Consider the following 72,089-nt stretch of genomic DNA (forward strand, 5'->3'; position numbering starts at 1 on the left):
TAGTAAAAACTTCTAGTGCCATTTCTACATCTGGAATTTCTAATGTATAGGCTACCGAATATCACTGTGGTGAAGTTCAGCTAAAAAGGCTTCATTAAGGTGTTTTAAATTCCTTTTAATAATCATATGAGGTTGTGTTTTCTTTAAACTGGTGTTTCTAATGCATGCCACAGGGCAGTGATCGCTGATGCCAATGTCGAAGACAGTAAGACACCAGATAATTTGATCACTTCTATTTGAGAAAATCAGATCAATTAACGTGGACGTATAACGTTACCGACATCAATACAGCATGGGATTGTGGAACAGAATATTCGTATGTTTTGGGTCTGAGAGGCTAAATGACATCAAATGGTGGTCCGTGGCTCAAATGCTGAATAAATAATGGACCTTGTTATGACTGCACAACATGACTGCAATGACACTTACCAAACACACACACAAGTCCTCTGCATTCATTTAACTCACTTATAGAAATTGACAAGTGGCCCAGCTAACACTCTATGTGAGTTAAATAACACTATAGGATTGAGCTAAGTGGAAGCAAATGGAACCAGCATGCATTTATGACCCCAATATACACAGTGAAATCCTCAGTGTTCATTTAACCTGACAGTTTACAAATGGAACCTTATTACCATGTGGTTCCATGAGTTGACTATACACTACTATACACACACACTATATATCATAGTTACAGACCTGTAACTTACTGTAAGGGTCCATTTGGTTCCATCTGCACATTCAGAGTTACAGATCCTGTAAGGGTCCATTTTGTTACACTATACAGACCTGTAAGGGTCTATTTGGTTCCATCTGTACACTCTCAGAGTTACAGACCTGTAAAGGTCCATTTGGTTCCATGTGTACACTCTCAAAGTTACAGACCTGTAAGGGTCCATTTGGTTCCATGTGTACACTCTCAGAGTTACAGACCTGTAAAGGTCCATTTGTTTGTTTTGTACACTATCAGAGTTAAATTAACACAATAAAAAATAAATCAATGGTGTAAATATTCAGTCCAAATCAAAACCGCCTTAAAACTAATCAATACTGTATGAAAGGTCAAAGGGCAATGACCTCAGGTACAACTCCAGACTAATAATGAATCCTTAATTGCTATGAGAGAGAGAGAGAGAGAGAGATAGAGAGAGAGAAAGAGAGAGAGAGAGAGAGAGAGAGAAAAACAAAAATCAATCGCTTTAAGATTTTGATTTTAATGGAATTTTAAATCAATAATTGTTTTGGCCAATTTCTACCGATGGATAATTAGATTTCAATCATTTATTTTGTGATCAATAACGTGTCTGTCTGTCTGTCTGTCTGTCTGTCTGTCTGTCTGTCTGTCGGATTATTTTGGTCCCCAGTTGAAATATGATTATTTTGGGTTATTAAAATTAAATTGGGTTATTTTAATATATATTATATTATTTTAATATATCTGAATCAGTTTGACCACATCAACCTATACATTAGCTATTGTGGTTACAAGCTTTGAACTTGTGGATCTGATGTTTTGAAGGAATAAAAAGTATTTTGAAACATTTGAGCAACACACATTTTGGATGGGGTTCCCTGTAGGCTATGGACACATATTTGGGGGTGCAGTGAAGCTGTAGCCCTCTATGTCATTCTCAAGGCGCTGTCTAGTGGCTGGTTAGTAGTACTCCGCGCTGCCAAGTGTGTGCTGGCAGAAGTATGGCTGCTGATTGGAAGCAGTGTGTTAATACATTAATCATTAATGTACTGATTGAGATTATTGATCACATGAGTTCATCAGAGGACTGGCTGCATTGCATACACACACACACACACACACAAACACTCTGGGCTCAGGCACATCTTCGCGCACAGCCGCGTCAGAAGAACCTGACGCCCAACGTCAACCTCGGCTTTTTAGACAGCTGGTGGATGGAAAAGAAGCTCCACCTCCGCGGCTGACTGACGCGGAGGAGAGCGTTTCCGGGTCTGTCGCGTCAGTCAGCCACGGAGGTGGAGCTTCTTTTCCATCCACCAGCTGTCTAAAAAGCCGGGGTTGACGTCGGGCGTCAGGTTCTTCTGAAACAGCTGTGCGCGAAGGTGTGCCTGCAGACACACACACACACACAACTGATCAAATTCATTGAGTTAGAGCTCAGAGTCCAGCTGGAAGAAGATATATATAAGTGTATATATAGCGCCTTTATCCAAGGCACTTTAGACTTTACATATGTGCATTACATTCTGCCGATGGCGGAGGAAACCATGTGTATCATTATTACGCGGAAGCGGGATTGAACCCGGGGTTCCCACTCACCAGGCCAATGCGCAACCCACCGTGCCAATAGGGCTGAACCCGGTTGGCAGGGCTGTTGCGAGCTGGGTCATGGCTGGGGGCTACAATCACCCACCCAGTCTTTGAAGCGCATCCTCGCGTTTCACACTGCACACGATGTCCCTATCATGTCCCTCACGCAAGGATACCATGCTCCACGTCCTACCAACTACACCAGTGGTCACGTGACTGGGCTGCGCCATGACACTTTCATGGACACTTTCATGGGAGCCAAATTAACACCGGAAGTGCAATGAATACATGGCAGTGAATGGAGCTGGCTGGACCAGCTCATAACAAACATTATTTATGAAAAATTGAGACCTTTTGTAAAGTAATCACTTCTGGAAAATAACAGAAGACATATCACAGGTTGTTTTCTAATCACTTACTTTTTGATGTGCACAGAGTGCACAGTAGGCCTATATAATTTTATCTGAGGAAGCAGCGATACTTCAGAAAGGTACTTTGTGCTCTTTAGATACCATACCTCTAAAAAAGTTACAGTGTACACATCGAATAACAACACAGCAGACAATAATGTGTTACATGTCTTGTTATTTTCCAGAAGTGATTACTTTACAAAAGGTCTCAATTGTTCATAAATAATGTTTGTTCATGAGCTGGTCACTGAGCTCTCATTGACTCCAGTGCATTCTGCCGGGTAGTTTGGCTCCCATGAAAGTGTCCATAAAAAGTGTCATGGCGCAGCCCAGTCACGTGACCACTTCACTTCCTTCTCAGAGTTTCCTTGAGCATTACGCAGAAGTGGGGATTGAACCCGGGGCTCGACCAATGCGCAACCCACCGTGCCAATAGGGCTGAGCCCGATTGGCAGGCTGTTGCGGGCTGGGTCTTGGCTGGGGGCTACACATGCAAGGCACCAACCTGCTCATCAGGAGTAAATTAGGGGTTCACACACACACACACACACACACACACACACACACACACACACACACACACACACACACACACACACACACACACACACACACACACACACACACACACACACACACATATATATATATCTTCTCTGGAGTGTATATTATATACACTCCAGTGTCTATTTCGTCGACTAAAACTTTTTTCACTGACCAAAACTAAATAAAAACTAAGCTATATGATGACTAAAACTAAGACTAAATACATAGAGGGTATGCAAGTGACATCATCATCATACCCGGAAGTCATGCGGGAACGCCTGCTGAGTGTCACAAAAAAACTACTTTCTGGCCTTCACAGCCCATACATCCAAACAGAAAAGTCCTATCGGATTGCATTAAACAACCTTAAACTCACTTTGACACTCGATTTACAAATATAAACTAGAGGGAGGGACTAGTGCAGAAGAGATCCTAGAACTAAAAGACAAGTCATTTCATGTTTGGTTGCGCTCAGGTGTTGCCCTCTGACAATAGCAGATCTACAAGATCACAACACATACCCTGTACATGCACGCTCATGCTGTATGCTGGTTTGTTTACCGTCGAGTGAGAAAACAATGTTGCACATCAAACTAATCTTCATGTCGAACCCCCCGCTGACAGCTGTCTCTCCTGACGTGTCTGTCTCTCCTGACGAGAGACAGCTGGTCCGGTCAGCTCAGTGTGTGTCTATTGATCCTATTGCCAGGGGGGACATGGGCCGGTTGGTTATTAGTACTGATTGCATCCGTGATTGGTCCAACCACCATTTTCATTTAGGCAAATTTGCTGTCTAGCTATAGCGAATTTAAAAACAACAACTCATGAGGTCTTTAATCGATTAGTTGAAACATAAATAAATGGAAATAAGGAAATAATCAATATAGTGTCTCCAAAGTCACCACCCCTAAAGCTGTCTGTCAGTCAATCAATCAATCAATCAATCATTTATTTATTTCCGCCCGGAGGGATTTTAATGTAGCCAATAATCATTGATGATGAATTTACACAAACATGCCTCAGATACAGTAAGTCAGATTATCATTAGCTGTCATTAACATTCACTGCACGTGTTCTGTAAATAGTCATTGTTCACAGAATGACAGCTGTGCACGTGTGTGACCGTGTGTGTGTGTGCGTGTGTGTGTGTGTGTGTGTGTGTGTGTGTGTGTGTGTGCGTGTGCGTGTGCGTGTGCGTGTGCGTGTGCGTGTGCGTGTGCGTGTGCGTGTGTGTGTGTGTGTGTGTGTGTGTGTGTGTGTGTGTGCGTGTGTGTGTGCGCGCACACGTGCATGCGTGTGTGTGTGTGTGTGCTAGACATCTCAGAGACAAATGCTCCACTTTATTATTTGACAGCGTTAGTCACTTTGCAGATGTATATTATTACATTCAGTGGTGTAAAGTAACCAAGTACTAAGTACAGTACTTGAGTAAATGTGAGAGAGTACAAATGGAACCACATGGACCCTTACGAGTCCATTTGGTCCCATGTGTACACTCTCAGAGTTATGGGGGGGTCATTGCAAATAAAACATTTGAGAACCACTATACTAGTTTTGTACATATTTTGAAGAAAACCTGGAGACTTTGCATTCAGTAATTTGGTCCTATGATAAAACATCATAATGGTGTGTAAAAACTAATGTATGCGCCATGGACACATCTGTCCCTGACCCCTGTACGAACACCACGGCCATCTTGTCATCAGAGTTTGGAAGTGCTCGTTTTCAGTAAAGCAACGTCCTGCTGCCTCCTGCATGCATTATGTGCAGATTCAAATCAGGTGGTACGCAGGGAAGTTGAGTGATATCTAACGAGCACTTCCAAACTGCAACACTTAGAAACGTGGACCTGCAGTGCAAGGAAAGAAAATAGCTTGTAACATTCAAGCTTTTCGTACAGCTGCAATGTTGGTGAGTTTGACGTTGTTTAATACAATCAGATAGGACTTCTTCTGTTTGAATGTATGGGCTGTCAATGGGAAATTGCACCTAGTTACCACCCTGCCATTAACTTATATGGCAAGATAGCCGCAGTCAATTGATGACACAAGACTGACACAAGAATGCACAAGACTGACAGACATCCATCCAGGGTCCAGAGTGATGCTCTGGTCTCTCTTACTCCATCTATTGATCTATCTATCGATGTCCCTATCGATCCATCTATTGATCTGAGAGAGCCCCCCCTCTCCCCAGCTCAGGGGATGAACAAATCCAAAGACAATGATACTTTAATCACTTTTTAACAGTGTCTACTTACACATGTCAAGCAAAGGACAATGACAGGCCATTCACTGTCACAGCGTTGAGCATGTGACAAATATTTAGGGTGGGACGATGTTGAGTCGCTGCTCAATGGAGTACCCAGAGCCATAGAGTAAGACAGTTACGACAACTCTGTCGAGTCCAATTCTACATAGACTTCTATTGGCGAAGTGCATTGCGAAGAATGGACTGGACCAGAAGTTGGCAGAGTGCACTGGACATGCACTATGCATTATTTTAGAGTGTAAATTCCTCGTCCTAATGTCTGGTGTTGGTTTTAAAGCACTGAATGTTTTAGGACCTGCATTCATAATGTTGTGATAAATCATCCAGACCTCTCTGTTCATCGCAAAAAACAGCATTTTATTTTTTAAACACGAATGTGGAACAAAGTGTCAGAAAACGTTGTAAAGCAACTGTCACTGCTTTAAAATCACAGCACAACACCTTTCTGTTTGCATCTGATCACAGGACCTTTTTTAATTATTATTATTATGAATTATTATTCTGCACCGTAGTTTTATTGTCTTATTTTACCATTTTATTCACCGTCCTCTTATTTTTACATTGCATTCAATGTCCTTTTATAAATAATGTCATTCTGTCATCTTGACTTTTACTGTTTTGTGTGTAAAAAAAATGCACTTTGGATTTAGGCCTACTTGTGTGCATTTGCACCGTTGAAATCAGCTTTATGGTCACATCACAATTTTACAAGGAAAAATTAAATCTACATAATGTCACATAATACCTGAGATACGATGGGATATAAAGATGCGTGAGCAGCATAGCATGCAGTAGAAATATGTGTGCACCATGTTTATCTTTCGCCAGAAACGTTTCAATCGCGATGTGATGAAAAATCACAAATCAGATCCGAACCTCGGATGGATGATCATCACCACGGGCAGCGTTCGTTTCTGATAGTATCCGATATCAGACCCATATGTGAACCATCGTATCAGAACCATCCTATATTAACCATCCTATGGGGCGGCTGTGGCTCAGGAGGTAGAGCAGGTCATCCAATGATACATGGGTCGGCGGTTCGAATCCTGGCTCCTCCTGTCTACATGTCAAAGTGTCCTTGGGCAAGACACTGAACCCTACAATGCCTCCAGTGGTTGCCACCATTGGTGTGTGAACGTGGGAAATGAGGACGCTGGCGTCGACTGTTCACCACTTCACCTCCCAATGTATGAATGAATGGACCATTGTAAAGCGTTTTGAGTAAAGCACTCTGTGCTGGATTGCATATAAAAATGCAATCCAGTATTATTATTAGGCTACTATGTGAAACATCCTATGTGTGAACCATCTTATCAGGTGAATCAGACTGCTGTAGTCTCTGACTACTCAATAATTTAGACCTCACACTGCAGCAAATTGTGCACGCACGTGTGCGCGAGCATGCATACCATATACTCTAAGATGCGTACACACCATATAGACTGTAAAAAGGTACACCTACACACACCCACACACACACACACACACACACACACACACACACACACACACACACAAGCATTCGTGCGTGCATGCGTGCGTGCGTGTGTGTGTATCTGTGTCGTCCTCCTTCATTCACTAAACTGACAGAAATCAGTGTGTTAAATTAAACATAATTCTTTCTTTGCAATTAAGATCTCATGCAATGATGGAGATAATGCCATTTTAATCCTCTCTACCCAACGGACTGTCCACTGCAGTGTTCATTTTGTGAACTCTGAACTTTGTTAAATTAGTTTTTTTTTTTAAATATATTTTTAAAAACATTTTGAAATAGTTCAACTACATTGACACGTTGTGAGTTTGTAGATTGGCTATATAAAATGTTTTTTTTTTTCAAATGGCAAATAAGTTTAGGGATAAAAGACTAAATCCCAAACCACACCAAAGGGTCGGGTCGGGACAAAACGTTTTTTAAGGTCAAATGAAGAAAAAAATGTAACACAATATAATTCTGCTCCACGTCCTCTTTATTTCAACCTAATTAAACCACCCCTCCGGGCTTTCTCAAGTTACATGGGTATGGCCTTGAAACCCTTAAATAGGTGGGAATCAATTTGGGTGTCGTCACTCAATCAGTTAATATACTAATAGGCTGTAGGCCTATGTGAAGATCCACTCCAGAACAACAATACAAATACATCAATTAAGGGGCCATACACTCACGAACAATAGGTTAAAATACAATAAATACACCGAGATAATAAAGCGGCATGTCAGGCAGGTATATTAAATGAATGGTCTGATATCTAGGTCCAAATTCATATCAAAAGCTTGCACAAAATGAGCCGCCACTGGACGCATATTCTGAGTTCTATATCAACCTGCACCAATGGAACTCCTTGCAACTCAATGAGTTGCATTGGTGTGGTTTACCTTAAAAAACGTTTTGTCTCGACCCGACCCTTTGGTGTGGTTTGGGCTTTATAAAAGACTACTTTTCATATAGGACTAAAACGGTGACTTCCCATAACACCGACATCCCATTAGTCCGACATACGTGGCCGGTTAAGACTAGGTTTAGGGATAGGGTTACTAATGCGCAAGACTGTAACGAATGAGCTGTCACTGCCAGAATAGAAGCCCATTCTCTCAAAGTCATTGCACACTCAACGACCAAGAGACACATGATCTGTATTCTGTCCAGAGACAAACTGCACGTCAAATATATTTGGTTTTAACATTCAGAATCATAGGCCTACTACATGCAGCATGACTGCAACACACGTCTAGCATGATAAAGCTGCCCGCCATGTGTCACTGTGAACACAAACACACATCATCATTATGTTGTGTGATATCAATGGACAATCTAGTACACACACACACACACACACACACACACACACACACACACACACACACACCGCAGATAGCTCTGAGGTTGAAAATGCACTGATATGCATAATGCAAAGATGTAAGCTTTGTGTATACAGAGCCTTTATCACATAAACATTTATGTGATAAAGTGACACAGTGACAGCCAACGTGAAATATTGCAGGGCAGCGTGACAGTCTTACCACCAAACATAAATGATGGATAACTCAGACCTTTACAGAATTTTACAGAAGCATGTAAACAGCTAGAGATTTCAGGCCGATTGTCGCCCCCCCGCAATCTATTAAAAGGGTAAAAGTCATTACATTTTCATGTCACTGTCATCCGGCCGGGGACCCCCAAAACAGGAAGGCTCACATTTTGTTACACCGGCTCTGGTGAAATAAATCTTTAAATATATAAATATGGGGCATTCACAAGGATGTTTTACTGATCGTTTGGGCAGGTTTGATTTGTGAAGAACGGTGGGAAACAGTCTGTTTCTAGCGAGAATGTAACTAATTCGGTACCAGTAACATTAGCGTTTTCTCTCAGTCATGTTGATTCTTCATAATCCATATGAGTGGATTGGCCGGGATGATTTGTCTATTTTTCAAACACAGTTCCTATATGAGGCGATCTAAAATACCCCTATGGGGATTACAATGCACGCCCTCTAGCGATATTGACATCAGACTTCGGTGCTCTATAGATACTTTTACTTAAATATCTGCCACCCCTACACTCTAATGTAGTCACCCTAATTAGTGAGCAGTGTCCTAATTGGCTGCTGGGGTGTTGTGGGTTAATTAGTGAGCTGTATCCTAATTGGCTGCTGGGGAGTTGTGGCTTAATTAGGGACCTGTGTCCTAATTGGCCGCACTGCCACGCAGACAGGATGTGACACGTTAGGTCTCCACTTCCTGTTCGGCAGGGGTCATTAACCTTCACCTTCCACCTCATCAATAACAGGAAAGGCCTTTTATCGGCCAAGTAAATAAATACACCAATAAGATGCCAGAGGGCGAGAAGCGGCCGAGGTCACGTGCACGCATCCGCAGACTGCTGGGCGAGCGCTGGCGCTTTGGCATGGGGGGGCAACTAAAACTAGTTTTCAAATAAATGTAGCGGAGTAAAATAAAATTTGGATCTGAGCTGTAGTAGTAGAAGTGAAACAATATTGGGAATTGGAAAGTACCACTAAATGTTACTTGAGTGCAATACTTGAGTAAGTGTACTCAGTTACTTTCCACCCCTATCTTATTGCAGATTGTATAACTGTTGAAACTATAAATCAACAACTTGAGGCGTTCAGGCGAGATGGAAACACTACCCGCTACGGCCACAAGATGGAGCCCAATACCATGCATTGCTGTTGTTTCAAAAGCTATGGTCTAGCTATGCCTCCTAGTGGGGGAGCAACGGAAGTGTTCTGCATCATCTGTGGTGGTCTGTACACTACAGTATAAAATACAAAACAAAGAGATGTGTGCACTGTGCAGGTTTCTGGAACTAGTTCTGATGTTTGTTTATTTTTTGTTATTCAGGCAGTGATGATGTTGGCAGCACATTTTGTTTTAGTTTAGTCATAGTAATTTAGTTTAGTCATAGTCTTTGGAATAAAAGTGAATTTAGTTTTAGTCATCTGAAATGTTTTAGTGTGTATAGTGTAGTTTTAGTTGATTAAATCAATTAATTAAGACTTTAGTCGACTGAATCTACGGTTGATTTACTCGACTAAAATGTATTTTGGCGGACCTTGATCCATAAGCAGCCACAACAGCAGAGTAGCCTACCTCCAGTATTTGGAGAGGAGAGGATGGAATGGCCTGCTGTAAGTCGAGACCTCAACCAATTTGAACACTTGTGGGATCATCTTGGGCGCGCTGTGCGTGCTAGAGTGACCAACAGAACCACGTTGGATGACTTGCAACCGAACCTGGTTGAGGAATGGGATGCGATCCCACAGCATAATGTGGCTAGGTTTGGTGACCAGCATGGTGCCAAGCTGTTGCAGCTGCTTTTGGTTCTTCCACCCGCTACAGAGTTCCCTAACACTGAGTGTAAAATTAAAAAAGTGTAAAAATGGCCAATACCCCCACCTTGGGAGAGTGAAATCATCCAATCCACTAAGCAACTCAAAGCAAGGGTTGAATACCAAGCACTTGTAATTTTGGCAAATACTTTGCAGTCGCTTCCCAAAGATTTGCTGTGATTTCGCTGTGAAATAATATATATTCAAAAAATTGCAGCACATTTTCACGATTTCTCAAAGATAGCAGTATGAGCTTGTCTATCGGATATTTTTCAACAGCTAAAGTTTAAAACGGTTAAAGTGGTTAAAAGCTACAGCTAATGGGTTAAAGGGGTAAATGGTTGGTTGGTTGGTTGGTTGGTTGCAGGAGGAATTGAAGGTTCTTTCAAACTGCTTTTTTCTTTCTCATTTTATTTTCTTCTCCCACCGGTGGAATTGCATCCGTTTGAGTCACTCCGTCACGTAGTAATGCAAACGGATCAGAATGAGTCACTCCATCATCATGTAGCGTACATCAAGTATAATCCAAACAGATCAGGATGTGGAAGCTTATTAAAGACATGACAAACCATGACTCAGCCTCAGAATGAGCATCATTCTACAAAGATGTGAATGGTTTAAATATACATACTACTGTTGGGTTATGAAACTTTGAATGGTTTATTTATTTAAACAGTGGTTTTCAACCCTTTTCATATAAATGCCCTACAGTATTTAGGCCTACATTTGAGCCACGAACCGCCATCAGATGAGATTTCATTTCAGACAAAAAAAAACAAAAGAATATTTCCACATGTCCATGCTCCATTGACATTGGTGCCATAAGGAGAGATAACATGCAAACGTTGATCAAAATAAAAATTCTACATTCTGAAATTGTGGACTTCTTGTAAATTAACTAACCAATGCCAATGTATAACAAAAATGTAACTCTTTAGGAATGTAAAATGGAACTAATTTGACCCGTTAGGATCCATTTTATGTTCTTGTAAATGTGCAAATGTTTAACAATAATTTAACTCGTCGAGTTAAAGATCTACAAGAGTCCATTTGGTTACCAACATTTAGCTAGGGACCACCTGGAAACCCCTCAAGGATCACTGGTTTAAAATACTGTTGGTTGATAAAACTTTGAATGAATGACTAAACTTTGAATGAATGACTAGTCTGTTAAATATGTCCTGTTCTTAAGGCACAGTACTAGGATGATTTTATGACTCAGTACATTAAATATGTACTGTTTTTAAAGGCCTGGCACCAGGATGATTCTGACTCTGTACATAAAATATGTACTGTCCTTAAAAACGTGCTTTTATGACTCATTACCAACAGGAACGCATTGAGAGATGCAGTCCATGAGCCTGACTGTGTAGGAAACCACAGGTTGGTTTAAAAACAACAAACTTGTGATCCCTCTTTGACTGGAGTTAATTTTAGTGCATACACGGGCAACTGGCAGCCCAAATATCACATTTTTGGGTCACAGGCTAAAAGGGGACCAGGAAACCTCTAAGATTTCTGACAGACTACCATTGAAAGATCAACCACCTAGTTTCCCCTGAGATATGTTTTTATTCAAAGGTTTTTTTTACACCAAATAATAAATGATCGAATGCTAAAACATACGAATCCCCCTGAGATATTTAAGCAGATAAAATATTAAGCTATTCGAGTAGATGAAGAGTTCAATCTAAACTAAAATGGCTATAACAAAACAAAAATATGCGTTAAAAAAAAAACCCCAAGAAAGAGAATAAATTCTTGTCTTTATTGACGATTTTCCGGATACAAATTGTCATCATAGGGCACCATAGAAATATAGACATTGTACATTTGACATGTTTTTGACAGTGTACATTAAAAGAAGTGATCCCGTCATATTCTTGAATTTACAGTTTTATGAATGAACGCATGAGACGACGATGGGCGGTTCGTGTAAAGAAAGGGCATCGCAATATTAAAATAGCCGCGCAATTATGAAAATAAACCACCATTAAATCAATAGTTCATTGTTTGAATTTGTTAACGTGGGGGGAAGGCGGAGCCAATGACTGACTGATGGACAAAAAAAGAAAAAAGGAAAAAAAAAGAAAACACGGAAAAGGAAAAAAAAAAAAACACCCACAAGTGTCAAGTCAAAGAAAAAACACATTTGTCCATGAAAATCCAAACCAACATTTTTTTTCAGTGCACCAGAAAAGATTTATTTCTTTATTGAAGGATAAAAACACGACCTGCTAATTTTCTACCACAGTCAGCGAACAGTATAACATAAGCTGACAGGTTCATTTCCCTGACGTTGCTTCACACATTTTTAAAACTAATAGAAAAAAAAAGCTGTAAAGCTGCGTGTGTGTATGTACACAAAAGGGGTCAAAAACAGAGATCTGCATTGGGAAGTGGAAACAAATGTAACACCTACTACGGGTACATTTGGTTCCACTGGTGCACTCTCAATAGTTTCGGACCTCAAGGTCCATTTGGGTTCCCTCTCGAGTCCCCACACCCCACTTTGAAAACCACTTGTTACGCAACACACACACACTTTTACAGCCATTTTCTTTTTCTTTTTTCTTCAACAGAAAAACACACAGAACTATGTAGTATAATAAAGACCATGTACGTAATCAAGACAAAAACAATCCTAACCAGAGGTTATAAACATCCAACGCACAGAAACCAGTTTTTTTTTTCCATCTTTTTTTTGTACATTTTTTTTTCTTAAACGGAACTATAATTGTAAAAAGTATATTTCATTTAAGCGATATTTCGTTGTGTGTGAGGTATTATGAAGGTTCAACCAGGCGCTGTGAATGGCCCCGACGGGTTGTTTGCAGTTTTTCCGGGTTTTGTTTTAACTGAGGTTGTAGCAGCGATTTTTATTAAGGTTTGTGAAAAAAAAGAAAAACTTAAAAAAGAAACAAAATAAACCCAGTAATTGGACTGTGACCAAGAAGAGTTCCCAGACACAAAATTCAAAATAAAATAAAAAAAGAAAAGCATCCCCCCCCCCGGAGCGAAGACAGCGTACAACATTCTATGAGATCGGTTAAGAAAAAGAAATGGTAAGGATTTAGTTTAGCGGCGCAAACGTGACGACACAGAAGGAATAAAGCCCTAAAAAGAAAAGTCAATACTCCCGCCCGGTTTATACTATAAGCCATTCAATTTGGGAAAGCATCGGCCATTTTAGAATTCACAACGGCGGCAAGCGTGCCAAACATGGCCGCTCTACCAGCCCACAACGCATCACAGACGCGACCCGCTGTGTGTGGGCTTGTAGGATCCGTAAGACAAAGCCTAAACCAGGCCGTCCGTGAAGACAGTGTTAACAATGTTTCCCTGATAAGAAAAAGAAAAAAAAGATGCGCCACTGTTGCTCGCTTAAAGCACACTGGATGACTGCGTCGTGGTTCTCAAACTTGGGGGGGGAATATATGTATATATATAAGTGTACAAATGGAATCTCAAAGTCGTGAGAGTGAGACACGGAGGCTGCCTTCTGTGCAACCAGACATATCGAGCATTGGACCCGCTGATTGAAATGGACGGCCATTTGTACGCTTTCCGAAGTTACAGAACCTGAAACGTCAAATTGCTTGAGGGAGGGGGAGGCAGTGGCGCAAATGGACCCTTACACTACAGGTCCATTTTGAACGCCATCAGGGTTAGGGCGGGGTCCTTTAAACTAAAAGGTTCGGGAACCGCCTCTTCTAGAGAGCCAATAAGTGTACAGGGGGGGGAGGGGCGGCAATGAAAAACGACTTGAAAGATTGAAGTTAGTTTTTAGACACATGGATATCATTTAAGTTTCTATATATATATAATTAAAAAAAAAAAACAGATACAACCTTTTATCCCCATTACCAAAAGAAATCCTGAAAATACTCCCCGCCCCTCTACTCCACCCATTATTTTAATAACAAATGTACGCATTGACGGGGTACAGATTCAAACCACTTCACACACGGGAGAAAAAAGTTATTCCAAGTAAAATGTCACCAGTGTCCAGTAAAAAATAACACGACGGCGAGAGATAGACACGAAGGTCCAGCGTGATGCCCCGCCCCCTACCATCCCAAAATTATTTTATTACCATTTCAAAACCAAGGAATATTATCAAGTAACGTTAAGCAGAGAGAGAGGGGAGGGGAAAGAATTACAATCCTACAAACCATCCTACGAACAAACCAAGCTTTTTTTTTAGGGAACAAGAGAAAAAAAACAAGCAGATTGAGAGAGAGAAAAAAATAAGGTCCAGACTCCTTGTTTTAGGAGCGTTGTGTGTTTGTTTTCTTTTGTCCAGTATAAAAGACTAAATGGTAACGCATTTGAAACATGTATGTATGGAGAACAGAAACTGTTATTACCTGTCATTTAAGAATTATACAATTCTTTGATGAAACATGTTTGTTGTTGTTGAGCAGAGTCCATCGTTCATTTGTGGCGGCCCCCGTTGCTGCTGCTGCATGATGGTAGTAGTTTTGTAGAGGTGGCACGAAACTGCTGTTGCATGATGGTAGATGTAGTCTTGTAGAGGTGACAGGAATTCAGCATGTCAGTGAGGTAGGCGTTGTCTACTGCTCTTCCTCCTCCTCCTCTTCCCCCTCTGCCTCCTCAGACGACTCCTGGGCGGCCTTCTCCTCTACCACCGGCTATGGGAAATGAAAACATTATATACAGGGCTGCACACAACTTTTTTGGTCTAGTACTCAGAGGAGCACCTGGAGGAGTTTCTTGGTGCTCCTAATCGACCCGTCTCGCCGGATGGATAAAAGAGGGATGAATAACTTATAGCAAAACGATATTTATTGGATGATTAGGGAGTCAATGGAGGGTATTGCAACTCTAGATTTAGCCCTAGAATGGCTCTTGTTGTAGATTCATCCCATTATTAACAGGTTCACTGCAACCTGCTGGACGCAAAGCCAACTTCAGAGTGCCACGGGCTGTGGGGGCGATTTAGAGGTTGCACACAGCACAGAAACGGATGTTGTGGGCGTCCATCTTATGCTAAATAAATAGCGTCAATGCTAGCGAGCTAAACTATAGCCATCCTTGCTCTAGAAAGCGCCAATGTTTCCATCTAGACCACTGGATAATCAGCAAAGACCTCCGAACATAGCGCTAATTGACCAAACCATGGAGAGCTCCGTAGATTAGGAGTTATTCAGCTTTTAGTCAGCCTGTATAATGGGATGTGGACGGGACCACTGTTGCGCAACCCGGTCTAGGATCGCCAAAGAAGGAAAGGCCGAGCCAAAATAATAATGAAAAAATAGAAATCAGCGATCCGGTTTGATATCAATAATAAAGCTTATCTGGCGGAGAATTCCGCCAAGAGCAGAAGGTTATTACATTCCTCATGGCGGAGTACTCCACCAAAAGTAGGGAGTGTGTTAAGTAAATGTACTTAGTTACTCTCCACCACTGAAAAAAGCTGATGTACAAGCTCAACAGCTGCACAGCACAAAGTGTCTGCGAGGCAAAACCTCACCAAATGGTGGCCGGTGGCTCAAATGCTGAATAATTGAATTGGATATGAAAAAAGAAACTAGACAATACTAGACAAACGATACACCAGCCAAGGTTCAAGTTCCTCTACTAATGTCAAGAAGCCATATCTCACACATTGTCATAGCTGTAAATCCTCTGGTAGCATTTGAGGTCAGCTCCATTCCAGATGCTACTGACTCACTCACCACACCACCACTACTACTACTACCAACTTCAATACCGAGCCAAGTATATACTGTATCAACATGGAGACATTAGAATGCATCCTAAATGAAGTTTGCTAGTGTAATCTAACCCCTTCCTTCAGGGGAGGGAAACCCCCCTCCATTCAGCAGCAGGCAGAGTAGTGAGCCATCCTGTAACAAGTGAGGAGTGATTCACGCCAGTGCAGTGAGTCAGCCATGACGCATCCTCTGTTGCCAGGTTTTGCGAGAGAGAAAAACGAGCAACTAGGTCCGTCTGAAAACAACCTTATAAACCTGCGACTTTACACAAAGTTGCTTATACACTTTCAAAAACCACACCCGGCCTGGGCCAGTGGTCCAGGCACCTTGCCTGGTAATCCAGCATGACAGTGTGTCGCAGGTTCGAATCCCGATCCCGACAAACTTTGTTGTGTCAAGCCCAAAATAAACTACACTTTAGAAATAAGCCCACACAAAAACACAACACTCAACTATCAATATTTACAAGCAACTTTAGGGTGGAAAAAGCCAAAAGTTGCTTATAATAAGCAGACATGGCAACACCGTTGAGTTTCCTCAAGCTCTCACTAACAACCCCCCCCCCACCCTCTCTCATTCATAAAAGCAGAGACCAGGGTAGTGGGGTAACTATGGGTCACTGTGTAAAGCAGAGGCCAGGGTAGTGGGGTAACTATGGGTCACTGTAAAGCAGAGACCAGGGTAGTGGGGTAACTATGGGTCACTGTGTAAAGCAGAGACCAGGGTAGAGTGGTAACTATGGGTCACTGTGTAAAGCAGAGACCAGGGTAGTGGGGTAACTATGGGTCACTGTGTAAAGCAGAGGCCAGGGTAGAGGGGTAACTATGGGTCACTGTGTAAAGCAGAGGCCAGGGTAGTGGGGTAACTATGGGTCACTGTGTAAAGCAGAGACCAGGGTAGTGGGGTAGCTATGGGTCACTGTGTGTAACGCAGAGACCAGGGTAGCAATAGGGTAGATAGACCCAGAGGTAACTATGGGTCACTGTGTGTAACGCAGAGACCAGGGTAGCAATAGGGTAGCTAGACCCAGAGGTAACTATGGGTCACTGTGTGCGTCCAATGCGGTACAGCCTTATGGAGGAGGTTCATACAACTACATTTCCTGCTAACAGAAACAAACAGCTGGTTTGTTAAAGCCGTTTAGAACCGAGGTCGAGTCCACATGTTTCTATGTGCTCAAACCTAATCATGTTTCTATGTGCTCAAACCTAATCATGTGTTTCTATGTGCTCAAACCTAATCATGTGTTTCTATGTGCTCAAACCTAATCATGTGTTTCTATGTGCTCAAACCTAATCATGTGTTTCTATGTGCTCAAACCTAATCATGTTTCTATGTGCTCAAACCTAATCATGTTTCTATGTGCTCAAACCTAATCATGTGTTTCTATGTGCTCAAACCTAATCATGCGTTTCTATGTGCTCAAACCTAATCATGTGTTTCTATGTGCTCAAACCTAATCATGTGTTTCTATGTGCTAAAACCTAATCATGTGTTTCTATGTGCTCAAACCTAATCATGTGTTTCTATGTGCTCAAACCTAATCATGTTTCTATGTGCTCAAACCTAATCATGTTTCTATGTGCTCAAACCTAATCATGTGTTTCTATGTGCTCAAACCTAATCATGTGTTTCTATGTGCTCAAACCTAATCATGTGTTTCTATGTGCTCAAACCTAATCATGTGTTTCTATGTGCTCAAACCTAATCATGTTTCTATGTGCTCAAACCTAATCATGTTTCTATGTGCTCAAACCTAATCATGTTTCTATGTGCTCAAACCTAATCATGTGTTTCTATGTGCTCAAACCTAATCATGTTTCTATGTGCTCAAACCTAATCATGTTTCTATGTGCTCAAACCTAATCATGTTTCTATGTGCTCAAACCTAATCATGTGTTTCTATGTGCTCAAACCTAATCATGTGTTTCTATGTGCTCAAACCTAATCATGTGTTTCTATGTGCTCAAACCTAATCATGTTTCTATGTGCTCAAACCTAATCATGTGTTTCTATGTGCTCAAACCTAATCATGTTTCTATGTGCTCAAACCTAATCATGTTTCTATGTGCTCAAACCTAATCATGTTTCTATGTGCTCAAACCTAATCATGTTTCTATGTGCTCAAACCTAATCATGTGTTTCTATGTGCTCAAACCTAATCATGTTTCTATGTGCTCAAACCTAATCATGTTTCTATGTGCTCAAACCTAATCATGTGTTTCTATGTGCTCAAACCTAATCATGTGTTTCTATGTGCTCAAACCTAATCATGTTTCTATGTGCTCAAACCTAATCATGTTTCTATGTGCTCAAACCTAATCATGTTTCTATGTGCTCAAACCTAATCATGTTTCTATGTGCTCAAACCTAATCATGTGTTTCTATGTGCTCAAACCTAATCATGTGTTTCTATGTGCTCAAACCTAATCATGTGTTTCTATGTGCTCAAACCTAATCATGTGTTTCTATGTGCTCAAACCTAATCATGTTTTTATGTGCTCAAACCTAATCATGTTTCTATGTGCTCAAACCTAATCATGTCAAGTAGCCCCACAATTATATGCATTTGGCCACCGACCCATCTGAAAGTATTTTGTTCCAGGGACCGCCACTCCCCTTCCAACTAGAAGCAAAGACTTGAGTTAAAGATTTGCAAACATTTTCACGATTTTTGCAAAAATAGCAGATCTACAAGCTCGAGCCACCCGTTTTCCCGGCACGGGAGGCTGCGCACGGGTACCACCCCCCCCCCACCAGGGGAGACCGAATGCCTCCCCGCCAAAACATGACGTCGGGGTGCCCCCGTTTCTTTTTTCAACCGGGCCCACCTGCGCGCTCGCCCCATCCCTTCCCACGCTCCGACACAGTAAGAACGCACCAAAGTCTAGAGTAGACGGTCTACTCTAAGACAAGTGGTGAGACTCAAGTAGTATAAAATATAAGCCATGTTGATGTATACAAACATCAACATGGCTCCTGAAGGAAGCATTGCAGGATCATCAACATGGATCTCGTACCTCCTTCTTGGGTCGTCCCCGGCGTTTTCCGCTGGCTGTGACGGGCGCGGCCGTCGTCGTTTTCTGGAAAACACGGAGATGGACTCAGTTAGGGGCTGACAAAGAATTTCACTTTTTTTTAAACAGTCGGTGAACCAACATCTTAATAAACCATATCAAAAAAGAAAAAAAACATGAGTCAATCACATGCATCCAGATATGAAGCTGCAGCTTGCAGCCTGCAGAGGGCTCCAGTGACAGACAAGACAGATAGAAACGGGGGCATTGAGTTCATGGCTCTATTATCTGGAAGGACACTCCAGTTCTCTGCATGGACACCTGGTCAGACAGAGGCAGCTGGCAGTGCAGTGGCAGAAAAACTACTCACATTAAGTACTTGTTTGCACACATATACATACATGCACAGATACACATTCATATACATATTAGGGCTGGGACTCATTACATTTTGAAATCTAATTAGAAGCTTTGTAATGAATGAATCTCGTTTAATCGCATTTTAATCGCATATCAATATTCAACCCGAGAACATTGAGAAACCTTTTTTTCCAAAAGTTTTGGTATCCCAGTGAATTAAATGAATAGTGACTACGGGATTCCACTCATTTTACTGTAATTAATATACCTTAGAGTTGTTGTGTGGATATAATAAAAAAGTCCCCCCCCCCCATTCTGTGTTGCCTAGAACTGGAGGTTCAGTTCAGTTCAGTAACATGAAGTACATCTCAGTGACATCACAAAAATGTACTACATAATGTTACTGTTTTTTTCAGACCTCCAGTTCTAGGAAACACAGAATGGGGGGACTTTTTATTTCAGTTTTCCACACAAATGTTGAAAATGAGTGGCATTCCCCTTTAAGCAATACAACTTTTTTTCCCCAACAGATAAAGAATTGCAGCAAATGCCTATAAAGTGTCTTCAGTGTGTATATGAATACTGTGCTTTACATGGCGGGGCATGAGAAAACAAATAAAAACTACTTTATGAGGGGGGAAACCCTAGAGTATATACTCTAAGGGGGAAAAATAAACTGTGGAATGAACTTGTTGGGGAGTGCATGGGGTTGGGGCAGACCATTGTCTGACCACGGACTTCCACGCTTTCGGCTTCAGTATGTTTCGCATCAAGGACAGCTTGACAGCTTCGTGCTGTGCTGAAATCACTGCAACGGTGTACTCTGTGAGACATGTTAAGCTGAAGCAGCTAGCATGGAAGCTAACGTTAGTCATATATATAACGTTAGGCTTATGGATCCTTTCCCTCTGACATTGCACACAACCATGCTGCTATCCACACGTCCATCCGATAGCTTTTAAATCTAAATGTCCCATCCATGCAGCAAAAGCGATATAAGCGGCTTTGTTGTTGTCTGACGGAGCTGTAGTGTAGAGTGGACTGCTGCTGTGGTGCAGGCGTGCCGCAGCCTATCCAGTACTACCCAGCGAGAAACGTTCCGCGGTGAAAAGAAAGGTGCGATTAAATGCGTTATTTTTTCTGTAGTCAATATCAATTAAGTCCCGGCCCTTATATACATACATACATCTCTATTTTACTTAACTCCATGGTCACTGAACTAAATACTGGACCCAATCAATCACCACAAGGCACACAATATTTCCAAGATATTCATACTAAAATTGCTTATTTTAAGAGACAAATCGGGAGATTATCGTTATCGACCTCTTTATCCCAGTCCGGAACATTCTGTCGATCCATCTGCAGTCTGACGGACGACACACAGAGGGCTCTGGCCCCATATGAGATTAATATTATAACGTGAAATTATTGGACATTAAAAGCGAAATAAAATGCGTGTTCCAATGCTCAATATAATATTCCATACCATCTTAGACTCCCGGTTGATGGGGCGAATTTGGGAAGTGGGAATCATTACATTTGCCATATAATGCTCTCAGTGTGTCAGCGGAGGAGCAAACCACGCCTACTTTACTTAGGAGACCATTTGTAGGCTTCATGTACCATTTCGCCTCCAGTAGCTCCAACAGACCATATTTATATTAAAAATATTTGCTAATAAACTAAGGTTTCCATATAATAGGTGTAGTGGAGTAAACATTTGCTTCCAAGATGTAGTGGGGTATAAGTCAACGTACTGAAAGTTGGAAATACTCCAGCAAAATAAAAATACCTCAAAATGTTACTTAAGCACAGTACTTGAGTAAACGTACTTAGTTACTTTACACCAGAGGTTCCCAACCACCGGGACGTAATTTGTGAAAGTTCTGGGTGCCAAAGCCGAAGTATTGTGTTTTCAGTGAATGATCCTCAGTTGCTAGGAGACACTGAAACAGTGTTGATGTAATAGACTAAAATGACTAAAACACCAACACTAAACCTAAATGTAAACTAAATGTAAACTAAGCTATATGACTAAATATATTAACAAATAAAAACTATGCTAAAATGTTAGGGACTAGTGCACAAGAGATCCAGTATAAGTCATGTTACACTTGGTTGCATGCAACAAAAAAAAAATAGAAGATCTTGTCACAGTGCGACGTGATTTTACACTTGCGTTTTCAGCAAGTGTCAAATCTGCCATTAGGACGACATCAAGGCCCACCGAAATACATTTGTCGACTAAATAAACTGTAGATTGCTGAATAGTGTTATCCGATTCAGAAAAATGGATTTCAGATTAGTTTTTCCCCCATGCTGTGCTTTTGGTCTCTTTTTGGGGGTTTTTCTCTCCGTGTGAAAAGAGAGCCTTTGCCGATCTATAGCCGATCTACAAGCTCACAACACGTGGCAGCGTCGGTGCACGACATGCTTTCATATTGAATACGTGGCTGGTTTCTATGTCACTCAAAAGTGAGTGACATAGGTTGTAGCAAATGAGAACTCGATAACCAGTCTTAATTGTATGCCCATCTTTTAGTGTATATAAAACAATGATTTTTTTTATTTCTTTCCAGTTTTCCATGTGTTTATGAGGTGAGAGTACTTCATTAGACCCCTTGGTGTGGTTATGTGCAATGTCTTCCCTTTGTATTTAGAGAAACTTCCTGGAGGCTGAAACCTTGACAGTCAAATGTGCCAATGAAAGAAAAAAACAGCGATATAGTGACATCATAATATCATCCCTTCCCCTCCCCCTTTAAAAAAGCAGCTGTGGGTGTGGCTTCAGTTCAGGTGGATCACCATCCATCACCACACAACAGGCATACTTGAATGGGTGGGTGTGTCCACATAAAGACGCCATTTTAACAAATACTGTACTTTTTCATGTTTTAGGGTGGAAAGAAATCATGGCACACCATCTTTAAATGGCATTGACAATGAATGGACAATTTTGAATGTTTGTGTAAACCCTAAGACGAAGGTGAGGACGAAAATTCTAATTGGCCGGAATGAGATGTATGATGATGTACGATGATAAGAGCACCCCTCACTACACACTGGCGAAGCAATATATTTGTGCGAATAATTCGCATTTAAAAAAAAACAATTGAAGTCCATGCAAGCTTCCACATCAGTGGTGAATGTGCGAAAATGCGACTGTTTTCGCTCTTTATTTGTTCGCTCTGGTGTCGTATTTTGCAGAGATTCGCAGGCTAACTGCAACGTGCAATATTTCGCATTTTCAGATCGCTTATTCGCATCGCGTCGCTAATTCGCCAGTGTGTAATGACCTTTAGACTAAACCATTTGTGATGACTAAATAGAACTAAAACTAAATGGTGTGTTATTCGAGACTTAATTGGAATTTGCTGTCAAAATGAACAGAGAGACAGACAGAGAGAGAGACAGAGAGAGAGACAGAATGGGAGACAGAGGGTTGGGGCGAGGGGAGAAATCAGCTGTTGCTATGGAGACGACAAGAAGAGAAGAACTAGGGCTGTGTGTTTGGAGTGGAGGGGGGGTAGGGGGGGGGGGGGCTGGTTCACACCGGGAGGCATGTGTTTTTTTCCCCCTTCACATCTTTTGCCTATAAAGACATGGCCAAACTAGGGATGCCAGTGTTGACATGGACAAACTAGGGATGGCAGTGTTGACAAGGCCAAACTAGGGACGCCAGTGTTGACAAGGCCAAACTAGGGATGCCAGTCTTGAGTCTTGACATGGCCAAACTCCGGCAAGCCTTCCCGCGTCAAAAACGGTTGAGAAGTGACAGAGTTACTATGTTGCAGCTTTCCGTGCTCCGACATACAGACGCAGACACACAGCCACGTATTGGAGCGGAGGCACCGCTCAAAAACAGATAGGTTAAGTAAGGGGGTAAGGATGGGGCATGAGTGTTAAAAATCACACTCGTGTGAACTGAGTGGTGCAACTCCCCTCTCCCCTCTCTCTCTCTCATTAGCAGGCAACAGTGCAGCACTCTCTCTCCGCTTCTGGCAGCACCACTTTTGCCCCTACTGGTACTCATAGACACATACATAGTCACATAGGTTAACACAGACATTGCTGTTCGTTGGAGTGGTTGCACCACTCAAAAACAAGACTGGTTAAGTAAGGGGGTATGATGGTAAAAACATACTTTGGCCTTCACTGCTCCGTGCCTCTTGTTTTTGGAGCCCTTCGGCCGACCTCTGGGCCTCTTCGCTGACGGGGAACCGCTGGGCTCCTGGAGAATAAAGAGAAGAGAAAACAGTCAATAACAAAAGAAAAGTACAGTTAAATATATATTTTTTAAAGGGATATAGTTTTAGACCAAGCAGTGGATTTCCTATAGAGGGTATGAGCGTGCATATAGTGAATGGCAAAGCGAGTGTCAAAGTGAATTTAATGTAGTTTAACACCGTTTAATGCAATCAGATAAGACTTTTATGTGTGGGTGTATGGGCTGTCAAGGACAGAGTAAAAAAAATTTCCCCCACGCAGTAGGCGTTTCCGCATAACTTCCGGGTATGATGATGTCACGTGCATACCCTCTATAGGAGTACCTGGCCATTTTAAAGACCTTTGAAGCATGAATCTAACCATTAAAAACCATTAAAGCATCCGTGTTGGCTTATAATAAATATTGGCTATACAAAAATAAGCTTGGGCATCTGCCATTTTTGATTTATTTTTAATTGCGAAAAATGTTCAAGAATTGTGTTTTGTTTAAAACACAAATCTTCACTCCTGGGGGGGGGGGGTCGCTGGCACAAAACCTTTTCAGATGGTGCCAAATCATACACGGCACACAGGAGGGAGGGAGTGCCATCCCAAGGTCAGTGCAACAGACACCCATGCAGCGCTACTTCAGGGCTGACAGGTGGCTAGCTAGTGGTGAAATAAGTACTGCATCTTCTTCTACTTAAGTAAAAGTACTGTCACTACCAAAAATGCAGGTCAATGGGCTCTTAATTTGCACACGCCATTTTGGAAGAAAGAAAACGTTTCTAATTACAGGCCACTTCCGACTTCCTTCACAGGTGTTAGACGATACTAATTAAGGCTCTGTTCCATTTAGTGTACAGTAGTAATTTCAAGGACCCCCATAACTCTGAAGTGTACAAATACACTTTATGGGTTCATTTAGTTCCATTTGTGTACACTCAAGAGTTACACACCCGTACGGGGCCATTTGGAACCCACTCAAGCACACTTTGAGACCCTTAAAGAAAAGTCCTTAAACTGTCACTTCCAGTCATCTAGGGAACCCCCTAAACAAATGTTCATGTGACATCGTATGCAGAGCTGTAGGGACAATGTGCAGTCTGAATGCCGATGTCATGGTGGCAGAGACATTGAAAAGTGTGGTGGCTGCACACAGATGTCATGGCAGAGGACAATGAAGTATGGTGGCACTGGCTGGACGCAGATGGAGATGTCATGGCAGAGACAATGAAAAGTGTGGTGGCTGCACGCAGATGTCATGGCAGAGGACAATGAAAAGTGTGGTGTGGCTGCAGTGCACGTGGCTGTAGTTGTCATGGCAGAGCTGCCTCTGGTTGGGTTCCAGATCATAGTAACATAGCTGCAATCGAACCGACCACGCAATTCAATCCTGAAGACCTAACAAGCTGGCTGACAACTATCCGGGTGAATCACCCCAACTCAGTCCATTCAAGTAGAGGGGGGAGGAAGGGGGGGGCTGACAGCTAGCTGGGTGACTCACCCCTACTCAGTCCATTCAGAGTAGAGGGGGGGAAGGGGGGTTTACAACTAGTTGAATGAGTTCGGGTTACAGCTTCAATGCTGCCGTCTGACTCATAGGACCAAGGGTCAGAGGTCATATCATAATCAAAGTTCCTCTGCGCCGTCCAACGTCCGATTAAAACATGTCACGCCTACCAGAAGAATGCCCGTAGCACTTGCATTAGCTTTTTTGAGAACCACTGTTCAAAAACCTAATCTAAAATGCTTTCCTGGTTTAAAGTGGCTGTTTTTGTGCGTTAACTGGGGGCAGCTGTGGCCGAACGGTTTGCAGAGCGGTCTTGATATCGGAAGGTCGCTAGTTCATATCCCCGGACCGGCACGTTAAAATTACCACAGCTGAAGTGCCCTTGAGCAAGGCATTGAACCCCTACCATGAAATGTTCTATGAGCAGGGCCTGGCTGTAAACAAGTTCTTGAGCTTAGTCCAGTTACCCTGGGTAAACATAGTAACTTTGCTTTAACTGAACTCATGCTAAATCACTTTAATTAATATATATATTAGGAAAGATTATGACCGATTTGCTTCATTTTATAGATGCATCTTTTGAAATTCTGTTGTATCATATTGCTAGTCTGGCCAATCAATTCAAATACCGACATCTTGATTTTACAGCCACATGGTGCAGTGTGTTAAAAGTTAAAAACCCCAGAGGAAGACACTTATAGGCCTTCAATAGTACCTTGCATACAGTTGCAAGTGAGAACAAAAGTAAATTACAAGAGAGACAATCCATTGGTTTGGCAACAAAAATTGGTTATAGGATAGGTGGGCAGAGGGCACTACGGGCATCTGGGTACCTCGACGTTTGGCTAATTTGTCCAAAATATTACAAAATATTTGAAAAGTGGTCTTAAGTAATGGAAATGTTAACGTGCATGGTACATCATTATCAGACTTAATTTGATCCTTCAATATTTATATACACATATACATGAAGTTGAACGCAAATCAGACATACAGCGGTGTTTTCAAAGCACTACAATCATGTACAATGAGTCACAGAAGAGAGCTAGCCGCATACACAGCATTTAACATTAGAACAACGACAAATGTAACCTGCATGTGCAAAACAACGAAAACATCCAGCCGCGATCGTTCATTACTTCACCGCAACGACATGCCGTTGTGTTGAAACTTTTACGTGAAACCACAAGTGCTATTGAAATGCTACCAATTCACAAAGACATGTACTGTTACATTACCACTCAACGTAATGCCACGGAGGCTGTACAAGATCTCCACAAAAGTTCAGTAGTTTCCTCATGCAGATCGGCTACTTTCGCCGTTTGATAACTTTGATTTGTCCTAATGTTGGTCCTAATAACACTTATCACTGCTAGACCAGGGCAGGCTGAAGCGGGGCTGCTTGTCGTGCATGGTGATTGAGCCCTGAGCCCACACACACACACACACACACACACACACACACACACACTATTCATTAAGTTGCGGAGCCACAGAAAAAATATTATTATGAGGATCGGATTGGCACTTTTTGTTGCCCCCTACAGACCACTTGACTAGCATAGCAAGCTTGCTGCGTTGTGACTGCTTCGGTCATGTCACCCCCATTAATATGTTTCTGCGCATCTTCTACACTGATCTCATAAATGATCCCTATACATTTTCAGGACGGAAATCCGTCCCCAGGATGGAGAACTTTAAGCCCGGCAAATACAAATTGACCACTAGAGAAAATGCATTATAAATAAACATATGTCCAATGTATTTGCATTTAATTCCGTAGTTAACATAAGTAACCCATAACTAAATGCATTTGAAGTTAAATAAATATGATTGTTACATTTCAGGATTCCAATTAAAAAATAGCCCATCTACAAGCTTAAAAGGCAACACAGTACGATGTGTTTTGAACTTGTAGACCTGCCTTTTTTGATACTTGATACAACAGTATATGCAATGTGGCCCTCTGGATGAGTGTGGAACTATAGTGGCCCTCTGGATGAGTGTGGAACTATAGTGGCCCTCTGGATGAGTGTGGAACTATAGTGGCCCTCTCCATCGCCAAAAGTTGCCCACCCCTGGTCTACTCGGTCCTATAACCTGTATCCGTCCCATGTTTTTCCTGTCTACTGTGTTGCCGCTGTGAGTGTTGGACCCATAAGGGTCCATTTGGTTTGTGTTTCAATATTTTCAATAAACAGAAAAGGTTTGGTGAACAGAACAAACAATCATTTTACTCAGCGGTTGTCCTGGGACCACCAGTTGTCCTTGAGGAGTTTCCAGGTGGTCCACAGGACAGCTAAAGTTACAATTGGTAACCATATCTCTATTAAATGCCCATAAACATATGGACAATGGTAGTACATCCAACAGCATTTAAAGAAATTAAACAAATGAGTATTAATGCAATATGTTTAAAGCACATAAATTAATATATAGGACATTAATACTATATCTATTTAAAGGCCGTAAATATAGTAACATGAATTGAACATGGACACTTACTACTTCAGCCTTTTCCTCTGGGTTCTTGCGGGGTCTACCGCGGCCCCTCTTCTCCTCTCCTTCCGCTGCTTCCTTTCCACTCATGTTCTCTCTCTATGTTTGATCTGTCAAAACATAAAATATATATATATAATAATTTCATCATATTAGACAGGAACAGCACAGCATGGGACAGCACACAAGGACACACAGTCACTCACACGCAGTAGGTAGCTGGGTTCACCTCAGTATAATCCGTGAAATAGTTCCACTACTACCGCGTGTGTGTGTGATAGGAACTTAAATGTTTACATAACCACGTGAACCCTCGCATCCCTGTTCTTGGGGGGACACTAGCCGAACTACAGGCTCACGAGTCGTTGAGCTTGCTTGTAGAGGAGGGTAAATCTCATCAAATGGTGGTCCGTGGCTCAAAATGTTGAATATTGGACCGTCCTTCATATGAAAAAGGTGGAAAACCACTCCTAAAATAAACTCCATTAAACTGGTCTAGTTAAAAGATAAGGATCACGTTGATGTTTTTGTATTGTCTTGTGTTATGTGCTCTGTGTTGTTTTTGATGTGGGTGTTGAACAGACTGAAGACCCAAATCTACAAAGTAACTAAACTTTTCAAATAATTCTAGTGGAGTGGCTATTTGCCTCTGGAGATGTAGTGGAGTAGAAGTAAAAGTAGCCTACTGAAAATCTGGAAATACTCCAGTAATACCTCAAAAGTACAGTATTTGAGAGTAAATGTACCAGTACATGGTTACACCACTGAGGATGCATGCATTCATCCACAATAGCAGAAGCAGTCTCCCCCAATCTCATCCACCAAGGACCCCTGGGGTACCCGGCCCAGCCCCAGAGTCCAGACCCCCCCATACATCAAGGTCCACAGCCTAGGACCCCACTAATGGAGAACCACCAAAAAGTGTGCACTACCTAGCAGCAGCAGTGTGCATTGTACTAGTACCGGTAGTTTAACATTGGCGTTAGCATCGTAGCATTGCATTGTACTAGTTTAGCATTAGTATGTTAGCATGCTGTAGCTGGGCCCTGCGACCCCAATAAAACGCGGCACATATCTCTCTCCCACCCCCACCCCCCGGCTCTAAGACTAAACTATATAAACAGAACTAAGCTACAAAAAATATATATATAATCGCAGCAAACAACAATCTACAATATATCCAAGCTTATAATAATATATGCACTGCGTGGAAGGTTATATTTGTGTGGCCAAGTACGTGGTTCGATTCTCAAATGTAAGCTTTAATAAAAATAGAATAAAAATAATGCGGGAATAAAAATCGGTCGTTGTGGACCGTGGCTGCAAGCAGTGAGTGTATGCATTGCAGGGTGCGTGCATTAAAACACATTACAATGACTCTGCTGTGTGTGTGTGTGTGTGTGTGTGTGTCTGTCTGCTAGAAAGCCGGGGAAAGGGGGCAGATCTACAAGCTCACAAGAGCTTATAGATCTGCCTTCCCCCCTGCTACAGCTCGAGCCGCCATGGAAGCCACAATATAACACACACACGAAACATGACCGACTGACTGTCATGGCGGAGCTTCAACCTGGGCTACAGTGGGCTTTCTTTTCTTGCACTGCGTTCCATTCAACAACCCCGTACGTCCGCATAAACGTTCACATTTCAAATATAAAGTGCTTATCCCAAAGGCCACGGATGATGCTCCCCTGGCGGGTACAAGTACCCGTTTTTGCAGCATTGTGCGATTAAAAAAAAGCATTTAAATCCGATCGGTGGCCATTATTTATGTCATCAGTTTGGTTCGCCATTATGCTTTCAACTAACTACGCGCCACTTATCGGTCGGGAACGTGTACTGCACTCTTAATACATTATAACTTTATGAGGAAATGAGCCAGCGATCGAATTAAAATGCATTTTCTTATTTAATACGGAAGATACGGGTACTTATAACCACCCGAGGACTTACGTGGCCCGTGGCCCTGGGGTTAAGCACTTAACATTTGAAATATTAACGTTTGTGTAGCTGTACAGGTTGTAAATGGAAGAAGTGCAAACAAAAAGGGTCGAAGTTCCGCCGTGACGAGCGGGCGCATCGAGCGTCGTGTGCTCCATGGCGGCGTCCTCCTCCTGAGACACAAACAAGCCTTTAAATCACTCCATTTAAACGTCTACTCTAAAAACCACATAAATTGTCGTAGTTTGCGGTCGACGTTAAGCCTGGCGACGCGAAAAGGCAGTTAGTAACGTGCATGAACAGACTAAAAAAATATATAATTTATAACACGATTAAAGAAAACCCTGAGATTAAATTAGCCTACATTAAATACCGTGTGGAGCTCGAGCGCCGCTTGCAGCCGCCCGCCTTTTAACAGTGTGTGGATTTTCCCCATTTTCATTCCTTCTTAAAAAAGCAACAAAAACACGTTTTATAATTATCCTGTACGTGTTTTATTAATGTTTAAAATCTTACCTTCTTCGTTTTAATAATCTCCGCCACCCCACCGAAAGATTAGAAGCTTCTACCAAGCGAGGAGAAGACAGGCAAGAAAACACGACGGAAATATAATGATGATAAAATAGTAATGCTGTTGGTGGTTCGTTGTTTGAGTACCCCAGTGTTGCCAGATGGCGCGTGAGAGAAACAAGCAACCGGTTATATGAAACCACAAGCCCCCCCAAAATAAGCTTTTTGGAAATAGCAGAGCTACAAGCTTACAGCTTTGATTGATTGAATACGTTATTGGCAGAAATGTAATCAGTACAGGGTACAGTCAAACACACGTCCAATGGCATCACCGAAAAAGTATATATATATATATATATATATATATATATATATATATATAAATATTAGTATTTGAAAAAAAAAAAGTGGAATATCTTTTTTTAACATTTTTAACAACCCAAATCTCCCTGGCATGCAATGTGTTCAGATGGGGGTCCGCAGACATTTTTTGTTTTTTTAGGGGGCTCTCATTGACACACTGGTTTAAACAACATTGGGAAACAACGAGCCAATTTACAAGCAACTAAACAGAGGGGAATAAAACAAGCTCAAAGTCGCTTATAATAAGCGGACATGGCAACACTGTGTTTGACCCTCCGGTTCTGCCCGGTTTGAAAAGTCTCTCCTCCACAACTAGCCTACACACTGCTGTGTGAAATTGAATGTAACAAACACAGCCCATTTAAATGTACATGCAGTGCACCTTTAAATAACAGAAATACATTTCAAAACATCATAATAATTATAATAAAATATAGGCCTATATATATAAAAAGTCTCGCACCAGCGTGAATGTAACACACAGCAACAACCCGACCTTTAGCATGACACACATTCACACTCGTTTTAGTTAAATAATAATAATGCAAATAATAATACTTATAATAAAATATATATTTATTAGTCTCTCCTCTTTAACGATACTGTGACTACTAGTGAGTGTGTGAATGTAACACGAACACAGCAACACGCCCCTTTAAATGTGCACGCACCTTTTAAAGCCACACATTCACACGCATTTAATAGAGTAAAATAATTATTGTTATAATAAAATGTATATATTATTAAAAGTGTCTCCCTTTTGATTACACACATGTGAATGTTAAACACGCACGCGCACGCACGCACGCGCACACACACTCGCAGCCGCCCCTTTAAACATACAGATTTAAAAAGATACGCAAATTTCACTTAAAAAATATATTAAAAATAATAATAATAATAATAATGTTATATATATTTATTTTACCTTCTCCTCTGAATGAAAATCCTCTGTGTCGTTCGTCGTGTAAACACAGCACGTGTAGTTTCTATTCTTTTCTTGTTGCAGAATGCAGAATAAAGGGAGGAAAAAAAGGGCGCCAGGCTGCAGGAGGTTTTTTTAATGGACCCGCCCCCCGGTGGAGAGCCCCGCCCTGCCATATCTACAAGAAGTGGAGAGAGGAGGAGGGGACGGAGTTGTGTGTCCCGCCCTGGTCCCGCCTTCACTGGAAGAAGAGAGAGGGAGATTTTTTTAAGCCAATAAATGGACCACCAACAGACCCCCCCCCCCCCCAAACCGCATCGTTGTTGCTTTTTTGTTTTTGTTTTTGTTCTTCTTATATTGTTTGCCCTCCAGATGTAATTTGGCAGTCGTGAGACGTGCTATAGTGGTGGAAAAAGTAGGCTACTAGTATAGGCTACTATTTTATTTGTATTCTTTATACTCAAGTGAAGTATCAATACTGCGATGTAGAAATACTTACAGGTAGGCCTAAAAGTCTGGAATTCAAAATTGACTTGAGTAAAAGTAAATTTATATAGCGCTTTTATCCAAAGCACTTTACATGCATGGACACAGTGACTACACCGATGTCGGAGGAAATCATGCAAGGCACCAACCTGCACATCGGGAGAAATTAGGGGTTCAGCGTCTTGCTCAAGGACACTTTTTTATGTTTTTGTGTGTGACGTCATCGGTTATATTCCATCCAGGTCCCCGGCCTAGCACCGATCGAAAAAACTCTTTGCATTGGAATTGAGCTCAGATTGAGTTGATCATACAAAACATCTATATTTTTGGAGCTCAATAAAAAAATCACACCCGTGTGAACTTGAAGTGAGTGGTGCAACTCCGTGTGGGGGTCCCTGGTGGTGGGGGGTCCCACCCAGCCAGCCAGCCACACACCCACCCACAAGTGCATTATTTGTCTATGGGACCCGGCAACTACCGGCGATAGCAGGCAAACAGACGATGGTCGAAAAGTGGGCAGAGCAACGTCGCCCAAACTAATTCATAATTTGGGCGATAACGGGCGATTTGGCGATGTGTCGGCCGATGCTCGCCCGCTGTTAAAACGTACAGTACTGTAACAGTACGTTTTAACAGCGGGAGACCTTAGAGACCAATGGCAAGGGTTGCTTGAATTTCATTGGCTATCGCCCACTATCGCCGGGAGACATCGCAAAAAGGTGAATTATTTTTATCTTTTCGGCCAACGTTCCTCCGCCCATTTTTCGACCATCGCCTGTTCGCCTGCTATCGCCTCTATCGCCAGTAGTTGCCGGGTCCCAGTGTGCACTGTGTGTGTGTGTGTGTGTGTGTGTGTGTGTGTGTGTGTGTGTGTGTGTGTTTGTGTGTGTGTTCACACCTCCATGCCACCCACTGCTTCTAGTGTCTGTCATGGAAATTAACTGGTCCTATCTCTCTGAAACACACACACACACACACACACACACACACACACACACACACACACACACACACACACACACACACACCTACAAGCTATTACCATTTGGCCAATGTTTGACCAGTTTTTATAGTATAGTTGGTTACTTTTGATGTAGTAGCGAGTAGCCTAATTTTGTATGAAAAGGTCTTAAAAGTCCTATACAATTGTCACTTCACAGTCATTCATTTGGAGTCCCATGCAGAGATATAAAACAATGGTTAAACTAATCTATAACATTGAAGTTTACGTGTATTAAGGTCCCAGAGATAAAACAACTGTAATAAATCACAGGTCTTTCATCTTTGGCTTAGCTAATACAGTATGCATCTCAAACAGGGTCTGGACTGTCTGGGGGTCCTTGACATTCCAGACTCTGCTCTCCAGTCTCCACTCCCGAGTCCCCCCCCCCCCCAACACACACACACTCTAAAGTCTAAACCATGTTTTCCCAACGATACAATGTTTTATATGCAGTGAATATATGAAAGCAGTAATGCAGGGGTATATCCACGTTTTGCTTTTGCATTGTAAACATATATGTTTTCTCATGCCAATAAAGCCCTGCTTTGAATTGAATTGAATGAATGGAAGGAGTAGTAGTTTTTTTTTTCTCCTTTTTTTTTGTCAATGAATCCGATGTTTTGCTGAGCAGCAGCATGCCTCTCCCCTGGTATTCCCCCCTCCCCCCCTGGTATTCCCCCCTCCCCACTCCAGGCCCTTGCCCCCCCCCTCTTCTTCTCACTTAATTCACTTCCTTCCTGCTTCCACTACTTCCTGCCCACCCATCCCCCACCCACCCCACCCCACCCTGCCCCCTCCTCTTCATTATAGATAGGACATAGGCCTACGTCACGTGGGCAACTGGCCGTCCCCATGCACCTTCACTTCAATGCAGCCCGCAGGTTAATATCGGAATACTGATATTTATTTCAGCTGTTACAATTCCAAAGTTAATCCAAACATGATTGAAAACATAACCCGTTTACAGACTATAGCATTGAAATGTTGTCTTTTCTTTTATGTCCAACATATTTGGATTTAAGTTCACATCGTTAACACAATTATAACTAAATGCATTTGAAATTAAATAAATACATTTTACTTCGCACGATTCCAATCAAAAAAGTATTCAGGATTCCAGTTCAAGATCGGCTATTTTTGCTACTTTTGTGTGACATACCGGTACTAGAATAACGAAGTAGTTCAAGTTAATAACTAGGCCTAAACGCATTTTAGGATTTTCAGGATTCCAATTCGAATCTGGTCCGGATCGGATGTCCCTGTAGAAGTATGTTTTTAGGGGTCCGACAGCAACATTTGATTTAGTTTTAGTATAGTCTTCTGAAATGTTTTAGTTTTGTGTACGATTTTAGTCGACTAAACCTACAGTTGATTTAATATTTTTGACTGGCAGTGATGCCTGACAGATACTCAGCTGGAGAGGGAGGGGTGGAAGTGTGATGCAAATAGCAGATCTACAAGCAGCGTGACACGTTGTGAGCTTGTAGATCGGCTATTTTCAGAGCATGACTTGTCTTCTAGTTCTACTGGATCTCTTCTCCACTAGTACTTGCCTAACATTTTAGTCTAGTTTGTATTTGTTGACAAAATTCAAATTGTCAGTATATACAGTCTTAGATTTAGTCATCATCTTAATTTTTAATTTCGTTTTTATGTAGTTCGCACATTTTTCGTCATAGTTTTAGACAAAATCAACACTCCTTGACAGGTAACCCAAAGTCGCTTATAGTAAGCAGACATGGCAACACTGCCTTCAGTGTGAGGTGAGCATTAATGCTGTGCTGTCTGACTGACTGACACCGCCTCACTGGTACCACCTGCAGAACAACATAGGAACTGTAACAGCCTTACTGTAAAATGAAACAGAACAAATTATTTTTCTGCAGGGGAAAAAAAGAGTAAATAAATCATTTTGTTCATTTGGATTTACCAATCACAATCAGGCGTTCAACCAAGCCGCGGAATAAGCCGGGTTTAGCGGTCGTTGCAGTTATCGGTTGATGATAAATCAATAGTTATCGGTTGATGATAAATCAATAGTTATCGGTAAATCAATAGTTATTGGTTGATGCTAAATCAATAGTTATTGGTTGATGATAAATCAATAGTTATTGGTTGATGATAAATCAACAGTTAATCAATAGTTATCGGTTGATGATAAATCAATAGCTATTGGTTGATGATAAATCAATAGTTATTGGTTGATGATAAATCAACAGTTAATCAATAGTTATCGGTTGATGATAAATCAATAGTTATCGGTTGATGATAAATCAATAGTTATCGGTTGATGATAAATCAATAGTTATCGGTAAATCAATAGTTATTGGTTGATGCTAAATCAATAGTTATTGGTTGATGCTAAATCAATAGTTATTGGTTAATGAAAAATCAATAGTTATTGGTTGATGAAAAATGAAGTTATTGGTTGATGATAAATTAAAACAAGTTATTGGTTGATGATGCTAAATCAATAGTTATTAGTTAATGCTAAATCAATAGTTATCGGTTGATGAAAAATGAAGTTATTGGTTGATAAATTAAAACAAGTTATTGGTTGATGCTAAATCAATAGTTATTGGTTGATGCTAAATCAATAGTTATTGGTTGATGCTAAATCAATAGTTATTGGTTGATGCTAAATCAATAGTTATTGGTTGATGCTAAATCAATAGTTATTGGTTGATGCTAAAACAATAGTTATTGGTTAATGCTAAATCAATAGTTATTGGTTAATGCTAAATCAATAGTTATTGGTTAATGCTAAATCAAGTTATTGGTTGATGATAAATTAAAACAAGTTATTGGTTGATGCTAAATCAATAGTTATTGGTTGATGCTAAATCAATAGTTATTGGTTGATGATAAATCAATACACAAAAAATATTTTTCTCAGCTTTATTTTCATGTTCCACGTCTTGAGCATGAAACCAATTCACTTTGAAAGCAATACAATATTTAAAAAAGCAAATGGTCTCAAGTTGACAATATTGCAAAAAAAACTAGGGATGTCCGATAATTTCCGATACCGATGTCAGCCGATATCAACCGATACCGTTATATGCGGTCGTGGAATTAATACATTGTGCCTAGTCGTTTTGTGATGCCGCAGTTGGATGCATTCATGAATGTAACGTTTTTCAAATAACAAATAAACATAAATTTGGGAGAAATTGAAATGAATTAAAATGTATCAAAACTGATAATCATATTGTAAGATATTATATCTTTACGCAAATATCGGACGATAATATCGGGAGGGATATAATATCGGACATCACTTTTTAAAACAGTGCGGTCAGAATTTCACTTCAAGTTCATATTCTCAGCAGTAGTCTCTGAATATTCCAGAACTACAAAGTATCACAGCATTCATTTTTTTTAAGTGATTGATTGTTGCAACAGTGCAAATAAAATGGCCTGTTTCAGTAGACTTTCAGTGAAATCAATGAAAACGAGAGTTCAATTGGTATAAAGCAGTGGCTCTCAAACATTCTTTTGGCTCAGGTCACCCGACCTCTATAAATAATTTATACACGGCACCACCTGAATGACTTTGTTACTTTATAGCACCTCATGTCATTTTAACGCTATGTAAATAATATGTAAATCTTTGCGCCTAAGATACAGTATGTAACAAGGAAAAGTTGAGAGGATATCAGTTTCCATTTCAGAACAGACTGAAAATAACTTTTTAGACGTGGCGTTTAATCAACAACTTTAACCCCAGCATCCCGCAGGGGGGGGGGGGGGGGGGGGGGGCGGACATTCACTAAAAATAGCCGATCTACAAGCTGACAATGCGTCATAACTTGACGCGTTGTGAGCTTGTAGATTTACTATTTTTGATGAAGAGAGACTCAGTGTACTGTATAGGCTGAAAAAGAACGCCCCAAGTACAGTTTAACTTGAGTCTAGACTAGGGTCTAAGTGGTTAAACTGATCAAAGCATTCTGAGGCACCCCATGGACTTGTGTCACTGACGGCACCCACGTCGTTGAGAAGCCCCTATAAAGCCACCGGAGTTGGGAATGTGGGCCCTATTTTCGTCAGGGCTAAACCCCTTATTTGCCTTTTTATACAATTTATACTAAACTTGCCGATCTTACACGGACACGTTGTGAGCTTGTAGATCGGGCCATTTTAACTTTTAAGGTTTTTCAAAATAGTAAAACATGGCAAATAAGTTTAGGGGTATAAGGGGTGGTGCAAATCTGCAAGATATAGCTCAGTGTGTCTGACCATTCACACAATGTCTTTTATGTCTGACTTTTTTGGGAGGGTGAAGTTGTACCATAGTATTACCATAGTATCTAAAATAAATGTTCTTTTTACATATATTATAATTTGACAGGCCGTGCATAATCATCAGACCGTATACATTCACCAAATTAAATCAAGTCAAACATGAGTCGGGGGGGGGGGGGGGAGTTAAGAAAAACAAAACAAAAACAGTCAGAGCTGTGGAATCCATCTAAACAAATCTGAGAGGACATCCCTGGCTAATATAGGCCAGTCAATCTAAACTAAACCTGATTGGATGCCAAAAACGAAACCTAAGGTTTTTTTACGCCAGGGATTAACAGGGAGCTGGAACTCCTTATAATGGTCAGCACACTCTATAGTAGGGATGAAGTGTTAAACTAGGGGCTTTTCATGATTCTGAACCCATTCCATGCATTACCGGTAGTTTTGCACAAAAAACACTCCTTGGGCTAAATTCGGCCATGACGGCTATGGCCGTTTTTTCCCCCAATGAGTGTTTTTCGTGCTAAACGAATGCTTGCAATGGATTCAGAATCATGAAAACCTCCTAGTTCGACATGTCACATGCTACATAAAGCATAAGGGCATTCTTATAATTTCAAACCCTTCAAGAATTTAATTCACAAATGTTAATGTTATTTGGATGACCCTAAGGATCATTACAACTTTGAATGATTGCTATCTCAATTTCCTTTGGGTCAAACCTAAGATTGACTGGCTTAATAAGACGTATATGCCGTAACACATTATAATTGCCCTCTATAACTATAATTAAAAAAATACCTTCATGTGTGAAGTGAGGGGCGATCTTATCATCATACATCATCTCATTCTGGCCCATTACAATTAGTGATTTCTAAAATAAATAAAATATGAAAGGTGTTTATAATTTAAAATTTTAGTCATCAAGGGCAAGTATAATGTTTTAAGGCATATAAGTCTTATTATCATTGTTATTGTTTTAAGAACAGCATATCACAAGTAGCAGAGCTACACTCGTGACATGTTTGGAGCCTCTGGAGATCTGCTACTTCTGATGCTGTTGAATTTGAATCCTGAAAAAGTTGAACGTTTTGACCGTCTTGGGAACATGTGACGATGTATTGGCGGTAGATCTAGACGGGGCATATTTGGGGCTCTACTCATCATCACTCAGCGATGACGAGGATGATGAGGATGAAGAGGAGGCTGGCAGAGCAGTGGAACCGCCCCCAGGTGGTTGTCATGGATATGACGCCATGACAGTCACACTGACACAAACCACATGGTTTCTAGAACACGGTTTCCCAAACACACATTTGTGGGTCGTGGACACAATTATTATGGGTCAATTTTTTTGTTTTTTTTGTTTCCTACATTTTCTTACCCGAGAGTTAAAGGCAGCAAAGGCCTGCGGTGACCGAATTACCAATCCAAAATCCACTGTAAAGAAAAATAAAAATAATAATAAATAAAGAAAAAGAAATAAAAATAAAAATATATAACTACATTCGTACAGCATATGAACTCCTCAGTAACCTATTGGATAATGTAAGGTTGGGGTTTTTTCCCAGTAAAGCTTTGGGGGGAAAAAAAGAAAAGAAAAAAAGAAAAAGACAGAAGAGAATAAATAATATCAAATAAATAAACTTTCAGAAAGCTCTGACTGTTTGGCGTCAACGTTTCACAATGAACAGCTGTTATATAAAATACAAAAAACAGGCCCAAAACGATGACGATGATGATGATGATGTTTAGTGTTACTTGGGATCCACATCCAACATGGAGGAACCAAGGATCAGTTCCATCACATTTGGAACCGATTCCCAAACCTGTTGTGCGTGTGCGCACGTGTGCGTGTGTGTGTGTGTGTGTGTGTGTGTGTGTTTTAAATGTAGGACAAGAAAATGGGATATTTACTTGAATCTTGGCCCAATCTTGGTCGGTGAGTCGCAAATGGGTCCCGACCCACAGTTTGGGAACCAGTGCTCTAAAATGGGTTGAACTTCAAAAGGATCCCAACGATGATGAAGATGACACTGTGATGAAATAATAAATAAACTCATAGTACTTGTACAAGCCTCCCTGCTGATTGGCCACGTCAGTCCCATTCATTTAGCCTCACTGCTGAGTGCTGATTGGCCATGTCAGTCCCATTCATATAATTTCATGCATGGACGTCCTCAGTCAGCAGAGGGCGCCGTTGTTGATATGATCTGGCCCAGCTTTGTACAACCTGCATGGGGACGAACAGTCATGAATGCATTGACATTAAAATATTATACAAGTTATCAATGCATTTACATTCAAATAGTATACAAGTTATCAATACATGGACATTACAATAATAAAATATTATACAAGTTATCAATGCATTGACATTAAAATATTATACAAGTTATCAATACATGGACATTAAATATGTTAAATTCCATTAAATTCCATATGTTGATCTGACCCCCCATGCCAAAGCGCCAGCACTCGCCCTTTAGGGCGAGGTCGCTTCTCGCCCCCAGGGCGTCTTACTGGTAGTAGTAATGGGAGTAGTTGGTAGTAGTAGTACGAAGTTATAAAGCTCTATATTGTGATAGTAATAATGGTGTTAAATAGCTCTTAGAGGTGGCCTCCTCTTTCACACACATACGGTACAATGTCATGGTGTTACAGTACCTTGGTGTAGCACACACTCATGCACGGCACGCTCGCGCACGCACACACACACACACACACACACACACTCCGCGAGGCGTCATGGCATTACCTTGGTGTCCTCCTCTCTCCACAGCATCTCCTGCTCCGCCTCGTTCACCTCCTCCGACGGGTCGTAGGTGTAGACCGGCAGGAGCTGGTGTCTCAGTCTGTCCATCCTGAAGACAGGAGACATGTTAACACTACAGTCTACAGGAGCTGGTGTCTCAGTATGTTCATCCTGAAGACAGGAGACATGTTAACATTACAGTCTACAGGAGCTGGTGTCTCAGTATGTTCATCCTGAAGACAGGAGACATGTTAACACTACAGTCTACAGGAGCTGGTGTCTCAGTCTGTCCATCCTGAAGACAGGAGACATGTTAACACTACAGTCTACAGGAGCTGGTGGCTCAGTCTGTCCATCCTGAGGACATGAGACATGTTAACACTACAGTCTACAGGAGCTGGTGGCTCAGTCTGTCCATCCTGAAGACAGGAGACATGTTAACACTACAGTCTACAGGAGCTGGTGTCTCAGTATGTTCATCCTGAAGACAGGAGACATGTTAACACTACAGTCTACAGGAGCTGGTGTCTCAGTCTGTCCATCCTGAAGACAGGAGACATGTTAACACTACAGTCTACAGGAGCTGGTGTCTCAGTCTGTCCATCCTGAAGACAGGAGACATGTTAACACTACAGTCTACAGGAGCTGGTGTCTCAGTCTGTCCATCCTGAAGACAGGAGACATGTTAACACTACAGTCTGCAGGAGCTGGTGTCTCAGTCTGTCCATCCTGAGGACATGAGACATGTTAACACTACAGTCTACAGGAGCTGGTGTCACTACAGTCTGTCCATTCTGAGGACATGAGACATGTTAACACTACAGTCTGTCCATTCTGAGGACTGGAGACATGTTAACACTACAGTCTGTCCATTCTGAGGACATGAGACATGTTAACACTACAGTCTGTCCATTCTGAGGACTGCAGACATGTTAACACTACAGTCTGTCCATCCTGAGGACATGAGACATGTTAACACTAGTCTGTCCATCCTGAGGACATGATACATGTTAACACTACAGTCTGTCCATCCTGAGGACATGAGACATGTTAACACTACAGTCTGTCCATTCTGAGGACTGGAGACATGTTAACACTACAGTCTGTCCATCCTGAGGACATGAGACATGTTAACACTACAGTCTGTCCAATCTGAGGACATGAGACATGTTAACACTACAGTCTGTCCAATCTGAGGACATGAGACACAAGATATATAAAATAAAAAAATACCAATTGGTATATTATTAAAAGGGAGAAAAACATTTCCAAACTTTGTGTGATGAGTTTCTATAAATTGCATGTATTATGATGATGTCCTTGCAGCCAAAAGCACGTCCACATGCAGTGGAAGCAAAGCATGCAGAAACAAGCAGTGGAAAGACACTATATTACTAGGGATGCACCAAATGGGAAATTCTTGGCCGAATCAGAATATAGAATATAGGAAACAGTTGGCCGAAAACCAATTACAGAATAGCCAAATATGATTCATATTATATATAATTTATTCTTTCTTTTTTTTATACCAATTTCTGTACCATTCATCATGGCTTTATTGTAGAGCTACATGATAATGGAAAAGTATATGATTACATTCTGTCCACAACACAACATAACAGTAGGTTACGACATGACTACACGGTTTCGGCTCTAAAATTGCATAATTGTTTCGGTGGCCGAATATTCGGTTCAGGATATTCCTTCCTTGCATCAGAGAACAATGTTGTGTAAGGAATAGAAGAGGGACATACAAACACAGCTTACCTTCGTTTCTTCCTTATGTACATAACCTAGAGAGCACAGAAACACATGGACAACACAACACGGAGCATGGAATCAGTTTACACAGGCTTTTGGACGAGCATCATCAACACAACATGCGTGTCATGTCAATCCGTGTCAGGATTTCACGGTGTCATTTCACAGGCCCATGTTGGTATGGCCAACAGTCCACTCCAGCTCCATTTCACGCGCTTATAAAACCGCAACGGAAGAAATGTTCCGCCGTCGACCATTTTTTTCACAGACGTAAACGAGAAAAAAACCAAGCTATGATGACTGACACTATGAATAAATACACTGACAATATTGTCAACCAGAATTAGCTTGAACAAGTGGTGGAAAAAGTACTCAAATGTATCAGTACAACATTGTAAAAATACTCAAGTAACAAATTGCAAGTAAAAGTCTGTTTTTAAAATTTACTTGAGTAAAATTACGGTTCAAAGGTTGTGACATGAAAATGTACCAAAGTAAAAGTACTCATACAGAATGTCCCATTTCATACGTTTTCAAATGTATAAAGATCTTTTGAAAATAGCCGCTCTACAAGCTCACAATGCGACGCATTGTGAGCTTGTAGAGCGGCTATTTTGATTGAACAACAAATGATCAGAGCTTAAGTGCTTAAGCCCCTTAAGAGCTTAAGCCCCTTCACTTGACGTGGTAGTGTCAAACTTGGCCTCAGATTCTGTCTCTCTGCAGCATGAATTGGTAGACAGCAAATTGCTTCTAAATGGCCAAAAAACCAAGGCCATGCTTTTTGCTCCAAATAGTACTGTCTTTAGCCCCCCAAACATCATCACTATAGATGGAGTAACCATCGAATGGGTGGTACTTTACAAGTATCTTGGGATTTGGTTGGACAACAAGCTAAATTTCAATCATCACATCGATGCACTGGTTAAGAAGTTAAAATTCACTTTGAGCTTCTTTTACAGAATGAAGTCCTGTTTTTCTCCTGCCTCACGGAAAAGGCTGGTCACTAGCCTGTTCCTCTGCATTGGGCAGACTTGATCCCCTTTTTCATGCTGCTTTGAGATTCATTACCAGCTCCACCTACAGGACACATCATTGTATTCTGTACTCCTTAGTAGGGTTAGTTTTATATTAGCATAGTAGTTTCAAGACGTATTGTTCTTATTTGTCTGTAATTGGTTAGCTATTTAGACTCTCTCTGAGCCTCCCTGGTAGTAGGTTTTTGGTATTACGGATGTCATATGTTTGTCTTTGTCATGTCCTGTATTTGTTGTTACTGGCAGAGCTGTGTAACATTTATTTGCCTCTTCTCTTGGCCAGTGTGCACTCGTCAAAGAGACTATGGTCTCAATGTGATTTACTGGTTAAATAAAGGTTAAATTAAATAAATACATAAGTGGCTTTAACCCCTCACTCACCACGGCCGCGGCGATCCCGACGATGGTGAGGAGGAAGAGCGGGACGAGGACGTAGCCCACGGCGGCGTCCCCTCCGCCGACCGAGGGGGGGGGAGTGGTCGAGTTCATGGCATGGGGGGAGGGAGGGGGGCGTCAGATCCCCCCCACTCACTGTCTCTGTCTCGGGCCTGTCTCTCTCTATCTCTCTCTCCGGCCCCTGTCTCTCTCTCTGTCTCTGTGTGTCTGTCTGTCTGTCTGTTCTTCAAATGTCCTCTTGTCTTGTCGTCTGCCTCGTCGTCCTCCTCCTGGTTTCATGTGACTGCCACATGGCTCCTAATCAGTGTGAAATCTGCACAATCGGGGAGAGGCACGCACGCACACACACACACACACACACACAGACACACACACACACACACACACACACACACACACACACACACACACACACACACACACACACACACACACACACACGGTACAAGGGTTAATAACACGGCATGCTTATTTAAAACCACACATGTTCATTGTAAAACGTTTTTTTTATTAAATACAGTCACACATAAACCCGTGTTAATGTTGTCAGCTAAAAATGTTTTGTCTGCCTTTTTTGACGATTTTGTCAACAAATAAAAACTAGACTACAATGTCAGGGAGGGACTAGTGGAGAAGAGGTCCAGCAGAGTAGAACTAAAAGACAAGTCATTTTATGTTTGGTTGTGCTCGGGTGTCGTGCTCTGAAAATAGCAGATCAGTCTACAAGCTCACAACGTGTTTCGCATAAACTGTGCATTTCTGATTCTGTTATATTTCCTAGGGGTGTAACGGGATACATTATAACAGTGGCACGCATCACAATACATGGTTGACGATACGATACGTGGACGAGATTTTGCGTATTGTATCGCCACTCATGGCGATACAATACGATTCAATGATTTCCAATGATGTGTTACAGTATACATGGGCAACTGGCGGCCCCCAGCCCCACCATCATTTTAATGTGGCACTGATTGATCTACAAGCTCAGAACGCGTCGCTGACGCATTTTGAGATTGTAGATCGGCAATGTTTTGCTAAGACAGTAATATGCAGTGTGACCCTCTGGAGTGAGTTTGGAGTTTGGAACTATAGTGGCCCTCTCCCCTGGTGTTACAGGAGGATCAGGAGCAGTACTGCCAGACTCTTGAACAGTTTTTACTATATATTATATTTTTGGAAATATTCAAATGTTCCCTTACAAACAAGATCGGTATCGGCCGATCGTGAGAAAAACAATCGGTGATCGATATCAGTCCCAAAAACCCTCTAATTTATACTCGTACAAACATTAATTCATGACCTTTTATTGTCTCCACCAGGCGGAAGGCATGGGGAGAGAGTATGTTTTGCACTCCGTCCGTCCGTCTGTCTGTCCGTCTGTGAACAGCTAATCTCCGGCACCGTTAAACTGGCCGATGCCAAATTCTGCACACACACTCCCTGGATGCCAACAATGAACCTCTGCCCCAAAATTTCCAGAACGGCCTGTTATAGTGCCACCAGGAGGCCGACTTATGAAAAACATTTTTTTTTATATTACTCCTCCAGATTAAAAAAAAATGCAAATCGTTACACACTATCTCTATAGTCATGTGTTCAAGATGGATCTGTCCGATATTTCATATTCCATCCTAATTGGCTAACATTGGCTTTCAAAGTTTGCAGGATTGGCCCTTTTGAAACAAAAAGCCTCAAATCATGAACGCAGCGTGCAATTTACGTTAAATCTTTCACAGACTTTCCTACTAGGCTGAGGAATATATCCCGCCCTTTTCACATTGGCCTGTTAGCACCAACAACAGGTGGATTTTTGCAAAGCACATTTTTGGAACAAAAGTCCTCAAACCATCCAAGTTGTACGAATAAATCGCACCCTTTTCACATTGGCCTATTATAGGGCCACCAGGAGGCCACAACCTGACCTGGCCTGGTGGAGACCTGTGCCCCGAGGGGCACTTTTTCTAGTTTAATATGCACCCACGGGTAACAGGACAACTCACCCCTTTTCCGTTTCCTCCCGGGCTTTTACCCAGTGAGGGGTGGGAGAGGCTGGACGCAGTGGACCGCTGGACTTTGAATTTCTCTACTGAACTAGTATAAACTTTCACGACAGCAGACAGCCTATTAAGTACAAAAATAATTCATGAAAAGGCTACTACACTGAAGTCGGTTCACGGAAGTTGTTGTAGCCAAACGTGTGGTGATTATCTGACAAGGTACCATTTGAGTGTGCAAAACCTTACATATACTAAATTATACTAAATTGTTTAAAGGGTCAAATATAAGTAAAATAATATAGACTTTCCAAAAATAATAACAGCCAATAGCATATTACAACTAAGTTACCCCCCTATGGGGACAATTCTGGGAGGCAAAACGGGCAAGCACCAGCGGGTGAGTTATCCAGTATTCCATCCACGATGTTATATTATGGAATTTATGCTCGTCTATATCCCTTTTAACTGCAATGATGAGCCTGCACAACCAAGTGTTTCACCCACCTTAATTAATTGTAATGTGATGTGACAATAAAGTTAAATTAAAAGCGTTATTTTTGCAAATACATTAAATGGTGGTGCATTCATTCAACAGACAGACACTGTATATAGATAGACAGACAGAACGTCCAGTGACCCAGACAATAATATTGTAATTTTCATAATGTTGCTGTCTTGCTTATGTCTGAGGTGGGTGGGTCTTTCAATATCGCCATGATGCTCAGCTCAGTGACATAATAAAAGGTAGGTGTTTCTTTAGTTCACCCGTGTTTAGTGATAGAGTGACACTAGACAAATATTTCACTGGACCATTCTCACATGTCCCAGGACTGGGTGGACCAATACCCACATTTGTCACCGACTTTGACCCAAGCTATGATAGTGAAAACGCAATCATGTTTAGCTTTAGGTTAAAAGGGATGTTAAGGTATTATCTCTGTGGTTAAAAAAAGAACAATCGAATTTATATGAATTGGATTATCATTATAATGAGCATTATGACTGTTTAAATGTAGAGATTCTCACCGTGTAGTTTGTTTTCTCTTTCCTCTTCTGCTTCTTGTACTTCTGTGAAAATAAACTGTCAACAACACAAACCCGGAAGAGAGGAGCCCCGGCCTCACGCACGTGACCAAAACAGGCGGGGCCTAATATTAAAGAGACCGTGACATCAGATAGGCTCCTACCATAACATCAGATATACAATACCATAACATCAGATATACAAGACCAGAACATCAGATATAACGGACCATGACACATAACGGACCGGACCATGACACATATATAACACTGAACAGACCATGATGACACAGATATAACAGACCATGACACAGATAACAGACCATGACACAGATATAACAGACCATGACACAGATAATAACAGACCATGACACAGATAATAACAGACCATGACACAGATATAACAGACCATGACACAGATATAACAGACCATAACATCAGATATAACAGACCATGACACATATATAACAGACCATGACACAGATATAACAGACCATGACACAGATAATAACAGACCATGACACAGATATAACAGACCATAACATCAGATATAACAGACCATGGGCTGTATAGTTCTGGTGATTTTTAACAGAGTACATTTAGGATAATGTAATCCTGTGTTCTGGTGAATTTTAACAGAGTACATTTAGGCTAATGTAATCCTGTGTTCTGGTGAATTTTGGGATGTTGACACTTTTATCAGGATAAAAGTGGAACAATGTCAGGCCTACAGATATAGATTTGATGACTGAAGTAAATGTAAGACCCATCTTTAAAAATAACCGTTCATTATTTAAGTGAACATGTCTGTATGATTGCACGCACTGGGAGTTTATAATACCAAATAAAATACAGGAGAAACGACAATCCAGGTGTCGGCCAAAAGGAGACTCCTGCGGGTTCCAGCGGGGTTGGCAGCCCTGACCTCTGACACGGTGTCATGTTACGCCTCATTCTCAGAGGTACAGACCTGTAAGCAATTCCATTTGGTTCCATTTTGTACACTCTCAGAGTTACAGACCCTGTAAGGGTCGATTTGTTTCCATTTTGTACACTCTCAGAGTTACAGGGTCGATTTGGTTCCATTTGTACACTCTCAGAGTTGCAGACCCGTTAGGGGTCCATTTGGTTCCATGCAGTTGTACACTCTCAGAGTTACAATTCAATTCAAACTTTATTCCAGACACACAGGGGGTCTACTCTATACACATACAATACAATACAATTCGCTCTATCATCAACCGTTGACGTCAGAATAGGCTACATCCTCTCATTCTCAACCAATGGCACATCTCCCACCCAATCACGCCGGCCAATCACAATTTGTGTCCTAACTTTGTGTTTGTGATTACACACTTTTGTCTTCAGTGTTTGTGTTAAGACAGTATTTGTGTTAACACAAACACTCAAAGCTCAAAAATAAATAGGCTACAAACAAACATGACAGCGTTCTGGGAGTTTAGCCAAGTAGTATAGGCTGACCAGTTTGTTTTGGGGAGTCTGGAGCCTTCATTGTTTGAAGGGCCTTTGAGGTGCTGTATTCGTACCAAGAGGTGCATGCATAGTCGAATAAACATTGTACAAGGCCTCCTGTTAGGGTCTTCAAGGCTTCAGTGAGGAGATCCTGTACAGTAATGTTGTTCTTTGGTTGACTTTTTTGACCATTTATCACCGGAAAGATTTGCCTCCAGGATGGAACCTATAGACCTAGGTAGGGGTAGGAAATTACATTTTTTGTGTGCTAATATTGTCACCCGAAGAAGCATGGCGTGGCTTCGAAACCAAATTTACATCAGTACTAAACAACATGGCTCCTTTGAGAACCATCAGGGTCAAAACCAGCTCGGAGCCACTTGGATAAATTCGGACATTCTGACTGCAATGAAAGCCAGAGACAAAAAATGCTCTGAACTTAAATGCAAGTCCAAGCTAGCCAAGCGCTTCGACAGTGATTTACCCAACTGGGCATCCTAAAAACCCAATGAAACAAGCTTAGACACATATTGTAACTACCTTGACCAAATCTGCAAAAATAAACTTTATCAATGATAAAGCAGAGGAAAACAAAAACAATCCTTGGGAGCTCTGGAAGCTACTAAACAACCAACTAGGCTGCGATCAAAAACTAAAAACAGTTTTACAAACATAAACATCAAATCAGACAACACCCTCATCACTGACAATTTTGATGTAGCCAACTACTTAAACATCTTCTTTACAAACATTGCAACACGCTGGTTAACAACCTGCCCGGCCCCTCTCACTCTGGGCGTTTTGGTGTAGAGCACATCAAAGCCTTCTACGAAATGGCAATGGTAACAACTGAGGTGGTACTTAAAAAAGTGAGTGCCCTCCAACCCCACAAGGCCACTTGCCATGACAATATCCCCTCCAAATTACTCAGAGACTCAGCCATCAGCTCTAATCATCACCCACATAGTAAACCTCTCCATCAAACAGGGACAGGTCCCCCAAGATTTCAAACTGGACAAGTTACCCCCCTGCACAAGAAAGGGAGTAAATTAGACCCTGGCAACTACCACCCTATTTCTATTCTAAGCTCCATCTCAAAAGTGATGGAGTCTATGAACAGGTTTAAAAGTATTTTGCCACAAATAAATTACTGTACAAGTTCCAATCTGGCTTCAGAACATCCCACTCCACTGACACATGCCTCCTCTATTTGAGCGGCCACATCAAACACGAGGTGGATGCTGGCAAATACTGCGGCATGGTCATGCTGGACTGTAATTCTGCAAACTGTTAATAAATACTTCAATCAATCAATCAAACAAACCCACAATTGTCTTAAATTGGCAACCCACGTGAAAGAATATAGGCCTACAGAGAGAGACCTGGAGACCCCTGTTACTGAAAAAACAACTCTAATAGACCCGTCACTCGACGTCCAACCTGAACAAGAGTGTTTGGTAATTGTGATTGGTTAACACTGTTACTGAACACTCAATCTAGCAATGATTCCTACCATTATGCTACAGGCAGCAATGATAACATAACATCACAATGTACACACTTTACATTTTTAACAAACAAAACAAATAACGTTTAACAAAAACAATATATTATACACACATTTGTTATTAGCATTGCCAAATTGTATTTCACCAAAAGGGCCAACATCCACCAGAGGGCGCTGACAGCTCGCGCTGTGAAGGCAGGTCACGTGACATGATGTACTCAGTGTTGCCATGTCTGCTTGTTATAAGATACTTGGGCTTGTTTGTCTGTGAAGCTGCTTATAAATATAGGCCTATAGTTGCGGTTTTTCTTCTTGTTTCTATATAGGCCTAGTTGCTTATTTGCGATTATTTCTAAAGTGTAGTTTATTTATTTATGCTTGTTTCTAAAGTTAAGTGTAGTTAGCTTATTTGGGCTTGTTTCCTAAATGCTGTGGTATTCAGACATTTTCATGTCAAGAAGAACCCCCATGTTAATGTATTAAGGACCCTACATCTAAAAAATCACACCCGTGTGAAGTGAGGGGCGCTAATATATTAAAGTCTAATGTTGCTATGATTAGGTGATGTAATGGTGAAAAGCAAAACATTAATTTCTCTTTATTGTTAATGGCATTTCATGTTTGTCTTAGGGACAAGATGACGTAAATTGTCATCTCAACAAACATTGAATTATAAACAAACATTAAACGTGTATATAGCCATAGAGGCAAGTAAGTCAAGCCTATAGGAGGGGCTTGCGCCTTTCTGTCAAGAAATTCTCTGCAGGTGATTCTTTTTCCAAGTGTTGGAGTTTGGAAGCACTCGTCAAAGTCACTGAACGGCCCTGCGTACCACCTGTTGTGGCTGTTTTGCATTTGCACATAATGCAGAAGGCAGCAGCGCGACCCGTTAATACAAACGAGTGCTTTCAAACGCCAACACTTAGAAAAAGAATCACCGGCAGAGTATTTCTTGACAGAAAGTAGCGCTTTATATAAGTCATAACATCTCTACGGTGGATTTTTATGAAACAAAAGCTTGGCAGATTGAAAGAGTATAATTCACGCTTGGCCTAGAGCTGCAATGTTGGTGAGTTTAACGTTGTTCAATACAAGCAGATTGCAAAAGCAAATTGGATGAATGTCAATGGAAGGTATTGCAACTCTAGATGAATCCCATTATTTAAAAAAATCTAGAGTTGCAAATTGCGGCTACCTCTTCCCCTCTCATGGAAGTAGGCTAATTGACAATGTATAAAGTCACAACACCAACTTTGATGAGGCAGTATTAGCCTACTTTGTTTTCAAAATAGGCCTAGGCCTATAAGGTTTTCTAACGTTTTTTTTTTCACAGCAGAGATATAGGCTTACTTGTTTACATCAGGGTCCCCTGTTTTAAGTTCAATTTAAAGACGTAGCCTACAAATATACACTTGAAAAACAGGAAATCATATGATTTTGTCCCTTTTTTTACTTTATTTTTATGATATCATAAAAATAAAGTAAAAAAGGGAGAAAAAACATGTACAGTAGGCCTATGGGAAAAAGGCTGGGGTGTTTGAAATGTACCCATTCTACATACTGTGAAATATGATTCACATATCATTAACACAAAAAAGACAGAAGAGATTATTTTTGGTGCACCACTAGAGACACACTCACACAGATCCCCTAGCCCCTTTCGGTACCCTCGATTAAGCTTTTCTGAAGTGCGGACACGCTTACCCCTGCAGGGTCCCTGAGTACTTATTCCACTCTCCATGGGAGAGTACATACCCTCCGTTCACGCCGTGCGGCGCTCCGCTTGAGTGTTGGTGAGATGTTTCAAAGATGCATAAAGCGGCTATAGGAGTCGAGACAACAGAAACGTGGGAGAAATCGCATTAAGCGCCGATGCCGTTTAATCTTTTTTTTAAGTTTTGGCTGCTCTGAAATTCTCTCTTCCTCACTTCCTTGACTTCTTTATTGACTTCCCATTGTACCGCCTCCCGCACAGAGACTGGCTAGTTGCGCGTCCTAGTTACTGCCTCTGATTGGCCGACCGTGTACATGCTGGATGTTTATAATGCTGTTGTGTCATGGGAGGCGGGAACAGAGGGTGTACAATGTGTACATCTGTCTCCCATGGAGAGTGGAAGAATTACTCAGGGACCCTGGGGTAAGCGTGACGGAACTTCAGAAAAGCTTAACCGAGGGTGCCGAACGGGGCTAACAGATCCCCCATTACTATTCATAGTGAACAGATTAACCAGGTTCATATAAATACATAGGAGTATAAAATAGATCATCTCCTGTCGTGGAAAGATCAGATTGAATCAGTGTGTAAGAAAACAAAGAAAATAATCTATTTCCCATGCCGTTTAAGATCCTTTGATGCTAGTAGACGGATTCTTCTTTTGTTTTTCACTTCTGTTATAATGAGTGTTCTTCAGTACTGTATAGTAGGATGTTTGTCTGTAGCCTTAAAGATCACAACTGCTGCAACAACTAAATATTTGTTCAAAGATTGTTGGACAAACACTTCAGAGGCTTATACATCCACGTATGATAACAGCATCCCAAGGTTAGCAAGGCATATCACCTCTAATACTAGCCATGTTTTGCATGGAGAGTAGGCCTATGCTGCCTTCAGGGGATGTTCCAGCATACAATAAGGTCAGACTTATTGTATGCATACAATCAGTCGACTCTGAGGCTTAATCAGGATTTTGGCCAGGACTGAGCCAGCTGTGGACATTGCTCTCTGCCCTTGTGTTTCTACTGTATGTAACTGTATTTTCTTTTTTTCCCCTATGTTATGTCAAATGTGTATATATGTGTTGCATTAGACTACAATGCCGCTGGATCGCAAAACAAATTTCAGTGCAAACTGACAATGAAGTACTATATCATCTCATATCATCATTTCAATCAATCAATCGATCCATATCAATCTAAAACCAGGTGTAGGTATTTAGGTAAAAGATCTTCTCGGCTGAAATAATGTTGTCGGACTCGGGGTCCTGCGTACTACACTTATTACACTATTACGTCACTTATTACACTATTACACTTAATACGTCCACTATTACACTACTACACGTCACTTATTAGTATTACACTATTACACTATTACACAACTACACTTATTACGGCCGCTTACTTCTCTCGCCGAGTCTCACGTAATCTGGCAACAGTGGGCACGTGACATGACGCAATTCCGTTGTTGTTACGTTTTGTTATTATGACCACCAGTGTCAACAGACGAAGAAGATCCGACCGGAGACCCGCGCCGCCAGGCCAGCCAGGCCTCGGACTAAAGTAGTGAAGTTAGGCCGCTGCGAGTCGCCTCTGTCCCGGCGGGGGGAGGAGGAGAAGAGATGGAGGCCATGGACCTGGACCCGGACCTGGACCAGGAGCTCATGCAGAGGTTTAGCTGCCTGGGAACCACCGACAAGGACATCCTCATCCAGGAGTTCCAGAGGCTGCTGGGCTTCGCCCTCAACCCGGCGGGATGCGCCTTCTTCCTGGACATGAGCAACTGGTGAGGGCCGGGGATCGTCGCTCGGTCGGGCCGTGGGCCTTCTCTGGAGGCTTGGTGGTTTTGTTGTTTTTGGACTGTTGTTCACGTCACAATATCCGATACGGTTAATACGTTTATATTCATTGTTGTGACTATGTTGTTATGTTATTATAGTGGCGGACGACAAGTGATCTACAAGCTAGGCTAGGCGTTGGGTAGCTTGTAGATCAGTTGTTGTACATGTTAAAGTCTACTCTATGCCAGCAAAACAAACCGACTATATATTTTTATGAATATATAAATGGACGAGTGCTCTCATTTAAAAAAAGGGATTTTTCCAATGCTAATTTTTTAATCATTGTTTAAGGCTCTGGTGGCTTCGCATGTGAAATTAAACTCTTATTCTATTAAACGAGAATCGATCTGTTAAGAGAGGACTCCCCATGACGTCATTATTACGTAACAAAACGCTTGTGCCTGTGTAACCCGTGTAGCATTCGGGAAGCATTCCCTTTCGGGTTTATGATCCGGTCGAGAGAGAGTTGTAGTCATTGATGATTTGTAGTCATCCTTTTCCCTCAAACCGATTTTTCTCAATAAAAGCTACAGGTTACGAGAGCTTTTATTGTTATTCTTCCGGTTTGAGGGAAAGGGTTCCAGATGATGGTTCCTGCCTGATGACTACAAAACATGACTACACATGACGTAACAATATCATCTGCTCCAGACCGGTTCACACAGCAATTTTGGAACACACTTACACAGGGAGGTTAGTGCCTGTGTGTAGCTACAATGTTGCAATCCTCCTCCTGATGAAGTAGCTTTGATCTCTATGTCATTGTTGTCACATTGTTACCACGGCTATCAGCCCAAGTTGACAATTCATTATAGCACAAATAATGGGTGATTTGGAAAAAACCCCGGTCTGCCCTGGTAACAAGATGTGCACATGCACGCACTACAGTGTTTGGACACGCAACAGGCCAACAGCACGCACACCAAGGCCCGCCCCCGGAAATTGGACCGTGAGGTACTAGGTTTGACGCCCTGAAAAGGGCTTCTGGGGCCCTTCATTGGCTGTTGATTTTGTTAAATTTAGGTTAAAAAGATGATAAATACATGAAAATGTCGCGCGCACGCGCGCTATGGGGGCCCTGCAAATGGCCCTCATGGGGGTTAATCCGTCCCTGGTGATACATAGATAGATAGATACGCACGGACATTGCTGGTTGTAGGAGTGGTTGCACCACTCAATTTCTTTTTATATATGTTTTTTTATAGAGGGACAGACAGTAGGCTGACAGGAAATGGGGAGAGATGCGGGGGGTTGACATGGTCGGGATCGGGAGTCGAACCCGCGGCACACTGCCAGACTTGGACTACCGGCCAAGGTGCCTGGACCGCTGAGCCATGGCCCAGGCCCTCTCTATCTTGATTGGATGAAGGCTGTGCCACCTAGCCAAAAACGAAACCTAAAGGTTTTTTGACCCCAGGGGTTAACTGGGGACAGGGAGGAACTCCTTATATGGTCAGCACACTCTATAGTAGGGAGGATTATCACAACAAAACGGAATATACCTTTAAGCAAAAACAGCCGGCAGAACTGCGCTGCCTGGTATTCGTAAAGTAACCTTAGTAAATTATGCTTAAACGTTTTAAACCTAACCTCATTCCATTAACCCCAGTAAAACTACGCCTAAACCCTAAACTTATCTAAACAAATGTCAGTAAAACAAAATGAAGAATACAAGAACCATGGCACAGAGTGTCACACTATGAGCTTGTAGATCTGCTATTTTTCAATAGCTAAAGTATAACATAATGCTTAAAACACCAAAAGGGGTTTCCACCCCGAATGGGTTAGCAAGGATAGATATTAGATAACTTTGGTCAAATTTGGTGTAAAGCTTTTGGAACACACAGCAGCAGTAATCAGTCAGTGTAAAATAACGTACATTTATTCAATACTGTACTTAAATACAATGTTCAGGTACTTGAAATCGGCTATTTAAAAATACTTTTTTATAGATTTGAAAACTCATCAAACGGGACATTCTGCATAATCAGTACTTTCTATACTTCCAAGTAGATTTTCATACCAATACTTTAGTACTCAGGTCAATTTTTGAATTCTGGACTTTTACTTGTAACAGAGTATTTCTACATTGCAGTGAGTACATTTTCCACCACTGGCAGCTAGTATTTAAAGCGTTTACAGCTCGCCCTACTTACTACCACGACACTCTGTAAGTGCTTGGTTGGCACGGACTGCCGTGCTGCTGCTGGTGGCTTGAATGTCAACTGAGGAGCACTCACGTGATGATTCTGTAGCCTACTATATTATCGCCCAATCTAAAAATAAAAACGCTGCTTTGTGTATCTGGCCCGCTCTCAAACGCATGTTGCTCATTTGGCATATCGGGTCATATCGTTGAGGTGAAATGTCTACAGATATGTGTCTGTATTACATACCTATCGGCGATGTAACTCAGTCAGCTGGCCTCCTTGTCTCTTGTGTGGAAGTTCATTTAAAATGCAGCCTATTTTGTCTGTGCCAAACTGTGATGCCAATGGTGCCGGTAGTAGTGTTTTTTTTTTTAATAATTATTTTATCCCACGATTTTGTAACTCATTTTTCACCCCTGTGTCAATTATCTAATGTGATCCTGGGCTCTACACACCCTCCGCCAACCTGGGGAGAGCAACGGACTTGAACTCATGCTTCCTTCATGCATGAGTGTCCAAGTTGCTCCTTTACACCTGACAGGGGGGAGTTTCCCTGGTTGGACGTAGCGCGTGGAAGGAACACGTTATTCCAACCAGTTCCTTTCCCCTCCATCAGGCGCCCCGTCTGGCCAGGGGGAGGCAGTTTAGAGACCAGGATTACTGCATGTTTTTTGTGAGGGTACCTACCCTAGGGGACACAGGGAGAACATGCAGGTAGTAGTGTTAGTGTGTCTGTGTCACTCCAAACTACTCTTTAAAAAAAGATATATATACAATCCATTACAGTTGGGCCCTAGTTTAGACTGACGCTAGGTTCTTGTTTTACATATTGATTATAATCATTATAAAAACGTATTGGTTATATAAAAGTATTGATCTCTTAAAAGGAACCAGCAGGCCGATATAGGAGCGTATTGACAATAAAATGTATTGATTTGATTATTATAAATGTATTGACTATATAAATGTATTGATCTCTTAAAGGAACCTGCAGGCTGATATAGGAGCGTATTGACAATGATTACATAAATGTATCGATTATATAAACGTATTTATTGACAATATAATTGCATTGATCTCTTAAAGGAACCTGCAGGCTGCCATAGGGGCGTACTACGACTTTGAGAGCCCCAACGTCAACGCTCCCTGCATGTCGTTTGTGGAGGACGTGACGATCGGCGAGGGGGAGTCTGTTCCCCCCGACACCACCTTCACCAAGACATGGAGGATACAAAACACAGGTACTGTTTTTTTTACCCATTCTGGACGAGAACCCCTTATTTTAAGCATTATGTTATACTTTAGCTATTGAAAAATAGCAGGTCTCAACTCAAATCTTTGCTGGGGGGGGTCGGAACTACATATTTTCAGATGGGGTTTCGCAGCCAAATAAAGATAATTCTGGGGGTCCTTGAAAAAGGTTGAGCACCACTGACATAGAAACTGAGGCCCTCATTTATCAATTGCGCCCCCCCCCCCCCCCTCAGTAATTTGATCCACGCTACGCACCTGCTGTGTGTTGTTAGTTGTAGGCTACTGTTGTAGCCTATATTAAATTGTTAAAGTCTTTATTCATTTAATATACAACAAGATGTACTGTATTAGTGAACGAAAACCTGAACCTGTGAACCATGAATTAAATAACAAATAGGCGCGCACACACACTCTGCTGTTTTGCAAATAGGTGCATCTCCTCCCTCCTGTCCTGTCTGTCTCTATCACTGTGGTGGTCCGTCCATGACACCGCGACCATGCACGTTTATGACAATCTATTTAGATTGCCTCACGAGTCGCTGCAGTGGCTGGGCTGTCAACTGTAAATTATATGAATATGCTGCCTAAACCAGCCTCCTGTACATGAGGCTGTACGATGCGGTCATGTACGATGCGGTCCCCTCGACTCCCCTGCACTCTTATGCATCCTCGCATACGGTATGCGCTCATGCAAAACAGAAAACACTGTTTAAATGGCTTAAGCATCTAAACAAATCAATTGCAACATTGTTTTAATTGCGCAATTTTAATTGCTTGTAAAGTTGGTAATCTCCTACCAATTTCATATGACACAAAGACACATCGTTGATGTATAGGCCTATTCCTTTTTTTCTTTTTTTTTTTTTACATGTAGCCCATATACATACAGTTTTATATTAACATTTTAGGAGTGAATACATATGTTTCGATGCCTGTGACAGCCTCTTAGCTGGTCAAACAATGCTGCGCCGCTGTTCTACTACAGAAAAACAGGTGAGGACAAAGCGTATGACAGCTCCCGACTGTGATTTTTGTCCTGGCACACGTTAAAGTTCAAGATTTTGCGGAAATGGTAAATGCCGTGTGCCGTGCACCCATATTTTGTCGTACGCCGAGTTGATAAATGAGGGCCATAGGTTGTTCAGAAAACTGTTAGGATTTAGAAGCCGTTTTATTTTTTAAATCGGCCTCAGGTACATATATATATATATATATATATATAGTAATCGTTTATTTTTTTAAAACGAGGTATAGCTTGTAAGGATCGGGCGTTCGTGGAATGAGCAACACAGCGAAACGTGTGGCTAGCGCCTCCAAAGGATTTGAGAAAATGTACTCTCTATCGTACTGTTTATTGACCCAGGCACGGAATCGTGGCCTCCCGGAGTGTGCCTGAAGTACGTGGGAGGGGACCAGTTCGGCCACGTGAACATGGTGACGGTGCGCTCCCTGGACCCCCAGGAGATGGCCGACGTCAGCGTGCAGATGCACAGCCCCGTGGCGCCCGGAATGTTCCAGGGCCAGTGGAGGATGTGCACCGCTACGGGACTTTTCTACGGAGGTAGGTACTAGAGACCTGTGGATGGAGTTTATTGTCACCCGAAACCGCGTGTACACATTAATTATCCTTGTTCTCTCTCTCTCTCTGGTTGTCAGATGTGATTTATAGAGGCTAAAGATGTTGTTCTCTCTCTCTATGGTTGTCAGATGTGATATGGGTGATCCTCAGCGTGGAGGTGGGAGGTCTCCTGGGCGTGACGCAGCAGCTGTCCTCCTTCCAGGCCGAGTTCAACACCCAGCCGCACCGCGCCATGGAGGGCGACTACAACCCCTTCGCCTCCCCGCAGAAGAGCAGGCACCCGGGGGACCACCACCTCCACCCAGGGGGGGACCACCAGCACCACCACCCGGACCCCGGAGAACACGAGGAGCACTGGGACCCCGGCAGCCTTAACCACCTCCAGACGCAGCAGAACGGACTCTCACACAATTCAGTGACCATATCGTCAAACAGTCTACATGAGAGCAACCTATCAGTAGTAGCTAACAACCAGGTGAGACTCTATAGCGGTGGTTCTCAACCAGTGGTCCTTGAGGAGGTTCCAGGTGGTCTCCAGCTAAATGATAGAGAGTTGGTAAGGTAACCAAATGGACCCTTATTTAACTCTTGAGAGTAACAAAATAACATTGCATGGATGCACCTGGGACGTATCCTCAGTAATGTATCCTGAGGTCAACGGGGTTTCGGGTCTCTCAACATCATACCCCTCACTCAGGCGACCCAGCCGGGAGTGATCAAGTCCCAACTTACGTCCCAGTAGCTACCCTCAATCAGTCCCACTAGGGAAAAACCAGGGGCACACAATCTGTTTGAACTATTCCAGAACTACTCTGCCAGGGCTGGGAGGTACACTTCTGGCACATGGAGGGACTAGGCTCTGTGGGTTGTCTCCTGGCCGGGCCCCTCCTACGTCTCACCAGGTCCACTCCTGCTCTCACCAGGAGTAGAGCGAGGACCTGTGCGTTGCACCAGAGTCCCAGCACCAGTTTATTCAGGAGTGGTGGGCAATGGTTCCGCAGGGTCATGGTGCTGCGGTTCCGCTTGCTGCTTGCATGGCCCTCCCAAAGGCCTCACCGAGGGTTGTCGGGCTTCCTCCTCACGGAGGACACAGGCTGGGGCGCTAACCCATACTGCTCAACCGGGTGCCATCTACATTCCGAGAGTATAACATGAAACCAAATTGACCCGTATACGGGTCCTTTTGGTTTCATATTACGCTCTCAAGAGTTACATTATTGTTTCTTAATTTACAAGAAGTCTACTACTCAATTAGAGAATGTAGAAGAATTGTTATTTTGATCAACATTTGCCCGTTGTCTCTCGTATGGTACCAACATCAATACAGCATGGAATTGTGGACAACATCTTATCCAACAATAAATACAGATATTCTTTAGTTTTGGGTCTGAGAGGCGAAATCTCATCAAATGGTTGTCCATGGCTCAAATGCCGAATAAATAATGGGCCTGGTTGCCAATAAACAACCAGGCAAGACTTGGAACAACACTAAGTGTTAATTTATTTAACTTTTTGTTTTCATTCCCCCCTCCCCCCTCCTTCCAGGGTGTACAACATGGACCCTATCCGTTCGGACACTCTTAAAAAAAAACTAGGAGGGAATTCTCAACGGGTCGAACAGCTAGCAGCCGCTGCGCTATGCCTCGCACCGGCCAGAGAGAGAGAGAGAGAGGGACGACCAACAGTCTTTGGCCGGCAGCAGTGAGTGGAAGTGTGGGGGACATTCAACACAAACATTTTTATGCAACACACATACAAAAAAAGCCCCCACGAAACAACTCCCACTCCTGGAAAAGGTGAGCTAGTGGACACGAGAGGCGACGAGACCCGGACGGATCCACTGAATGCATGGGTGAATGCTTAAGTTAAAAGATGAGTGCTATATGAGTCTTTTTAAGAGATGATAACTTGTTTGTTTTTTTGCTTTTGTTTCAATTGCTTTTCCTGATCTTTTATTTTGTTTATTTTAGACGTGTCGGAGGAGTGGAGATGAGAGTGTGATGAGATCGCAGGAATGTTTTTATTGCCGGGATTTATACATTAAAGGTGGTTGCACACCGCTGCGTTTTTTGCGGAAGTATTAATTAGGCTATCACTATAGCTGTCAGCATGTCACCAACACCCCACTAGACAGTAGAAAGTAGTAGGCTATCACTATAGCTGTCAGCATGTCACCAACACCCCACTAGACAGTAGAAAGTAGTAGGCTATCACTATAGCTGTCAGCATGTCACCAACACCCCACTAGACAGTAGAAAGTAGTAGGCTATCACTATAGCTGTCAGCATGTCACCAACACCCCACTAGACAGTAGAGAGTAGTAGGCTATCACTATAGCTGTCAGCCTGTCACCAACACCCCACTAGACAGTATAAAGTAGTAGGCTATCACTAGCTGTCAGCATGTCACCAACACCCCACTAGACAGTAGAGAGTAGTAGGCTATCACTAGCTGTCAGCCTGTCACCAACACCCCACTAGACAGTAGAAAGTAGTAGGCTATCACTATAGCTGTCAGCATGTCACCAACACCCCACTAGACAGTAGAGAGTAGTAGACTATCACTAGCTGTCAGCCTGTCACCAACACCCCACTAGACAGTAGAGAGTAGTAGGCTATCACTATAGCTGTCAGCCTGTCACCAACACCCCACTAGACAGTAGAAAGTAGTAGGCTATCACTATAGCTGTCAGCATGTCACCAACACCCCACTTGACAGTAGAGAGTAGTAGGCTATCACTATAGCTGTCAGCCTGTCACCAACACCCCACTAGACAGTAGAAAGTAGTAGGCTATCACTATAGCTGTCAGCCTGTCACCAACACCCCACTAGACAGTAGAAAGTAGTAGGCTATCACTATAGCTGTCAGCCTGTCACCAACACCCCACTTGACAGTAGAGAGTAGTAGGCTATCACTATAGCTGTCAGCCTGTCACCAACACCCCACTAGACAGTAGAGAGTAGTAGGCTATCACTATAGCTGTCAGCATGTCACCAACACCCCACTAGACAGTAGAAAGTAGTAGGCTATCACTATAGTTGTCAGCCTGTCACCAACACCCCACTTGACAGTAGAGAGTAGTAGGCTATCACTAGCTGTCAGCCTGTCACCAACACCCCACTAGACATTAGATATTCTGGGTGAATTTCGGACCAGTGTGCAAACACCTTTAGGATATCGCAGCCGATCTATAGAGCCCCCCTTATCAGATGTGACGTCTGATAAGATTAGTCTGGAACTTCAGACTAATATCACTGCGTAGAGATTAGTCTGGAACTTCAGACTAATATCACTGCATAGAGATTAGTCTGGAACTTGGGTGTGGGAGATTCATTTCCCAGGGGTGGTTACAAACTGATTCCAACATCGCAGCAAAAAAGTCTCACTCTGACGTGTGGGCTCTCATTGGTCAAATGGTCACCCACAAATCTCTCCAGGGATTCATTTTTCCTATAAGCCTGTAGATCGGCTGTATTTACGGCGGCGCCCCTCACCCGTGATGGCGTACTGTACCGGGTATAAGTGTGTGGCGTGTGTGAAAATTTGTGTTATGCTATGATGTGCGTGCGTGTGTGTGTGTTGTGCATCGTGAAAGAGAAGGTGATGGAGGATAAAGCCATGTACTTTTTTTGCCAACTGATTCTGGAAAGGGGGGGGGGGGGGGGGGGGGAGGGGTTGCGCTGATGTCCATGTGTATGAAGTCATGTATCTGGGCCTAATTATTAAAGGAGTAGTTCACCCAAAAGAAATGACCCATTTTCTACAATGCTGCACGATTCTTGCTCAAATATGAATCTCGATTTTCCTCGGACAACATCAAAGTGCTTGACTTAAGCTTAATTTAAAGTCTCTCTCTCTCTCTGTAGCAAAAACAGTAAAGAGTAAATTGGACATCCAACTAGTGCTGCACGAACAGAAACAATTCTCCATGAATTTAAAATGCTTGCGTGTGTAATTGATAAAATTAGGGCTGGAACTTTAACTGTTTAATTTTGATTGATTATTTACAGTAACAATAACGTGATGCACCACGGAACCTTTCTCTCTCATTGGACGAGTTCCAGGCGTACCGGACATACCGGTGCACGCAATGGGAGAAGAAATATTGATATTCTTTGTGAACTACTCCTTTAACTCAATGAATGAATGAACCAGGCTTCATGTGTCTATCTGAACTGCTGTTTATTTCATGCTTATTTCAACAACGTAGTTCCCACAAATGCACAGCAGCCATGTTGGAAAGAAATTGGGCCTTCAGTCTACTTTCCAAAGTGTCTGTTGTGCACAAATCCATGGAGCAGTGCCCTGTAGGCCAGGTGTCAATCAGTGCTTCGGTGTAAAGCTGCGCTTAACTTAATTTTGTTGAATCGACTGAAATCGATTCTACAAAATGGCTTCTAAATCATGACAGTTTTCTGGGAAAACCTATGTTTCTATATCGGTGGTGCTCAAACTATTTCATGCCAAGAACCCCTAGAATTATTTGAATGTATTTGGCAGCTGACCTCCATCTCAAAATATGTTGTTCCATGGACCCCTCCAGAAGCAAAGATATGACTTAAATTGTTTTGCTGGGAATGAATATATATTCAAAGAATTGCACACAACTTTTCAAAAATAGCAGATCTACAAGCTTGTAGCCATGCTATTATGACCGTGTAGATCTGCCATTTCTCAATAGCTAAAGTATAACATAATGCTTAAAACACCAAATCCAGGGTATGGGCACTGATGATGCGGAGGAGAGAACACGCCCACAGCGTCCCCAGTAGGAATGGAACCCGAGACCTGTGAGGAGACATGCAGCGCTACCGACTGCGCCACTATGCCCCTTTATAGTATTTTTTTGTCTGCTTTCATCACACAAAAAAGAAAACAATAAATGGAAAAGTGTTATCCTGGCCTGAGAGTGTACTCTTGGTTTATTAAAGAGCTGGAGAGACGGGGAGACTCCAGTTACTGAACATACACTCTCTCAAGAGTTACATTATTGTTAAACATGTGCATTACTTAATTTACAGGAAGTCTACACAATTGGATAAATGTAGAAGAATGATTTTTGATCGCTTGCCTCAATACAGCATGGAATCGTGGACAAAGTCGACTACACAATATTCCAAAGTCTTCTGTCTGGGATTAAATCTCATCAAATGGTTGTCCGTGGCTCAAATGGCGGAAAAAAAATGGACATTGACATGAAAAGGTTTGAAAACCACTGTTCTATCGCAATGATTAGCCTATTCTCCGAATATAGAGCTATTTACCGGTAACACTGTTACTGAACACTAGTGAACAAACACTGATTGATGATTACTATCAGAATATAGATCTTTTTAACAACTTTACCCCCCAACAATATCTTAGTCAACGTTGGTGTCACCCCTGCTTTTCAGCTCCTGCCCACACATTGTCATGTAGTACCGTTTTCCTCCACTTGAGAGAGACATTCAGCAACAAAAGTTTGAAGTTTAAAATGAAACGCTCATATAATTTTGGAACTACAGCAGGGGTCAACATGCTGGCCTGTGATGGATATTTCTCTGAAATTCTCTCCAAATTATCTTTTTATTTTGCCACGGACATACAGGAGGGCTGTGGGCAGTTCAGAAACCTGTCCACCAGTGACATCATTGTTAGGCACTTGTTTTTTTAAACAAGATTAAAAAAAACATGTATATTTACAACCTGCAGTTGCATAAGATTATTTTCTCTACTGCTGATTAATTCAAATCAAGTTACATAAAAGTGTCACTCAATGATTCTCAGCATCTACTTCGATGGGGATAGTTCAACCTCTTCAATCGATTCTTCTAAAACGCATATTTAATTTGGCCCTTTTTCTGTGAATGTTTTTTTTGACGATGAGTTCTGTGGCATAGTGATGGGTTGTCCGTAATCATCTGGAGTTGAATGTATACTTGCTTAATGTAGACCAACCTCTTTTTTCTTCCTTTTAAAATTATTATTTAGCCAAAGATTCCATATCTTTCACCAAGTTAAACCCTGCCTACACGCTTCATTGGTTGCAATTACCCCTCTTTGTTGAGAGAGAGAGCTCACACATCTCAGTGTGAGCTTGTACATCTGCTTATTTGTGTTTAAAAAATATATAAACATTTTGGGAAAATGACCACAAAATGACTACCTTTTTTCTTAAATAAAAACATGACATTCATGATTAGCTTAAAGTAAGTGTTGCACATCCCCTGCATTAGCCAAATAAATGTACTGCATTTTAACTGGTTTTCTTCATCACTTATTGGGGATGGACACACAGGTAGAGAACCAACTAATAAACAACTAATATACAGCATACTGATTGATTGATGAATGTATTAACAGATAGGAGAATTACAGTACATTTCAAGCACAACTCAATACAAAACCTAACTGTGGAAATATTACACATGTTCAAATCATCATACAACACAGTGGTTCTCAAAGTGGGGTCAAACAAAAATGTTTGAGTAGTAGTGAAAATAGCCAATCTACAAGCTCGCAATGTGGGCGCGAACCGTTGAGTTGTGAGCTTGTAGATCTGCTATTTCCACTAGTTTGGCTCCCAGCTAGGGATGGAGCTCGTTACATTTTTATTGATAATAGCTAATGAGCGGCTTATCGAGTCGGCTTTTATCAAGCCTACTATTGAGCTTTTTCTATTTTGTTGGAAGATGTCACATGAGGCGACACATTCAGAAAAAAATCCTGCAACATATTGTGGTTTGGTAACAACCGAATTCAAAAGTAACTGGTAACTAATGTTTTCAAATAATTATAGTGAACATATAGTGTAAATGTTCACTATTTGACTCCGAAATGTAGTGTAGTATAATATAATAAGTATAATAATATAATAAAGTATAATAATTATAGAAGAATTATACTCACAATCGTTGAGAGGTATCAAAATTGTCGGTGCAAAGTAACTCACTTTGCCGTAAACAACATCCCACTTCAACGATATACCGTCTACTCAGGCTTTTATAAGTTTATAAATTGCTCCATTCAGTGTTACTATACTGTACATTGTTTTTTTATCAGACTTCCTATACAAACCCACTGTAACCCATCCTTGGTTCTGCATGGTGACTGATAGCCTATATATAATATATATATATATTATATATATATATATATATATATATATATATATATATATATATATATATAATATGTATGAGTATGAGTTTTTTAATTTTCTTTTTAAAGTAAAATATCCCTTTAAGGCTGAAGAAGAGTGCACGCAGGTGTGTTTCTCTTTCTCTTTTTTCCCAGTTTTTCTTTTCTCACAGTTGTTAAGGAGTCGGATTACATTTGCCTCCGAGGACTACTGGTCGAATGCTTAATCGTCTGTTCTTACTGGTGATGGTTGGGTCCTACAAAACGCACACATCCCCAGGGGAAGAAAAAAAGAAAGGGAAATGTATCGTCACCATCTCCCGCTTGAATGTGAGGCACCCAGGCAGCAGGGAAAAAAACCTACAGGCCCTTCCATTGGGGGCAGATTACCCAACCAACGGGCCTTCTAACAGACCCCCAGGGGCCTTATCCAGCTCATAGCGTGCCGTGACGCATGTCCAGGTGTATGTAATGTGACTAATATATTATATTAAATTATTTGCAATTCATCAATATCACCTCAGTTTAACCACTTTCAGCCTTTTTTCATATCAAGGCCCATTATCTATTCTGCATCTGAGCCACGGACCACCATTTGATGACATTTAGCTTCAAACTAAACAATAATTTGTGATCATCAATTGGTCCACAATTCCATGCTGTGTTGATCTGAATTAAGTAATGCAGATATTTAATAATTTAACTCTTGAGAGTGTAAAAAGGTTTAATTTTAGTGTGTGTGTGTGTGTGTGTGTGTGTGTGTGTGTGTGTGTGTGTGTGTGTGTGTGTGTGTGTGTGTGTGTGTGTGTGTGTGTGTGCGTGCGCGTGCATGCGTGTGTGTGTGTGTGTGTGTGTGTGTGTGTGTGTGTGTGTGTGTGTGTGTGTGTGCGTGCGTGCGTGCGTGCGTGTGTGTGTGTGCACGTATGTGTTCGTGTGTGAGCGTCAGTTTAAAAGTCAGTTCATCTTGTGAACTCTTCATGTCTCTGCCATGGGGCCAGGGGCCCCTAACCCTTCACGTTTCTGCCCAGGGGCCACACGTGTGTCACTCGCTGCCAGGCCCCTAACCCTGCTACAGATGATCAAAGATAAAAAAATATGTTGGTGACTCATGGCTTACTGAGAATGACTCAAAGTCACACTTACTCGTTTCCTGAAGCATCGCCGCACAGTCGCACACTCATGTCATCGATTAAAGGGGTTTTTGTTTTACAACTGTGATTTTCACCCTGACAATTATATTTTTGTAATTTCCATAATGTTGCTGATGTCTGAGGTGGGTCTTTCACTACCTTCGCATGATGCTCAGTGACATCATAGAAGGTAGGTTTGTTTCCATGTTTTTTAGGCATGGTGTTCCGGTGAATTTCACCCGAGGTTAGTGATAGCGATAGAGAAAAATCCCATACACTCACAATGGGCTTTTTTCTCTCACTGGACCTTTCTCACATGTCTCAGAAAAGTGTGTTCCCAGGTCATTTTTTTTTTTTTTAGGAAAAGTTTTTTAAATACCCACATTTTTCACAGATTTCCCCCGCTATGATAAATCATGATGAAGTAAAATACTAATAAGATGAAAGAGTAGGTCTACCTCAAGTTGCCATACTTCAATATATTTTGATGAGAAATATTATTTGTATTGGGTAAAATATACCCATGTTTAGTGATGGTTTGACAAAAGTTGAGTTTAGTAGGGTTAAGTTAGTCTGTACTATATGTAAGAACTAATAATGAATGTAGAGAACGATAAGGCAGTAGTGTTGGCGTCAAGTAGCTGAACATGCAGTTCTGTTTCTGAGACTTTAAAGAAAGGTCATGAAGGATAATTCATCTGAGTACATAGTACCTCTTTAGACTAGTTAAACACCGCCACTTAAACAGCTCTGTTTAGCTTAAGCAAACATTACAAGCACGCAGGCACGCACACAGTCACACACACACACACACACACACACACACACACACACACACACACACACACACACAGCCACACACACTCACCCTAGGGGTGCCGTGACGAAGTCCAGCGGTGCCACCGTGTTGCAGAATACTTTGATGATATTTGGAATTTATCAATATCACTTCAGTTTAACCACTTCTTAGACCCCCTATGACAGCAAACACCAAACTCCCAAATTCGGGATGCTGGGGTTATTAAACGTCAAGTAAGTTGTTTTGAGTCTGTAATATAATAGACAACGTTTATACATTTTAATACATTTCCAGCATCGTGGCTATACATGTGCGGCCTTTTTCTTCTTTTTCTCTGTGACATTAGCCTTACTCATCTGTGGAGAGAAAAGCCTGGTCACGACCTTAGAGTATACTCTAAGGTCACGACCTAAAGCAGAGAGGGTATTGGCGGAAGTTTGGGGCCAGAACATCCGTCAGATGTATTTCCCCCGGTTACGATATCAATCACAACACTTGTTTTTATATTTCATTTTATTTTATACCGCTCCCGGCGCAAGTTGATGGAATTAGCACATTCCACTGGACTGAATATGGAGGATCATTATGTAAAACATTAGTCTTAGTGCTCTTTCTGGCTTTATCCTATATGGCAGATGTATTGAGAACTGTACCCATTCTCTCTCTCTCTCTCTCTCTCTCTCTCTCTCTCTCTCTCTCTCTCTCTCTCTCTCTCTCTCTCTCTCTCACCAGAAAGTATTTAAGTGACATGTGCAACCTGTGTGTGTGTGTGTGTGTGTGTGTGTGTGTGTGTGTGTGTGTGTGTGTGTGTGTGTGTGTGTGTGTGTGTGTGTGTGTGTGTGTGTGTGTGTGTGTGTGTGTGTGTGTGTGTGTGAGTGTGCACGTGTGTTGGCATGTAGCTCCTCCCTCTGTCTGTTTACCCACACATCTACTACACACCCATTGGTGGAAAGGAACATTTGTACATTTACTCAAGTACTGTAGGCCTACTTAATTATCTTCGAGACATTAATTAGAAAACTTGTGAAATTGGACATTCAGCATGAGTACTTAATACTGTTGGTGATTTAAGTACATTTTGATGCCACTATACTTTTGTATGTTTTACTCACAAGTACATTTTGAATTCCGGACTTTTCAGACTTTTACGAACGGACCATTTATATAATATTGCAGTATTGGCTACATTTTTACTTAAGTATAAAAAACTGAGTACTTTTTTCACCCCCCCCCCCAACAACTTGTCTACAAACCTCGGTGCAGATATAGTGGTCCCTGAGGCCAGCCAGCGACTCCCTGTGTTTACCCACAGATGTGATCACCTCCTGAGGCCACAGCGTCGACGCTCTAGCTGGGACTTGGACACACCCCCCATCACACCCGATGACGTCTGATAGGTGGAGACGAGAGGTTTTATTATCACTGCGGGTTTGGGAGAAACGTCTTGTATCCAGAAGGCAACGCATGTGTAGGAGCTTAATTGTCACATGGTGGTTCACATGCACACTGGAGCGGGAGAACATATATATACGTCGACAACTTAACTCATTGGCCGCCACTGAAAAACCCTGGGCGCTGTCGGCTACCGCCACCGTACTGTCGGCTACCGCCAGAAAAAGGGCTATATATCTGCGCAAACACAACGAGCCGAGCGTTGCCTATAGCGACCGGGAGCCCCGCTTTTCTGTAAAAATACGAGCCAGACGATTATGAATGAATACAAATCTCAAAAACACGTTCCTAGCGCCATGGGATTTCATGGAAAAGACATTAATTAAGTCCTTGACGTTTAATGAGTTAACTGTCCAGTGTCTTCATCTGAGGGGACATCTAACCGTCACTGGTCCCAGTGTGGGAGCCGTCACCTCTGAGGGGACATCTGCCGGGTCGTTCTGGACTGGTCGGTCATCGAGTCCCCAACGCTGTCCATCACAACGTCTGTCCATCAGAAGAAACGGACACCTCCACTCTCCTTTTAACCAGGTAAGAGTCACTATGTTTAACATAGTGTTAGTGGTGTTGTCCCGATACAAGAGAAAGACTTTAAGAGAGAGGTTTAAGTCAAGCACTTGTTTGACTTATTTTTTAAAGCAGTGGTTTTCAACCCTTTTTGTAACAAGGCCCATTATTGGGCATTTTGAGCCAAGGACCACCATTTGATTATAGATTTAGCCTCTCAGAACCAAAACTTTTAACATTTTGTTGTTGGATAAGATTTTGGCCACAATTCCATGCTGCATTGATGTTGGTACCATTAGGAGAGATAACACGCAAATCTTGATCAAAATAACAATTATTCTAATACATTTTCTAATTGTGTAGACGTCTTGTAAATTAAGTAATGCAGATGTTTAACAATAATTTAACGTAAAATGAAACCAAATGGACCCGTATGGCTCTATTTGGTTTCATTTTGCACTCTCAAGAGTTAAATATCTTTAGCGGCCCATTTGGTTACCAACTCTCCATCCTTTAGCTGGGGACCACCTGGAACCCCCTCAAGGACCACAGGTGGTCCCCAGAAAGCCACAGTAGTTGGCTCCAGGTGCTATACGTTTTGAATGTAGTAATGTTCAGCAACTACAGACAAAAAAAGAGAATTGTGTGTGAATCGGGCATGATTCTTGCAATATCATGCACCTCTAGCCCTCCTGAGCCAAAAAGGTTTGAGAACCACAGGTCTGAAGTACTGCTATAGTCATAGCAACGCTTTGTGATGTATGATTCATTCATTTTCACGCTGGCCCCAAAACCACTGAACAATGTCGGCACAGAAGGTATGTTTAATTAATCATACTGTACATTGTATCACAAAGCAATCAGCCAGAATCCGTCCAGACACACCTGACAACTTTTTAATGCCCTACTTAATAATGAGCCATTTACATATTGAGGCTGATGACACAGTGCCCATGTGTTTGTACAGTAGTTACAGGTGGAGTGAGTGACACATGGGTGTGTGGCTCGGGGGGCACACATTGGTTAGACATAATACTAACTATAGTGGAGGAGGATTAATCGGCATCGGTTCGATTTATTAATTTATGTATTTGTTTGAATTATTAAATGTGCACCCCGAGACAGGCATTAGTCCGACAACACCTTGGCTCCCGACATGCATGGCAGGTTAAAACAAACCCCTGGCTTCCTGTGAGGTTAGGGTTTGGGTTTAGGGTATGGTGTCGGACTAATTCTGTAGGACTGTTAGTACGTCGGAACCAAACATGTGCACCCGTGTGGCTTGCCTGCACACACTTTAAATCTTGTGTTTGGCAACAACTCACAATAATTATGAATTATGCAAAAAAACAACCCACTAAAACCGGGAAAGGCATCCGTGCCATTTGAGTTTTTTATATTTTTTACGTTGGCTATTCAAAAATACCAGATCTACAAGCTCACAGTGCGTCACAAGCTTGTAGATCTGCTATTTATGGTTGAAAATGTGTGCATATGGGGGGGTCCATGACAATGAAAAGGTTTGAGCACCACTGATATAGAAACTTTTTTTTTTTTCAAGAAAACGAATAGGATTTTGAGGACATTAAATGTCTTCTAAATTCTACAAATTGGTCTTAATCTTACCGTCGGAGGTTGGCATATGGTCTTAATGGGTTAATACATGCACGCACGCGCACACGCACACACACACACGCACACACACGCACACGCACACACATGCACATGCACACTCACACACACACACACACACACACACACACGCATGCATAGATGCACGCACACAGCCACACTCACAGTGTAACAGATTGATAAATAGGTGTGTACGGTATGAGTGCATAGTGTGTGGGTTGTGTTATCATCGCTGTTCTATTGTCTACAGTGTGAAGGAATGCAGTGACCTGTGGCCTGGATCAACCCATGTCTCTGATAACACATTATTATTATTATTATGATATCACATAAATACCAAGCTGCTCTCTATCTGTAAAGGCATTACTGAGACTGTTTGACTGAGCATAACAGCACCTTTCCAAGAGAGTGTCTCTTGGAAACGCCTTGTATATCGGCTATTTTAGCTATATTCTTATTTTTAGCTATTTTTGAATTGGAAATCTGAAATTTTAATTTTTGTATGTAATTTCAAATGCCTTTAATTATACTTGTGTTGAGCAATGAGTTACGGAAGTAATTAAAGCGGGTCATGTTTGCATGTTGTGAAATTGTAACAGCTGAAACCAACATTATACCAGTATTCTGACATTAACCTGAGGGCCACATTAAGCTGCATGTGGCCCCCGGGACGCCACTTGCCCACCCCTGCTCTATACGGAAATAGCAAGACTATAGGGTATAGTTGTGCCCTAAAAGTTGGTGCGGAACTAGCCTCGCGTGGCCAGCCTTCATCTGCCTTTGCGATGCATATTTCCCCAGGCAGATTAAGCCGGGCTATATCCAACCAGGGCCCAGTATGCAAATATGGGGCGGAACATTGCAGAAAGAAATTGAATGCTGAGAGGGACGAGACTAATATCCACGTTCGGAACTCTTACTGGAACCAAAAGATTACTTTGAAATGGTTCCAAGAATCTATAGATTGGGGACCCTGTTGTAAACAAGTGTAATGCTTTACCAGTGTGTCGTCCACAGTAGCAGTTTTTCTATTGAGTTGTGCTTTCATTTGAAATATGGATGTCGCCTCCGATCCAATCCCGATACCTCATTAGCCGATACCGATACTGAATACCGATACCAGACTCCTCACTCAAATGTGCACTTGCAGTTTGGGCAACTCCAAAGCAAATGTCCCAACATTGTATTTACCTGCCATAGTGTCAACCCCTTACTAGGGTTGGGATTCGGAACCGGGTCCATTTCAGACCCGGTTCCGACATTGCGGATCCGGAGCCGGTTCCATCGTTTTCGTATTAACGGTTCCCCAAACGGTTCTCATCAGTCGTCATTTAGCTCCGCTGTGTCTGTGCATGCATGCAAGCAGAGCCTGTGGTGACGTCACCCCACCTACATGAGAGAGTGGGGTCGGGGAGGATACGCCCACTGTTCTGTGCATTCAGCGACCGCTCACCGCTCACCGCCGCGGAGCGAGTGGGACAGTATGTCGAAGAGATCTCCATAGTGTGGTTAACAGAGAGGGAAATGACTGAGGCTGAGCACGCAACGTGCAATAAATGCGATGCTATAGTTCCCTGCAAAGGTTGTTGCAACTTGTAGGCTACGAGTTGCACCACGTCCACGACTTCTCAAAATCAATATGTCTACACGAGTCCACAACTCACGAGAATAATCTACAGTAGGCACATCGCGTTTGAGAGCCATGCGGAAAGCCGTGCCTGCACTCCCCGCAGCTCCACCACAGCCGGCGGGGGACGAGGATGATGCAAGGC

At 41.9% G+C, this 72,089-nt stretch overlaps 3 protein-coding genes across 6 annotated transcripts; 1 reads left to right on the forward strand and 2 right to left on the reverse strand.

The window, feature by feature from the left end:
* Positions 1-12,119: 12,119 nt before the first annotated feature.
* On the reverse strand, positions 12,120-31,566 carry LOC308316133 (high mobility group protein HMG-I/HMG-Y-like). Of its 2 annotated transcripts, none has more exons than XM_080764539.1 (5): positions 31,449-31,566; positions 27,716-27,819; positions 23,636-23,722; positions 19,132-19,194; positions 12,120-15,025 (listed from the first exon to the last, which is right to left on the reverse strand). In XM_080764539.1, exons 2-5 carry the CDS (start codon positions 27,797-27,799, stop codon positions 14,948-14,950), a joined length of 312 nt encoding a protein of 103 aa, XP_080620665.1. In that variant the 5' UTR covers positions 27,800-27,819; positions 31,449-31,566; the 3' UTR covers positions 12,120-14,947. The 2 variants fall into 2 exon arrangements, with proteins under 2 accessions (XP_080620665.1, XP_080620664.1); XM_080764538.1 differs by lacking the exon at positions 31,449-31,566 and adding an exon at positions 30,164-30,295.
* Positions 31,567-35,820: 4,254 nt separating this feature from the next.
* Positions 35,821-46,372, reverse strand: smim29 (small integral membrane protein 29). Of its 3 annotated transcripts, none has more exons than XM_080764541.1 (5): positions 46,161-46,372; positions 43,117-43,444; positions 41,705-41,730; positions 39,941-40,037; positions 35,821-39,415 (listed from the first exon to the last, which is right to left on the reverse strand). In XM_080764541.1, the coding sequence occupies exons 2-5, from the start codon at positions 43,222-43,224 to the stop codon at positions 39,347-39,349; spliced, it is 300 nt and encodes a 99-aa protein (XP_080620667.1). In that variant the 5' UTR covers positions 43,225-43,444; positions 46,161-46,372; the 3' UTR covers positions 35,821-39,346. The 3 variants fall into 3 exon arrangements, with proteins under 3 accessions (XP_080620667.1, XP_080620666.1, XP_080620668.1); XM_080764540.1 differs by having other exon boundaries at positions 39,941-40,046; positions 46,161-46,356; XM_080764542.1 differs by lacking the exon at positions 41,705-41,730 and having other exon boundaries at positions 39,941-40,046; positions 46,161-46,369.
* Positions 46,373-52,344: 5,972 nt separating this feature from the next.
* Positions 52,345-60,028, forward strand: LOC308316132 (protein ILRUN-like). The gene is made up of 5 exons (XM_080764537.1): positions 52,345-52,639; positions 55,931-56,085; positions 57,462-57,659; positions 57,806-58,152; positions 59,223-60,028. Exons 1-5 carry the CDS (start codon positions 52,476-52,478, stop codon positions 59,259-59,261), a joined length of 903 nt encoding a protein of 300 aa, XP_080620663.1. The 5' UTR covers positions 52,345-52,475; the 3' UTR covers positions 59,262-60,028.
* Positions 60,029-72,089: the final 12,061 nt, after the last annotated feature.

This window comes from Protomyctophum bolini, assembly GCF_963924005.1.
Source record: "Protomyctophum bolini genome assembly, chromosome: 5".
NCBI lineage: Eukaryota > Metazoa > Chordata > Actinopteri > Myctophiformes > Myctophidae > Protomyctophum > Protomyctophum bolini.

Bases quoted from the DNA above. Each gene is read 5' to 3' on its own strand.
- LOC308316133 (XM_080764539.1), bottom strand. From the start codon at position 27,799: ATGAGTGGAAAGGAAGCAGCGGAAGGAGAGGAGAAGAGGGGCCGCGGT. The intron at 19,195-23,635 runs GTATGTTTTTAC...CGTGTTTTCCAG, and splicing joins ACGGAGCAGTGAAGGCCAAA to AAAACGACGACGGCCGCGCC. The intron at 15,026-19,131 runs GTACGAGATCCA...CATTTCCCATAG, and splicing joins GGGGACGACCCAAGAAGGAG to CCGGTGGTAGAGGAGAAGGC.
- LOC308316132 (XM_080764537.1), top strand. From the start codon at position 52,476: ATGGAGGCCATGGACCTGGACCCGGACCTGGACCAGGAGCTCATGCAG. The intron at 52,640-55,930 runs GTGAGGGCCGGG...GATCTCTTAAAG, and splicing joins TTCCTGGACATGAGCAACTG to GAACCTGCAGGCTGCCATAG. The intron at 57,660-57,805 runs GTAGGTACTAGA...TATGGTTGTCAG, and splicing joins TACGGGACTTTTCTACGGAG to ATGTGATATGGGTGATCCTC.
- smim29 (XM_080764540.1), bottom strand. From the start codon at position 43,224: ATGAACTCGACCACTCCCCCCCCCTCGGTCGGCGGAGGGGACGCCGCC. The intron at 41,731-43,116 runs GTGAGTGAGGGG...TGTGCTCTCTAG, and splicing joins TCGGGATCGCCGCGGCCGTG to GTTATGTACATAAGGAAGAA. The intron at 40,047-41,704 runs GTAAGCTGTGTT...TCCTGTCTTCAG, and splicing joins TACATAAGGAAGAAACGAAG to GATGGACAGACTGAGACACC.